This window comes from Meriones unguiculatus, chromosome 4 (assembly GCF_030254825.1).
Source record: "Meriones unguiculatus strain TT.TT164.6M chromosome 4, Bangor_MerUng_6.1, whole genome shotgun sequence".
NCBI classification, from domain to species: Eukaryota; Metazoa; Chordata; class Mammalia; order Rodentia; family Muridae; genus Meriones; species Meriones unguiculatus.
The window spans coordinates 127,699,529-127,770,793 of NC_083352.1; the positions used below are offsets into that span (position 1 = coordinate 127,699,529).

At 44.4% G+C, this 71,265-nt stretch overlaps 3 protein-coding genes and 1 pseudogene across 4 annotated transcripts; 2 read left to right on the plus strand and 2 right to left on the minus strand.

Annotated features, from left to right (window-relative positions):
* Window positions 1–247: 247 nt before the first annotated feature.
* Fkbp1a (FKBP prolyl isomerase 1A) lies at window positions 248–20,380 on the minus strand. 2 transcript variants are annotated; one of them, XM_060383102.1, is made up of 5 exons: window positions 20,129–20,380; window positions 20,010–20,057; window positions 4,452–4,564; window positions 2,373–2,537; window positions 248–1,313 (listed from the first exon to the last, which is right to left on the minus strand). In XM_060383102.1, the coding sequence occupies exons 1-4, from the start codon at window positions 20,163–20,165 to the stop codon at window positions 2,409–2,411; spliced, it is 327 nt and encodes a 108-aa protein (XP_060239085.1). In that variant the 5' UTR covers window positions 20,166–20,380; the 3' UTR covers window positions 248–1,313; window positions 2,373–2,408. The 2 variants fall into 2 exon arrangements, with proteins under 2 accessions (XP_060239085.1, XP_060239086.1); XM_060383103.1 differs by lacking the exon at window positions 4,452–4,564 and having other exon boundaries at window positions 20,129–20,350.
* LOC110564096 (large ribosomal subunit protein eL37-like) lies at window positions 9,515–9,823 on the plus strand. Its single transcript, XM_060381334.1, is given in 1 exon segment — window positions 9,515–9,823. A coding segment is annotated over 1 exon segment (309 nt).
* Window positions 20,381–46,756: 26,376 nt separating the features above from the next.
* Nsfl1c (NSFL1 cofactor) lies at window positions 46,757–65,812 on the minus strand. The gene is made up of 9 exons (XM_060383104.1): window positions 65,584–65,812; window positions 63,290–63,387; window positions 59,135–59,209; window positions 56,628–56,793; window positions 55,822–55,914; window positions 54,267–54,376; window positions 53,062–53,199; window positions 48,444–48,608; window positions 46,757–47,159 (listed from the first exon to the last, which is right to left on the minus strand). The coding sequence occupies exons 1-9, from the start codon at window positions 65,779–65,781 to the stop codon at window positions 46,997–46,999; spliced, it is 1,206 nt and encodes a 401-aa protein (XP_060239087.1). The 5' UTR covers window positions 65,782–65,812; the 3' UTR covers window positions 46,757–46,996.
* A 2,044-nt stretch (window positions 65,813–67,856) lies between these two features.
* LOC132653544 (cytochrome c oxidase subunit 6C-like) lies at window positions 67,857–68,080 on the plus strand (annotated as a pseudogene).
* The last annotated feature ends 3,185 nt before the right edge of the window (window positions 68,081–71,265 follow it).

Here is a 71,265-nt window from a genome sequence, read left to right on the forward strand (position 1 = left end):
ACTCCCTGTTAAAGGCAGGTTGAATCCTTATCTGTGACTGCAGAGTAGTTAAGGTATGTGAGTAGGACCCATGACTGCTCTAGCCTGCCCCAGGCAGTTCCTCCCACCCCCAACAAGGCCAAGGAGGAAAGTCTGTCACTGCTGTATTGTCAAGATACTACCTTGGACACTACTTACCTACCAACCTCTGTGCTAAAAGGGGGAAGAAGGGTTGAGGCATATGCAAGTAACCACCATGACACAGAGCTGAGAAAAGCCAGCATAAAGCACTTTTATTGCAATAATAAAACTTGAAACACATATGTGGTGCAGAGGGCAGGGGACAAAAGCATACTTTCTCTCACCAAATCACTACACAGGACAGCAGAGGGTGAGAAGGAACTGAAGGAGGAAAAGCCAGGAAGCCAAGATCAGCAGAGAGAGCCAAGCATCAAAACCCAGGAGATGCTGAAGCTGTGATGACCAGCATCATTTTCTTAGAGAACACTCAAGGATTTGTCATGATGGCTGGCGTCCACTGGGTGGTGAGTCTACAAACAGCACCTTCAATTTAAACTTTCCATTAAAGTTCTTAAAATTTAGGAAGTGGAGCTTGGATAGTTACAAGATTACAAAAGTCCTGAAAATCCATTAGAAAAACTATAGGATGAAAAACAAATTAAGCCAGGTCACAAAGAAGGCTTCAGAGGTCCCTGGCGACCCAGGGACAGATACGGTAGTGTCCAACACAGCAGTAAAGGGACCTGCTTTAAAAGGCAGACGGTTTCAGAAGGTGGGAGGGCTCTCAGAAGCAAAGACTCTTTCCCTCCCTTCCCACTTCTGTTTGGGTAGGGCTTTCAGTTCAACAGGAGAAAAATCCAGCCCTCAACAGCATCTTGAATCTGCTATGGCTTTGCAGTGCAGCATCAAGAATGCCTTAATATATAATAGATAAAATTTTTATCCAAAAAAATAAAAATAAAATAAAATAAAAATTCTTGCAAATCCCACCCCCAATACCAATTCCTATTCTTAAGTTAACCCATTGCTTGTGCTGTTAATACTTGACAATATACTTCATTGGAAACCTAGATCTGAAAAGACTGAAACTGAGTCTTCACCCCAAAACCAAGTAACTTGAGGTTTATGGCATATAGTTTAGGCCAACACACACACACAAGGGAAGAGGACATGGAGGTGTCCGAAGCAAAGCTGAGTGACGGAACACATTCAGTCGGGTAGGTGTCTATACAAAGAGTGGTGGGACATCAGGAAAAGCTCCGCATGGATTCATGTGCACCGATCTGGAGGTACCAGATCCCTCCATGGCAGATCTGTTGGGGACAGAAAATCTGTAAGTTCCAGCAACTCTCATTCTCTGTGTGGACAGCCACAATATTATCTGTCATGCCAAGTCCTGTCCTGAGCAACTGAGCAGTCTTTTGGAACCAGGCCACTCCTGAGCTGGAAAAAGCAGTTGGATTGACTGGGTTTCCATGCAAGTAAACTTCTTGTGCGCAACTTGCCACATGTGGGTCATATGGCTTTTCTCTTGTTAGCCTAGCATTAAGTTTAGCTTGCTAAGGACAGGAGGAGGCTGCCTCTCCCACCACCAATGCTGCTGACAACACAGTGATCAACAGGATCCAACTTGGCTTCAGGTTTCCAAAGATATCCTTACCCAACCTCTGGCTGTGGTCTCCGGATTCTAGGGGTATAATAAACAGTAAAGTCTGGGCCAGCTGCAAGGGTAACATTCATGTGTAAAGAGATTCTACTAGCCACAAGAAAAAGGCCACACCACTAAGATGCTGAGCTTAATGTTCTAAGAATGAAAGGAAAGGAGAAACAGAAAACAGGCTTCAGTTCTACTTTGCCACCATATGGATGTGACCAGGAAGTGTTTCCTTCACTAGGAAGGACAACTCAGGCTCCTATAGTTTTCTCCTAGAACTGCCTGATCTAAGGGTTTCTTCCGTGAGATGGCTCAAGCTGACATGCTGCTCTTGTAAAGGTGCTTTTCTTACTAGCTTCTAGAAGCACAGAACAAAACAAAGCCAAAAAGACTTCTACTTCAAAAAATCTAAAATGCTAGCACTAGGAACTTGGCTGTGGTTCCAAAGACCTCAACTCAGTAAGCTACATATAAAAAGCTTAAACAGCTGCCATCCCCATCAGCTCCTTCAAGACATATCCCAAACTGTTCTTAGAGTTGTCAAATTTTACACTGACATTTAACACTGGAAGGAGAGAGAAAGAGAGGGAGAGGGGAGAGAGGGAGGAAGACAGAGATTAGCCATATAGTGTTTTCTGTCCTTGCCTCTACCAAATACTGTCCTAACAAGGGAGCAAAACAAAGGCAGTTAGAGCCCTTCATCATTAAGTACTCTTACCCATGTGCAAGGAGCTAAGGGAGGAAGCCACTTCTGTCATTCCAGTTTTAGAAGCTCCACATCGAAGACAAGAGTGGCATGTGGTGGGATGATGCCTGGGTGCCCAGTGGCTCCATAGGCATAGTCTGGGGAGATTGTCAGTTTGGCTCTCTGGCCCACACTCATCTGTGAAAAAAAAAAAAAAAACAAAGATTAAACTCAGCGGGACATGCTCCTAATCGCTGCACAAGCTGAGCTGGTTACTAGGTGTCCCTGGCCAGGACAGTGTTGACCAAGATACTATAGTGATTGCAACTGCCCATCCAAAAGGCAGCACCCAATGGAAAACTTGGGAAGTTGGCAGTCACATTAGATGGAACCCAATGGCAATTAAAAACCCCTCCTGACTTTCTGAAGGGTCAGAGCTTACTGATATCATACAAACAGTTCTCATACTGTATTATTTGTACAATTAAGACAAGGGGAAAGGCAGCATGTGTTTATACAGATGCAGCCTTTACATGTGTGGTTAGTGTAATCCATGGATGTAGCAACTCTCAACCAGAGGGATCACTATACTTTAAGGAGCTTAAAAAACAAACAAACAAAAAAACCCACAGATTAGTATCTGAGGACAATCCACTATTCTGTGCTTCCTATATTTAGATTTGGGAGTGCAGGGGGCAGGATCTCATTCTGTAGCTTAGGGTAGCACAGGCTGGTCTCAAACTCTTAACAACACTCTTGCTTCAAGTTTGGTTAGATTATAGGTGTTTACCACACCCAGTTTATACTTACAATCTTATGGTAAAACACTTAAAAAAAGACACTGATTTTCTTCTGGGTAATAAGACAACATATATGTCATATATAGTATTTATACATTTATACTAGTTAATGGAAGATATCTTTAGAAGGATAGCGGTGTAGCCCTTGCTAACATGGATTTACTATGCAGTCAAAGCAGGCCAACTCATGCATGGGTGATTTTCCTGCTTCAGCCTCCCAACAGCTGAGATTACAAGTATGAACTGCACAGGTGACTCAAGTCCATGGCTTTAGCTAATAAAAATCAAGACAATAGTTTCCATTAGCTCAACAATTCTACTTTCTAGAATATTCTGCTAACAACTTATGTATATGTCCATCACATAGCATTAATGACTTCTTACACATGTCCATACTATAGATTATTTATAGATCCCAGTGGGCTTTTAAGACACAACATGGAAACATGGCCAAAACATTGTTAGATGAAAAGGGAATCTTTCAAAATTCCCCCCGTGGCAGGATCCTGTACCTGCAAACATGGAGCTAAATCAGCATCAAGAAATGGAGAAGGGCATGTGCCTCACCCACCCCCCTCTGTCTTTCTGCTTCTTTCCTCCCAATCCCCCCCTCTCTCTCTCATACATAAATGACCAAACAATCAGTGGCACCTTGATGACACTACCTGATGACACTTCAGAGTATAACCCTACAAAGGCTGTAACTGAGACTACTTTCTAGAACTTTCCCTGAGTAATACTTACACACATGTAAAATGAAGACTGTAAGACAAGCATGTAGTATGGTTCACGATACCAAAACATTGGGAAATGACTCAAATGGCCTTCATTAGGGTGCTGGTTAGCTGAATTATAGCACCCATTCTCCCAGAGAGCATTCAGCTATATGGATCTCTGTCATATTCAGGTATGGAGTGTCAAAGTTGGTGAAACATGTAAACTCCAGGCAATTGTGTACAGCTAAAGGCAAGGGAAGTACGATCTCTGTGTGCTAAACTATGCAAGAAAACCCATGGAGCTGGAGAGATGGCTCAGTAGTAAGGGCACTGGCTGCTCTTGGGAGAAGACAAGGATTAGTTCCCAACACCATACGGCAGCTTACAACCCTCTCTAATTCTAGTTCCAGGAAATCCAATGTCCTCTTCTGACCTCTAAGGGCATGAGACACAGATGCAATGTGCACACCCATATGCAGGTGAACACTCCTCATGCAGATCAAAGTAATAATCTTTAAAAAGAAAGAAAGAACCCTCACAGCATGTTATTTGTGGGGTATTAGTTCAGATGCTAGGAAACAAGGCAAAGAACATACCTGGGCTACTCCTTCTTCCCAGCCTCGGATCACCTCCTGCTTGCCTAGCATAAACTTAAAAGGTTTGTTTCTGTCCCGAGAAGAATCAAATTTCTTTCCATCTTCAAGCATCCCTATTAAAAAAAAAAAAAAAAAAAAAAAAAGTACAGTTGTAACATGAGCAACGAAGAGAAACAACATGAAGCATTTCAAAAAGCACTAGCACAGGTCCCATCGCCACAGCAATGCCAGTGTGCCTGGGACAGGTACTCTAGCTTAGGGAATTGAGCCACTTCTGAAGGATTTCCTGTGGTCTCACTGGGCAGCTATGTAGTTGTCCTGACACCACGCAGTCTGTTACCTAACTCTTAAGTATGACTACTACCTTAATCTGGAGTTAAAGCATAAGCTTCCTGCCATGACACTCCCAGCACCATGGACTTCTCAATTAGTATTGCAGTTTTCTTTGCTTGTGTAAGGGTCACCAGTGCAAGAGGCAGTAATCCCCAACTCTGCCACAATACATATGCAACAAGCACATAGCATGTTCTCCCAACCCTGTTCCACTCTCCACTCTGCTCCATAGCTGGCTGTGCCTATATACATTGCTGTTCTCCATGGCAGATGAACAAGTCCCCAGCACGAGAGGAAAATCCTCTCAGCATCATGGGGAAAGAGATAAAAGGAAAACAGCTTTCCCTGGCACTCTGGTGCTGTCTTATTTCAAAAACAGGAACCTGAGCATAGGCTAGCATTTGTGTTGGCAGTCTTCCTGAGAAAGTAGCAAATAACCTGCATGACCAGAGGAACTGGAACATGCTAACATTCACCCCACTGCTGAAGCTCCTATCTTGACAGCACATTCCATTTCCCAGGTGAAAATCTGGCAAGATGTGAAGTAATTTGCTCAAGTGGCAAAATAGACAAAACCCCTCATACCATGTTCCTTTAACTGGACCTTTTTATTCTCCCAAGGGTCAGGCAGACCACAATGAAAAAGGAACCCCAGCAATGGAGATCACAGAGGGTGAGCTCCGTGAGAAAAGAGTAGTAGACATCTGTGGCAGACATCTGCAGCTCCCTTTTCAAAACATCCCTGCAAAGGGTTTCTCCAGGAAGCCAGTGTCAGCCAACACGGTTAGCTGACCCTGAGCTCCTGAAAGCTTCCAAATGCAACTCCAGGCTGGAGGGAGTTAGTGGTGGGCCCAGAACTGATACGCAACACAACAGGGTTTAAAGATCCATGAAAAAGGAATTCCCCTGTGCTCGTGTATGTGTTCATAGGGGTAGAAAATCCTGAAGGAAAAAAAGTCCTAACCTAGAAAACAATGTCAACCCTGGTCAGTAGACTGAGGAAAAGACATGAACTGAAAGCACTATCATAGTCGCCAGACTTTAACCAAATAGGAAACAGGGTGGAGGCTGCTGTCCTGAGTAAGAGTCAAGACGGATGTCCTGGGCAAAATGGGTGTCATACAGCCTGAAGACTTGAGGGGAAGGAAAACAAGACCTATCCCTGTTCCAAATCTGTGAAGAAACAGGAGGTGGCACCCTAGAACTTCTGAGCAGGGTTATACATTTAACTTGCTTTTATCGGAATACAATCATCACCTGATAGAACTGACAAGCAACAGGCAAGAATGATCTCTCCAGGTCCATCGACAGAGCAACCTCAGCCATAGGAACCACCCCAATGAGCCCAGTTAGAGAAAGATAGCAAGATTCTCAGAATCCATTCCCTGGACATGTGCAAGCCTTTTCATTCTGCTTATGAAACTGCTTTAACAGAAATAAGGAAACCAACTCTAAGGCTCTGTAGCTCACCCAAAGTCAGAGCCAACGAACAGGGGAACGTGGCTTTAGCAAAAAGCTTTATTTAGCTCAGGGAGGACTGTGAACCATGAAGGATAACTGATAACCAGAAACAGCCTCTTCCTGGTCTAGATTCTTCTGAGCAGACCATGAGTTAGGACTTGGAACAAAAGAGTAGTCCCTGGCCTTTAAGCCTAACTGTCTGTAAGAACCTGCTGGAAAAAAAATCCAGATAAAAGGGGCTAGAGATGGTTCAGTGATTAAAAGCACTGCTGTTCTCCCTGAAGATCTGGGTTGTGTCCTCAGCAATCACAGAGTGGCTTACAACAGTTTGTAATTCCACTTCCAGGGATCTGAAGCACTCTTCTGGTCTCCATGAACACCACACATACACATGGTATATACACATCTGTTCAGGCAAAGCACCATATACATAACTTCTTTTAAATTAAAATTCCTGAGCCAGGTGTGATGGTGCATGCTGTTAATCCTAACACCGAAGAGGCATAAACAGGCCAACCTGATCTACATGTAGAGTTCAAGGACAACCAGAGCTACATAGAAACACTGTCTCATTCATTCACTCATACATACATACATATATAGAATAAAATATCCTGGAAAAAAACATGACCTGAGGGGCACTTGAACCAAGGCTATGAAATAGTTCAGACCCAGAGCCTCACTTTTTACTCCTGATACAGCATCAACTTTCTAGGAGTAGCTACAGCCCAGCCAAAAAGACAGACTGAACTCAATCTAAGCCTTTTTCTTCACCAGTTACAGATGATGTAGAGCAAAAGAACAGACTAGGATGAGCCCTAGGCTTATGTACTGTTTCCCTTACTTTTTCTACTGGAGTCTAGAAAAGTCAGACATTATTAAAAAGAAGACCCAAGAAAACAGCTCCCGGGTTGGAGATAGCTCAGCTGGTAGCGCTTGTTACACAAGCATAGGCTCAAGTTCTATCCCTAGAGACCTTGCTTAAAAGGACTGGGCATGGGCAGGGCAGCACATGTGGGTGGGGAGTAAAGACAGGAAGATTCCTGGGGATTCCTAGCTAGGCAGAGTAGCCAATCAGCTCCAGGTTCAATAAGAGACAAAAAATAAGGTAAAGAGCAACCAAGGAAGACAACACAACTGCTCTTAACAAATAGTGTTTAAGGATGTCATGATGAGCTACTTACTGAAGCTTCCTGGTGACCTCAAAAAGGTCAGAAACACCAGGCAGTCACCAATGCTCCGACCTAGTCCCAAAAAATTTGCTTTGGGGTAATTAAGTCTGCTCTGCAGGCATAATAATAGAGACAGTAAAAAAGAGTGGCTGTCAAGAACTGAGGGAGAAGTAGAGCACAGAGGGTTTCTAGTGTAATAAAAATAATCTTTGTGATACTACAGTAGTAGACATGTCATTACACACCTGTCTAATCCCCCACACTCAGAATCCACACCAGGAGCAATCCTAATATATACTACGGATCTTATGTAATTATGGCATAGGTAGGTTCACCACTACAGGACAAAAACACTTTTTTATATGCACAGCCATTGTTCAGGCACATTCTTTTTGTGCGAGTCTTTCACTGAAACTATACCAAACAGAGCAGGCTAGCTGGCCAGGGAGGGACCTGCCTACCTCTACTTTTCATCTGGCCATTGGTAGGATTACAGGTACACTGCCTGAGTTGCCCTAACTCACTAATAGCAGACAAGACGCTCAGAGGGACATAGCTTCTATCTGCTGCTGAGGCAGTTAGTTCTTCAGTGAGGGATGTCTAACTCCTTTATATTAAATTCGTGTGGAACAGAGAGGCAAAGGCTCTTTTAGCTCAGGAAAAAGGCTCACTGCCTTATTCTCTTAAACTATTTCACATGAGCTGTTATCTAAGGAAAGTGGACATGAGTCTTGCTCCAGAGCTTCAGACCACAGTCCTTTCCTGTCAATCTTACCTATTTTGTCTTCCCAGGAAGAACTGAGTGTAGGAGATATTCTTTGAGCTGAAGGATTTTTCCTCCATAATCAAAATTTTTAAAAGTTGTATTCATTTAAAAGCTGTATTCATTGTATTTTATATATAAGGGCGCTTTGACTACATGTATGTATGTATGTATGTATGTACACCGGAAGAGGGCATCAGATCCCATTAGGGATGGTGTAAGCTGCTATGAGGTTGCTGGAAATTGAACTCAGGACCTCTGAAAGAAGAGCCAATGTTGTTAACCACTGAACATCTCTGCTGGGAGATCCCCCCCCAATAATTGAATTCTAAAAGCTAAATAATATCCCTAGAGAGAAGGGTAGTTGAATGGATGTCACAATGGGCCCAAGCTAAAGGAGGCTCTTGAAGGAAGAGATGCAGAGGAAAGCAGTAATATTGAAAGGCCTGAGTGTGCATGGAGCTTTCTGAGAATTATGTTATTCAACTTTGTTGACAGAACACAAGAAAAGCAGATGGGAAATAGCTAGATAGGATTTCCGTTTTCCACCAAGATGAAGGAAAAGGGACAAGATGACTGCCTCTGAATAACCAACCAACCAACTACCCATCTCTCCAAAATACCTAAGAAACAACCTCTGTGAAACAATGGAGTTAAGATATTAGATTTATCTCTGAACGTTGGAAAATAAGCAGGGACAGCCTCCAATAGCTCCAGCTCACATCCTTGGGAGTTTCCAAGGGATATGGCCCTCAAGGCAGCAGGAGTCAACAGAACAGACTATCATTTACCCACCCCCTGCTCCACTCCATTCACAGAAGTTAGAAATTGGAATTCATATCCACACTATATCAAATATTATATCATCTAATGTGGGGGGTGTGTTCATTCATGGGTGTGTATTGCTATAGCACACAAAGGGAGGTCAAAGGACAACGTGAGATGTTAGTCCTCACCTCTCACCTTGCTTATTCACTGTTTCATACTCTGGGCCAGCATGCTTCCAAGGACTCTTGTCTTAACCTTTCAGCTCACTGGTTGGTGAGGCACTGGGGTTATATGCCATAATGCCCAGCTTTACCTTGGAATCTGGAATCTGCAAGTCCTGAGCCATCTCTCCAGCCCTCAGGTATTTCTTCAGAATGGATCATGGGCCTAAATGTAAATGCTAAGCCTGCAAAATTCTTTAGAAGAATCTTTGCAATTTTAGGCAAAGATTTCTTATGTAGGGTATCAAAAGCACAAACCATAGAAAGAAAAAAACTAGACACTGAAATTCACTTAAAACTATTTTAGTCTCTTCCAGTGTCTTTGGACTCAGTGGCAGCAGCAAGATGACAAAAGGAACTTTATCCTTTGGAAAGCACTGCAATAAGATGCACATGTTGTGCTGCCGCCGCTGTAGCTCTAAGGCCTACTACCTTCAGAAGTCGAAGTGTGGCAAATGTGGCTACCCTGCCAAATGGAAGAGGAAATATAATTGGAGTTGCCAAAGCTAAGAGACAAAACCCTACTGGACTGGGTAGATGAGGAACCTAAAATTTGTCTATCGAAGATTCAGACATGGATTCCGTAAAGGAGCAACACCTAAACACAAAAGTGCAGCTGTTGCAGCATCCAGTTCATCATCAGTCATAAAATAAATGCTTTGGTTTCAAAAAATTTTATTTTAGCCAGGCAGTGGTGGAACACGCCTTTAATCCCAGCACCCGGGAGGCAGATACAGGTGGTTCTCTGAGTTCAAGGTCAGCCTGGTTTACAGGACGAGTTCCCCGATAGCCAAGGCAACACAGAGAAATCCTGTCTCAAGCAAACAAAACAAAAACTTTTTTTTAAATAAAAGACAAGCCAACCAAGAAGATCCTGTACACCCAGAGCATATAAACAACTACAATAAAGGAAAGAATAAGGAAGGATGATTGCCAAGTTCAAAGGCCAACCTGAGCTATACAACAGATTATCAAATCCAATTCAGAAAACAACCAAATTAAATGAGACAAAGCCTTGAGCCTATACTTCACTGAAACAGATGACACAGATGGCAAGTGAAAAGATGCTCAACATTCTTAAGTCATTATAAAACATAAATTAAAACAATCAGAAGGTATATTATTAATTAAAGTGAATGCCTAAAAGACTGGCCACATCAAGTATAGAGAGGACATGACACTGTCGGTGGAACGTAACAGAGCCAACTACTCTGGAAGGACCTGAGTGTGAACATTCATGCCCCATATGGCCCAGCCATCCTACATTTCAGTGTCATCTTAGAAAAATGACAGTCTGTATCTATACAAAGACTCGTACACAAATGTTTAGAGAAAATTTTAACAGTCAATCCTAAGAACCAACTCCAACACCCACCAAATGTGTCCATTCAAATGAACATATAATTCGAAGCAACAAAAAGGAACACATTACCTATACATGAAGACAGAAGAATCTTGAAATAATTATACTGAGTAAAAGAATCCAGCAGAGGGGTGGATGACACCTAAATGAACATCGGTACAAAGTCCCAATTTATTTCTAATATCAGAGATCAGACCTCTACTCTTGCCTGATGCGTCTAAAACAAAAAGGGGGAACTGTAGAGAGCTGCGTAATGCCGCGCCTTAAAGATGGAGCTGGTTTCCGCCTTCCACCTTCCCGATGGTGAGTGCTCTCTGTCACGAACAATTCCACATTTGGCTAAGGCCGAGGATCTGGCTTGCTTCCATGTATGTGGACCTATCTGCATTGCCCACGTGGCACACCTGGGTTGGCTACCCAGAGGCTATTCAAGCTGTGGGCTGGCTTTCCCCAGGGTCAGATGATTGTTCAAGGTTCCTGAATAAACTGCATTGAAAAAAAAAAAAAAAAAGAATCCAGCAGAGGACTAAATACCTAAACACAGACTAGCCAGGTGTGCTGGTATGTTATCTTTTATCCTAGCACTCCAGAAGACAGAGGCAGGAGAATCTGTGTGCGTTCCAGGTGAGCCTGGTCTACACAGTGAGTTCCAAGACTAAAGAGATCCTGGCTCAAAAACACAGAACAAAACAAACTGAAAACTAAGCTCTGCAACAAAAGCACATTAGCAGCTAGGGAAGGATACAGATGGAAGCCTCACAGGAAATTTAGCACGGCTTAAGAAAATGTACACTGCTGTGGTACAGACAGTGCTTTACTATACAGCATAGGCTGGCACGAACCCTTAATCCTCTTGCCTCTGACTCCAGGTTGCTAAGATTGTAAGTATGAGCCATTGTACCTAAAATTGCACACTTTAAATATGTGACATTTACTGTATGACAACTGTGCCTTAACAAAACTTTAAAAGGGAAAGCAGATTGCTGACCATGGAGGTGCACATCTGTATTGAAGGCTGGGGGAGATCATTCTGAGGTCAGCTAGATCAGCAAAATGAGACCCTGCCTGCAAAGACAGAAGGAAAAAAGAAGTAGGTAGTGACATTTACTAACCCCATGCATATGCTCAGCTCCTACTCCACACAGGGAACAGAAGTAGGGCAGAGAAGGGAACAGGTCGAATCTCAGCAGTGTTCCATCCCTTTCAACTCCTGAGCACCTGGAGCTCTTGAGCAGTGAAACCACCTGCCAAGTTACCAGCAGAATTTCCTAGAGGGAAAATAGGCTCAGCTGGGAGGAGGCAACTGAGGCTATAGTTCACACACAGAAAGCTTTCTGCTCTCAAGGACACACTTGGCTGCTGGCAGCAGCAGTCACTTTCACTTCTGACTAGATATAAACTCCACGACTAACAGTTGTTTGAAGTAGTGAAGACCCTCGGTACCTAGTCATAAATCAGGGACTCATTTGGCTCAGCCCACGGCTCCACTTGCCTGACTTAAGAACAAGCAGGACAGGACATGCGGTAGGTTTCCATATTTAGACCTTCTTCCCTATATGGCAAGCTGCAGCTCAGGGATGCTCCTAGAAGGGCTGGCTTTACTGATTAAAACCTTTAAGTTTCTAATCAGTGAGGAAAATGAGAAGAATTGGGAGTGTTTAATGTAAAGCACAAGACCATGGGAGGAATAAAGAAGGCTCCCACTGCACACAGCCATGCCACTTCTATCACATGTAGCTTCTCAGTGGGAGGAATTAGACTCAAATCCTTGCAGAGGAGGATTTCAGTGCTAGGTAAGCACTCCACCAGTCACACCCAGTTCTGGAGTATGTTCTTGTTCACAAGTAATAGGCAAAGGGTAAAAAAGAGACAGCACCTGCCAAGCAGAGGACCAGAGTGCCCAAGGCTGAGCTCGTTCCCAGTGTTTGGCTCAGGCCACAGAAACAGCAAGGACCAAGATAAAGACTCAAATCCATGAGGACCACTGACTATTCAGATTATTTCTGGCACATTTTGCTTTGCAAAGGCAGAGTCCCAATATGCCCTCTCTTGGGTGGAGAACATGATGGAAGACTCAAGAAACTCAAGCTTCAGTACTAGTAGCAAAAGCTCATTCACAGTGCTCACCAACATTTGCATGAGGTTTTCACAAGTTGTGTTTTACTGACCAAGTAAAGTTATAAAGAAAAAACTTTAAACCGTTGTATTTAAATCAAATAAAATGAACATCCCCAAACCAAAGCTAAGTTCCTGTTGTTTGCCAGTGGGAGAAGAAAGGCTTGCTAAGGCCAAAGTCCAGGAGTTCCTAAGTACAACCAGCACAGCTGCTGAATGGAAGGGGGGGCCATGCAACTGAAACCACTCAGGACTTTCCCAGGTGGGAGCACTGCCAGAGGCCTGAGAACAGACTTGTTCCCTATTAGACACAAAAGCTTCCCAAACTCTTCTCTGCATCACTTCTGTGTTAGAAAGACAACATTCCCATGCTAAGTTCACCAAAAGGGACAGGGGAGCAGTCAAGGTGGTTACACAGATGATGTAGTTGAACAGTATGCAGATCAGTGATGTATGGGTACGACTAGAAGATCAGTCTAGCTGAGTACCTGCAATGAGTCAGTGCAGGAAAGACAGAGAATGCTGCTGCCAATGAGGAAAGCTTGGCATTCAAGCTTTCAATATACCTTATTTTACTATAAGAAAACAGACAAAAAAAAAAAATTGTATTTGGAAAGCTCCACTCTACTCAAAAGAAAAAGAACAGCTCTTCAGCAAGTGTTGGAGCTATTTCAGCTGACCTCTAGGCCCCTGTGACTGCATCCCAGTGCAACCTTTTTGCGCTGGGCTGCTACTTAGCAGGATAACCTTGGTGAACGGTACAGCCAGAGGTCAAGTGCATACCCAAAGAAGGTGCTACATCCCATCACCTGCCTAGTCCACTAAATGCAAGCAAGCCCAACCATGAGGAAACACTTATCTTTGGCCAAATCCCTTTAGATTCTATGACAAAAATTTTCAACGTCCAGCCTCACAATGGGAGGAGCTGTGCAACAATGTGAAGAACACAATAAACTCCTCTCTTCAGGCACGCCTTTCAGTTCTCATGTCAATCACAATGTAAACAGTAGCTGGCTAACGGTAATATGCACTGTTCTAGGATGTACTCCTCCAGACTGGCTCACCCCCTTCCCTGATTCTCTGCTTCTGCTCTTGCTCTACCTCCAGCATAAACCTGTTGAGCAGCCAGACAACCTTTGAAAATACAGAGACTTGATTTCCCCTGGCTTTTAAAAGCCCTCCCGCGGCTCTCCATCACTTTCAGAAAAGAATCTAAAAAGTGGCTAACAAGAGCTGCTATCTCTCAGATTTCATGGATTCCCTCAAACTTCTCTGTTCCTAGAATGCTACTTCCTTACAGCCTGCATTATCAACTACACTGCTACCTCTTTACACTTGCTGCTGAGCTGCCCAAATTCTTACTCAAATAGCTCCTAACTCCTTCAGCTATAGACTCACTTTCTGAGGCCTTTGCCATTTAAAATCTTCACCTTTTCCTGTCCCTTTCCTTAGCACTAATGAACAATACATTTGGGCATAATCATATTAATTATACCTTTTCCACTACAGCTAAAAATCTACAAGGGCAGTAATTGTGTTTTCCTTCATTTTTAAATTCTTGATGCCCAGTACAATACCTTGCACACAATGAGTTCATACAAAGAAATTAAAGATACCTTCTCCCTCTAAGTACATGTACCTTAGATAATTCTTTCCTTTTGCCTGCCCACTGACACCTAGGACAAGGTGCCACTTCTTCCAGGAATGTTCTTAAAAGTGCCAGTTGCTCCACAGGGATCTCAATGTATGGCCACTTAGCCAACGCTCTTTCCCACTTGCACATACCATCACTGAATAATACAGAAGGGTGAACTATGGGAGTAGTAACAACAACAATGTCCAAAACAGATGTAAATACCTTCTCCTTCTGGATTAAAGGAAATAAAACACCTACTACAGCAACAGGAATGCCTCCAGAGACCTCTCCCCTCCCCAAGGGAGAAACTCTGAGTACAAGAGAACACATAGGCCTGCCTGAGTGGCTGGAGCACTTGGAACAGAAACTGCAAATTCCAAGGCACACAACACAAAACATCCCACTGCAGCGAGCCAACCTCAAAAGAAGCAAAACTATAAAACTCACTGTGGAAACTGGGGTGATTTCACTGAGTTTGGTTTGGGATTGAACTGGATCACTTTACACTGTCTTGGATATAACAAACAGGAAAATAAGGAGCATACCTTTGTTCATGGCAGGGGCTTCAGGATATTTCAACTTAAGATGGCCCTGCTAAGCTGGGCATAGAGACACAGGCCTTTAATCCCAGTACCTGGGAGGCAGAGACAGGCTCTCTGTGAGTTCGAGGCCAGTTTGGTCTATATGGTGAGTCCTAGGCCAGCAAGAGCTACAAAAAATGAGACCTTTTTTTTGGGGGGTGGGAACAACAAACAACAAAAAAAGATGTCCCAGCTAATCACAGGTTACTGAACTACAGATATGTTCATAATGGATAATAACATTCAACAAAATAGCAACCACTGTGCCATGCAGGCAGTAGCACTTGGATATAAACATCACTTTGTTTTCACTTTTATTTCTCTGAAAAGCTCTCCACGAATAGTGCACCCAACACAGGAGAAGCATGCTTCGGGGTAAGGCAAAGAAGGCTCCCTAACACAACACCACTTGTGTAACTGATTGGAAGACAACTACAGAGGAAGGAAACCTCTGCACAGCAGGATCCATTTCACACTGCCAACATCTTACTGAGCTGAGGAAATTTGGAACAGAACCAAACCCTAACCTGTCCATACAGCCAAAGTAGCACAGGCTAGCTGCAGCACTCTCACATAGGGCTGGCCCAACTACCCCACCAAATCAGCAGCTTCCTCATACACAGATCCTGAGGTATGGCTATAGATGGACAATCATTCCACTCTATCTCTTCTGTATACCTATTTTCCTACCTGTGAAACAGGCAGGGGCAACACTTCAGTCTTTTTGTTTGAAACAGGGTTTCACCATGTAGCCTTGGTCAGCCTTGCTAGATATACTAGGCTGGCCTCAAGCTCATAATGGCCCACCCACTCTGCCTCCTGAGTGCTGGAATTAAAGGCATGAGCCATCATGGCTGGCTTCCAACTGCTTCAATCTTAAGCATCCAAGTCTGACAACTCTGAGGAGTTTTGGTGCCAAGACCACAGCTCAACCTTGTTCCTACTGTAGCCACCACAATGGACAAGAACTCCACTGCCTGGTTTATGGAGCATAAGGAATCAGTATGAAAAATGTCAGAGCTGCCACATGCCTCTGTTCACAAGGTGCTACTGTCTCAGGTTTTACAGAAGCCAAAAGAAAATGACATACTTAAATTCCCAGAGCCCATTGTCTGCAAAGGTAAACATAAACCCCGTAAAGGACCTCCATCCTTTGAGGAGTGTGCCTAAGGGCATTACTTCTACCCATGGGCTGGAATACTCTCACACTTGGGAGACCAGGTACTGTACATATCATATCCCCCAGAGGGAGGAGGTTAAAATCCATGAGAATTCAAGACATGTTCCTTCAATACTCAGAAAGTATTCTTATAGCAACATACCAAGTTTTCCGAACCCCACTGCCTACCACTCCTTCACACTCTCACTCCAATCCCTGGGCTTTGCACAAGAACTCTTCCTCCAGATGGCTACAAAGCCTACTACCAAACTTGCTGTGTGTGTGATGCTGGGGTGGGAAGTATCACTCATCAGGATTTTCCCAACTCTCTCCATAAAAAGCAAGCTCCCCCTTCTCTATCCCTCTCTGCTTTACTCTCCCTGGTGTGCCTCTCACCAACTTGACAGTCACCCTGTCATACTGGTCCCCCTCTTGAGCTAACCCCATCAGATAAGGGCTTTCTCTACTTAGTTCACTGGCTTTACTCATGCCTGGTTTGTTGCTGCAGAAGGGGGAAGAAAGCATCCTGTCACAATTCTGTCCACACAGCTCCAGCCTGTTTTGTGACAGACAATATACAATAGAAAAGTATCACTGGAGGCAATTCTTAAATAGAAGCTTCCGTCCAGACATCAGGTCACCAACTAAGAAACAGCTGATGGAGGAGTGAATAAAATAAAGCAGAGAATAGGGAAGAAGGCTTAAGAATAGTTAAAGGTAATGGGGTCAGACCTGCCCTGGGAGCTTTGGCAGTTCCAGGCAGATTGGACGTGATGCCAAAGACTCATGGCTTCTCCATCAGACACCAGGAGGCTATAGATGACTTAAGCCTGTTCCCAAGGACAAGATGGCTAGCTACATTTTAGAAGGATTTTAAAAAATTAAAAAAAAAAAAATTCCTTCAATCCACTTGAAACTGCTCTCACAATGGCAAGCACATGGCCTGCTGTGGCTGAGTGAACAGGGATATGTTTCACAGCAAGCGTGAAGCAGTGAGGGAGGGGCTGTGGAAATCCACTCAGCCTTAAATGGCTTAATGTGTGGCTTACTGTCCCACCTCCTCCCTGACAGCTCAGTCAAGGCTTGCCATACCCCTTAACAACCATTAGATTCTCAGTGGCACCTCAGAGGCCTTCAAGGCCACACTTTGGTAGTGCTCTGGCTGAGGTCACAGAAAGCACTAGAGGAAGGCTCAACAGTGGCACAAAGTCAGTCCTTATTGGCATTCAAAATATCCTTGAGGTTAAGGGTTGGGGGTGCAGCTCAATAGTCAAATTGTTTGGCTAGTACCCCCAAAGTCCTAGGGTTCATCCCTAGCATGGAGGGTTGGGGGAGGAGGGCTGGTGATCTTACTTCCTTTGCTGTTTCTTTGGACCCATTCTAAATCAGCAGAAATGGACACGGCTAAATATTCATGATCAAGAGTACTGACCCAATTCAAGCCTCAGTCACTCAGGCAAACAATCCTAGCCAGACACTCCACCAGTTAGAAGCACAAATCTTGAACAGAGAATGTCTGAGACAGGCAGAGGGGGGAAAACCAGAGATGAGAAATAGGGGCTTCCTGTCTTTGAGGACCTTCTTCCTCCAATCTTTTTGTTTTGTTTTGTTGTTTTTGAAGACAGGGTTTCTATGCGCAGCCTTGACTATACTAGACTCAGGCTGACCTCAACTCACAATGATCCACCTGCCTCTGGCTAGAGTGTTGGAATTAAAGGCATGTACCATGCCTGGGTTCTTCCTCAGATTTTAAAGACAACCTTCTCTCTGATCACAGGCTCTTCAAGATAGAAGTCTATTCCAGCAACTAAAAAAGCCTTAATGCTAAGGATGTGATCTCACAGCACTTCTACCCCCTTCTCTCACGCCCCCACAGGTCTCAAACAGGTTCTTCCTGGGAGGCTGGTGGCAAACACTCTTAGGAACAAAGCAGCCCGCCCTCAGGAGAACAGCCTATTCTGTGAGCATGAGGCATAGCTGGCTTCTCACTAAGGCGTCTTTGTGGAGTTTATCAAAATGAAATAAAAAAAGAAAGCTTTTGTTCTAAGACGTGCCAGGGTCCTGTTGTTGTTCTGGGAACGTGTGGGTGGGTGCCACCCGCGTGGAGAACAGACTTGAAGAGGCATTAGGAGCCCTAATGGTGTTCTGGGTTCCATAGCCATCCGTTCTTTTAGGAAAAGGCTCCAAACACTATGGGACAGTTTACCAACAAGCACAGCAAACCATTTCTACCTACATGCTGATAGTTGGTTTTCAGCAGCAGTGAAACACAGGCTAGGCAAGGATGAGGGGCCATCTTGGACACAGATGTAGCCAGGCACTGTAGTGTGGCTGCCTCAAACCAAAGTAAAGAGGGCTCTGGGAATCCAGGGAACCGTCCACTCATCCACATCCTCAAACCCTTAAGCCTCAGCCAGTGGGTCATAACTCCTCTGTTGGGGGTGGGGGGTGTCCAAATGACCCTTTCATAAGGGTTGCCTAAGACCATCAAAACCACAGATGTTTACATTATGATTCACAACAGTAGCAAATGAAAATAATTTTATGGTTGGGGGTCAACACAACAGGAGGAACTATATCAAAACTGCCTTAAACACATGGCTATTTAAAAAAAAAAAAAGGAACAATATTCTTTTTCAGCTTGCTATCAAAAATGGCAAAACTGATGATCTTTCCTCTACTGGCCCTCCCAGGCAAAGGCACTGACTGTGCTCCTATCACAAGAGCTACTTTAATGTCCAAACCACCCTACAGTTTTGCCCGTAACAAGAGTCTGTTCTCTCCAAAGATGTATTTCAATGTCCCTTCCATCCACAGCATTTTTAACGTTCTAGTCCTTAACTCATCCCATCTCCTGTCCGAATCTCTACTCAAAAAGTCACAGAAATACGGGGGCATAAAAAAGGAGGACGTGAGTTGCCTTTCTTCCCTTCCCACTAAGTCATTTCCCTCAAGATAGGGATCCTCCCCTGATCAGGGAGAGAAGGCAACTTAAGCCTGAACAGCTTGGCCAGATCAAGCAGAAAAAAAGGTGGGGGTGGTGACAGTGGAGGGGAGGAGGGAGAAGCAGAAGAAACAGAGGAAGGATGAGGAGGGGGACAAAGGAAAGGGTGGGAAAGGAAAGGAGGGGGAAGGAAGCAGATTCATATCAGCTGTGGCTACACCACTCAGCCTAGCTAAGTCACAGCCAACTACCCTCCCCCTCCCCAATCCAGAAAGACCTTGTAAGGGCATGGAGTAAAAAAGATGGTCCCCAGGGCCGGCAGTCCTCATGGTCTTGATGCTTAAATTCTGGCTGGGTGTGCACGTCTTTAAAATTTCCTTTGATTTAGGTACTGTGTATTGCACTTTAAAATGGAGGTGAGAAAAGTCTATACTCCCAGAAAGGGAAGATAAGGAATGACATGGTGCATACTTTGGTCTAGTAATCACTACCATGGAGGCTAAGATTTGCAAGTGGGCCAAAGAGTAAGAGGCATTGCATTATCTATTTCCTAAATGGCACGTGAAGCCACAATAATGACTTAGCAAGTGGGCCATTTCCCACCGGTCTCAGAAAGGTGAATTCAAGGATTCTCCGGAGCAAGGGTGGCTGGGCAGACTAGAAATTACCTCCCCTTTTTTAACTATTGAAGGGAGAACCCCAAAGCACGGGGAAGGCATCCATAGCGGCTCGGAAACAGTTCAAATCTTCCTGAAGGGTCTCTGGCCGGGAGCGCGTGACCTCCGCCAGGCAACGGGCTCGCCCAGTCTCAGTTTCCTCCGCTGGCCAGTAGACACCCTGCAGCATCCGAAGCCGCGCACCGTTCAGGATGTACGAGACTGCGCCTGCCAGAAGTCCGGCTCCGCACGGCGGGCCCGGCCTGTCTCTCCGGGCACGGCCACCGCCCAGGCCTCGGCCGCCAGCCACGCGGCCACCACGCCCCGACTTCCAGCCACCGCTCCCCCAACCCGCCGCCCGGGCCCACCCGGCCCGCCCGACTTACCCGTGTAGTGCACCACGCAGGTCTGGCCGCGCTTTGGGAAGGTGCGCCCTGAGGAGAGACAGACTGCAGGTGAGTAGCTGCGCGGACGGCGGGGGAGCGGGCGGAGGTCGTCTACTCACCGTCTCCGGGAGAGATGGTCTCCACCTGCACTCCCATGGCGGCGGCGACGTTGGCAGAGGAGGAGAAGGACGCGGGCGGCGGCGCGACGGGCGGCGTGGAGCCGGAGAGGACCTGGCGGCGGTTCAGCGGCTCGGCTTCGTCCCTCGGCGTGTCTCCTGCGCACGCGCACCGCACGGCACCGCACGCCCCGCCCTACTTGCGTGAGGCGTTCACGTCGTTAGAGCCCGGGCAGCTGGGCGAGGGACCGGAAGTCCGGAGGCCACAGACCCCCGGATGCAGCTGCGGCGGAAGGCGCGTCCCGCTGGTTGCTCCCGGCCGTCCACTGTGTTTTTCCGCCTCTGAGACGCGGCAGTAATATCGGGGTCCACCAGTTACTGACAAGGTCACTTGGAGATGTTTCACACTTGCGCACAATTAATTGTTCTGTAAAGTTGTGAGGAGTTGTGAGTAGGCCTTGCACAAGTGGAACCAAGGAGACGTCTCTAAGTGCCCCTAGATTCCGAGTTCCTCATTGGAAAAGTCAGTGTTAACACTGGCCTGTATGAAAGCCCACTTTTGTCCGAATACATATTTATTCACATACGTATAGAGATATAGACAGGCGTGGTGGTGCACGCCTTTAATCCCAGCACTTAGGAGGCAGAGGCAGGCAGATCTCAGAGTTAGAGGCCAGCCTGGTCTACAAAGTGAGTTCCAGGACAACCAGTGCTACACAGAGAAAACCTGTCTCAAAAAGCCAAAAAGAAAAATATCTCATATATGAAATGAAGGGTCTCTAACTTCAGATATTGCTAAATAGACTATAGTTGGAACTCTTTTTTTAATATTTCAATGAGAGCATGTGCAACTTTGTGTGCATGTATGTGTATACATACATGAGTATATGCATATGTATATATGTATGCCTATATGTGTGTGTATATACATACGTAGACACTCAAATTCTTGAATCCCCTCCACACAAGTTTCCAATGGAGCTCTGTGGGTTTTACTTGAATACCTCCATGAACAGATAATCCAATACTTTAAAGAATAAAAACTTAGTGGCTCAGGGGTTAAGGGCACTGGCTGTACTTTCAGAGGACCTGGGTTCAATTCCCAGCACCCACACGGCAGCTCACAACTGTCTGGGCCTTAACAATGACATCCTATTTTCAGCAGGAAGTAGTTACAGAGGAGAATATTTTGCCTCTTCAACTAAGGTCTGAAATATTATGTCCAAGGAAACTCCATGGCAAAGGGGACAAAACGGCTATTTATAAAACTTATGGCACACCAAGATTATATTGCCTTACATTATTATAACCAAACAAGTATAACTTATGAATGAGCAATTTATCTTTTGATGCACTGAAAACTTTGTTTTCCCCCAGATAAAGAATGCCAAGACCCTATCAAGGATTTGACAGGGTCACATAAGACAAGGGAATGATGGACTAGGCTACCTCCATCTTAGGCTTAAAAGCCTTCTTATAATAAAGACAAAATAGGTTCACTCCTGGTTTTGGTTAAACTTCTGTTTCTCAAGGATTGGGCTATGCCCACCCGTAACTTTAACTACAAATGGTTCTGTACTACATGTTCTAGGTATGGCAATCATGTCTGTGTTCCATAAGTTCTTCATAAAACCATCTTGCAACCCTACCTTTGTTTCAAAGGGTTCTATGGCCACCTTTGACTATCTTCTTATGCCCACCTTGCAACTGTGTCTTTGTTTCAAGAAGTTGTAACAACTGATTTTTTTTTAGCCCTGCTCCTATCACCCTTCCTATTTTTCCCACAAATCCTGCATTTGGAAAATCCCTGTCCCTGAGGTATAAAAGTTTTTTCTTCCTCAAACCAAGATAGACCTCTCGAAACCTATCTTAGGAGAAGGCAGCCCATGTACACAATTAAAAAAAAAAAAAAAAGCTTGCAAGCCAGGTGCAGTGGCACATGGCTGTCAGAGGCAGGTGGATCTCTGTGAGTTTGAGGCTAGCCTGGTCTAAAAAAAGAGTCCAGGACAGCCAAGGCTACACAGAGAAACCCTGCCTCAAAAACAAACAAACAAAAAAGCTTGCTTTAATTAATTGCTTGTTAAAATTATTTTGGACATGACGATTTGGGTCAATTGTCTTTCTCTTCCCATCTTTTGGGATTAACACAGCCTCCACACACATACATGCACACAAAGTTGCACATGCTCTCATTGAAATATTAAAAGAGAGTTCCAACAATAGTCTATTTAGCAATATTTGAAGTTAGAGACCCTTCATTTCATTGTGGAAGCCAAGAAGCTCTCCTATGCTTGAATTGAACTTATGCTACTTGCAGGTAAATGAATCTTGGCTTATGTTATGTCCCAACTCACAGATCCTGACTTTGAAAGGCTGCCCTTGGTGGCTTCTCAGCTGCTTGAAGGTGTGTGTAATAATTACAGGGAACTCTCCTGCTGAGCATGCATCAGAATTACCTGATAGAACCCTGACTGTTGGGCTTCACCCCCAGAACCTCACTCTAGTGTGAGGTGTGACCAGAGAATCTGTAATTTTAGATATCCCAAAGCAATACTCAAATTAGTTGCTTTTGGATATCTGTAAATATTGTGGTCACAGCTGGGGGGTGCACACCTTTAATCCCAGCACTCAAGAGACAAGGACAGGTGGATTTATGAGTTCCAGGCCAGCCTGGACTTCTTATCAAGATGCAGGACAGCCAAGGACACACAGAGAAACTCTGTCTCAAAAACAAACAAACAAATTTAATCAGAAAGGGAGGAAAGATTTACTTTGGCTTCTAGCAGCAGAGAATTCCAATCACCATGGCAGAGAAGGAACATGTAGCAGAGGTTGTTCTCATAACATTAAACCAGGAAGCAGGGAATGAAGCATAAGCCGGGGTTGGATGTACCCCTTAAAGGCCTACTTCTGGTGACCTTCTATAAGCTAGCTATAAGCTATGGAATCTTTAGGTCCCATAGCTTCCCACAATATTGCCATCACCTGGGAAATAAGCATATAAAATATGAATATTTCACACTGAAATTCACCAAACCTTGGCAATTTTGTTGGCCCTGTGTTGTCTAGCTCTATTTGGAAAAACAGAAAAGACCTAACTCCCTGTCCTAGTTTTCTTTCTATTTCTGTGAGAAACATCTGGCCAAAAGCAACTTGGGGAGCTAAGAGTTTATTTCATCTTATAGTCTATGATGAGGGAAAATCAGGGACTCAAGGCAAACACCTGGAAACAGAGACCATGGAGAAACACTGCTTACTGGCTTTCACTCCATGGCTTGTTCAGTTTTCTTTCTTCTAGAACCCAGTATACTATCTGCCTGAGGTTGGCACTTCTTATATAGGGCTGGGCCCTCCCACATTTTCTCAGTTGTAGTTTCCTCTTCCCAAGTAATGTTAACTGTGTTAAATAAACAAAAACAACCATCACACTCCCTCATGCTCTTGATTCTGACATGCTACATCCACAGCTATGGGAGTCATGTGTGATGGAATTTCTTGGGCTATGCTAACAGGAAATATTCTGTTCTGTTGCCCTTCTCAGTCCTTTAAATATCAGAAATTTCTGGGTCTGGGTAGCTCTAAATTATATTTCTCAAATGGCTTTTAGGGCTGAAGAACAAGCCTTAATACCCATTAATTTAGAGCTTAGATTGGAAATTGTGATCATTGTAGCCACAAACAGGGAGGGACTTTTGGTTCCAAGGAAGTTACAAAGCACTGTGACCAAGAAACAAGATGAGAAACTCAACTGCCCTTGAAGGTCAGGGAGGTCTTTAAGCTCCAGCAAGAAGAGAGGCAGCTGAGTAGACATCAGGAAGTGTATCAAGAGTTGGGGGAGTATGAGTGGTAGAATGCTTGGCTAAGTGTGTGAGCCCCACCCCAAAATTAAAATAAACACGTTGTATGAAAAAGACATAGACCCAGAGACTCTTCATGAAAGTTGTATGTTCTCTCCTTGTGAGTCCAGTGGTTGTGTATGGGTTGTCCTTGATCATCTCCATATCCTGGAGGAGGCTTGTACAGTAAACCCAAGGCTATGATTTCTCTGGGTTTCATACTCTGGTGTTAGCCATGTAAGTGATAGGGACAAGACATTGATCACTGTGAGTTCCTAGACCCAAGCATCCCGTGGACATGGGATGGAATGTCAGTATCTGAGGGACTTCCTGTAAGTCCCTGTACCTCTAAGCCTGGGGCAGGCTTTCTCCATTGTCAGTGTACCCTCCAATGGTCCAGGGTCATCTTCACTCCAGCTTCTTAGTGGAGAATGGATCCAAAAGCTCAGACTTCCCATTCTTAGGGCTCCTTCCTTATTTTCCAGGGCTATTCCCCCCAGTGGTTGAGAATGAAAATGTGTCATGCTAGAACGCTTGCAGTGAGGCTCCACAACTAAATGGCCAGAAAAACAGTTCAATGGGCTGAGCACACTTAATAAGTATACCCACTATAGGAATACCTGAACACAAGGGTTATTTCTGTCCTAGAACACTGGGGGCCAATACTCCTTTACGGCAGGTGGGTGCTACACTCTGTGTGACTATTCAGGTTTTCAGGCTGCCTTTGAACTTGTGTCTTTAGCAGGTGGCTGCTGCAGACATTCTGTTGTGATAGGGGTTAAAGGAGAGAAAGAAAGGGAACTTGGGAGGTTTTCCTGGCCAGGCATGGAATGACACTAGCTCTTCCATTAGCCACGCAGACATACTCAATTGCAAGAGGAGCTGGGAGGTGTACCCAGAAAGGACAGGGAACCAGAGTTGGGTGGTCACATCATTGCCTTGTTGTAGCAGCTATGTTTGGGAGCCTTCTCAGCTAGACTTTTGTAGGGAACTTCAAGATGGTGTGAGCATTCTTCAACTTCATGCCTTGTTGCCTGAGTCAGAGGTGGTAACACAGTGACAGTTGGCTGCTATTGCTGACTGCTTGGTTCTGACTCAGTATTTGCAAAGGAGCCTCACAGTTGGCATTTCATCCAGAGTCTTGTGGGAGACAGTTTGAGGCAGTGAGCAGGAGGGTTTGATTTGCTAGTTAGGGCTTTGAGACACAGCTCTCTGCCCCAGCGTTTCTCACTTCTTGCTCATTTCAGAAACAAACTTCTTTTTTCAAAGATTAGTTTTTAAATTGTGTATATGTGGGTGTATGTGGAAGAGAGTTCAGGTGACCAGAGGCATCAGACACTTCAGAGCTGAAATTACAGGCAATTGTGAGCCACTCAGTGTGGGTGCTGAAAATCAAATTTGGGTCCTCTGCAAAAGAAGTACTCACTCTTACCAGCTGAGCCATCTCTTCAGCCCCCAGAACCAGATTTTGTGCAAAGCACTGCAGGGCTTGCAGACTCCCCACCCACTGCTCCTCCTTCTCCTGTGTGTGGGCTCCTTTGCTGCTAGAGGTTGCCATGTGAACAGCTCCAGCTGAGGAAAGCAGAAGTCTTCTGACTGGGGCTCTGAAGAAAGCCATTGTATCCCTGCTTAACAGAAATGAAAAAAGCCAGGTGCAGGGGCTCACACGTGTGATCTCAGAGCTTGGTAATCAGAGGCAGGAGAATTGCCTCAAATGAAAGGCTAGTATGGCTACTGAGTAAGGCCATGTCTCAAGAGAAATGGTGGAAGAGGAGAAGAAGGAAAGGGGAGGGTGGAAGGACACTTGGGGCTAATTCTCCTTCATGGCAGATGGGTCCTTTCAATATTTCACCTGTTGCCCTTTTTCCTACTAAGGACACACACACACACACACACACACACACACACACTTTTTTTTTCTTCTTCACTCATCTATCCACCTACCAATAGACATTGAGATTCACTCTATGTTTTGGTTGTTGTGATTACACCTGGGGTGCACACATTTCTTTGACTCGCTGATTCCTTTGAATATATGCCTGGGGGTGGAATTGCTGGCACACATGGTGTTCTAGCTTTGGTGTTCTTAGATGAATTCCATGCTCTTTTCCACAGTGGCTGTATTAATTTACCTCCCCCCAGCAGTACTTGAGAGTCCTTTTCTCTTGCAACTTCACCAACATTATTTTTCATTCTTTCTTTGTATAATAGCTGTGCTAATTAACTTTCCATTGCTATAACTCAACTTCCTGTAAAAAGAAGTATTTTGGTTCATTGTCTCAGAGGTGCCAGTTCCTGATCACTTCGCCTTGTTGCTTTGGGCCTGTGGTAGAACAGGACAGCATGCTGTGAGCCCCAAGAGGCAGCATCTGTTTACTTCAGGGTGCCCAGCAAGCAAAGGAAGAGACTGGGATCTCAAAACCCATTCCAGGACAGGTCTCCAGTAACCTTTCTTTTTGTCCTCTAAGCCCACCTTCTAGGCCATACAAGCTCCCAGCAGGCTACAGGCTGCCAGCACCTGGGTGCCTGAGGGATAGGGTATTGGAAAGGGGTCTTATTTTGCACTGCCCATTTTCTTGTTTATGCTTTAAAAGTTTGAACAACCCTTTTTAAAGATGAGGTTCTTTTTGTTTGTTTTGCTTTTGTTTTTCAAGACAGAGTTTCTTTGTTTACCTCTGGCTCTCTGTAGACCAGGCTGGCCCCAAACTCAGAGATCCACCTGCCTCTGCTTCCCAAGTGGTAGGATTAAAGGTGTGTGTCACCACCACCCAGCTAGAAGGGATCCTTGCTTAGTTGCTGAGGCTGATCTTGAACTCCTGAACTCCTGCCTCAGCTTCCCAAGTAGCTCAGACCAAAGGTACATGCCATGTCATGAACTTTTAAAGCATGTGAAAGATCACTTAGGCTGTAGGAAGAGCCCAGACAGGGATCACCCTGAAGAATGCCAGATTTGCCAGACTGCCAGCCAGGCAACTAGCACATTTGCCTTGGTAGGACTTAGATCTAAACCAGAGAAATACTTTTTTTGTTTTCTTTTGTTTTTCAAAACACAGTTTCTCTGTATAGCCTTAACTGTAGACCATCTGTAGACCAGGCTGGCCTGGGACACACAGAGATTGATCTTCCTGCCTGGAACTAAAGGTGTGTATCACTATTGCCTGGCTTGTAATACCCATTTTAACCTAGTTGGTCACTGTAGTTTTGATGTGTAGTTTTCTCTTAAGACTGAGACACTGAGCAGTTTTTCTATAAGCTCGTTGGCCATTTGTATATCTTTTTTTTTGAGAAATGCCAACTCAGATAATTTGCCAATTTTTAAATCATATGATTTGTTTTTATGCTTTTTCTGCTGGATGGTTTGAGTTCCTTACATATTCTGGATGTTAGTTCCCTAGCAGAGGATTAATTTACAAATATTTTCCTCATTTTGTAGGTTGTCCCCTAAATAAAATTCCCTTTATTGTGCAGAAGACACATTGGACACAGTACAATGAGGCCCATTGCTTTGTATACCAACATAAAAATTTCAAGCATTTGTATGGACCAAGCAAAGCAATTGTCTCCCAGAGATAGGAGCATTCTAAAAACAGAATATGCTCCCCAGAGCTCTGGGTAGAAAGGAGAAATCTGACACACTGGAAAGATTCCAGGGTGTTCAAAGTATTTCCAAAGTACACAAAACTGCACATCCTGTAAGGATAATAGCCATTAGGGGTAGTAACACATCTTGTATGAGTGTGTGTACGTCTGTGTGCGCATGTGTGTGTATGTGTGTAAGTCAGTGAACTAGAGATGATCCTCTAAGCAACAATGAAAACAAGCTGCATAGGCCTTGGTCATTTGGAGGCTTCTAGAGACCTAATTCATTGTTTGAAAAAGTAGGAAATTAGGGAATAGAGATTAAAGATTGTCCTGTGTTCAATATTTGATCAGCTAATCCCTTTATCAGATTAGTCCAGGTTATTGATGATGAGGAAATGGTGCTATTAAAGCCATGATATTTTGATTCAGAGCTCATATAACCAAGAAATGTCTCTAATTCTTCAGGGCTGTCAGTGTCACAGAAGCAGATACCACATGATTGTATACAGAAGAGCACAGTGCCCTTGCCAAAAACCAAACACACACACACCCCAAAAACTTAAACTTGAACTGGTCATCTTCAGTGTGCTGCCTGTCTGGGCTCTTCCTACAGCCTAAGTGATCTTTCACATGCTTTATAAATTCATGTCATGGCATGTACCTTTAGTCTGAGCTACTTGGGAAGCTGAGGCAGGAGTTCAGGAGTTCAAGATCAGCCTCAGCAACATAGCAAGGATTCCTTCTAGCTGGGTGGTGGTGGTGGTGGTGGTGGCACACACCTTTAATCCTACCACTTGGGAAGCAGAGGCAGGTGGATCTCTGAGTTTGAGGCCAGCCTGGTCTACAGAGAGCCAGGGGTAAACAAAGAAACTCTGTCTTGAAAAACAAAAACAAAACAAACAAAAAGAACCTCATCTTTAAAAAGGGTTGTTCAAACTTTTAAAGCATAAACAAGAAAATGGGCAGTGCAAAATAAGACCCTTTTCCAATACCCTATCCCTCAGGCACTCAAGTGTTCCCTCCTAAAACCACAATTATACTTTAGTGTAGTGGTTTTCAACCTGTGGGTTGTGACCCCTTTAGGGATCAAATGGCCCTCTCACGGGGTCGCATATCAGATATCCTGTATATCAGATATCTGTATTATGATGCATAACAGTAGCAAAATTACAGTTATGAAGATAGCAATGAAATAATCTTATGATTGGGGGTCACTACACAGGAGGAACTGTATTAAAGGGTCACAGCGTGAGAAAAGTTGAGAACCACTGATTTAGTGTGTCTTTTCAGAATGCACCTGCATAGAGGGAAGTAGATATAGCTTCACACATGTTTTTCTTTGTAGTCACACTTTTTTACTCTACACCCCATGAGAGGGAAGAATACCCATCACTTGAGAGCACAGGTCCCCAATTTCATGTCACTCCCCTCCAGACTGTGGGACTTTGGGGAGTATTCACAGCCCATGTCTCATTTCTTTAGTGAGTTAGTGTGAATGAGACCAAGGAATATCTGAACAAACTTCAAGACACCTCCCTCCCCTCCTCCTGCTGCCATGCCCTCTTGGGGAGGCAAGGGGAGCATGGGTCTGCCATGCTCTCACACCTCAAGGATAGATCTTTGCCTCTGCAAAACTTATTGTGATCGGCTTACTGCAAGGCAGGCAAAATAAGCCTGCTTTCAAATCATGAAGATTCTGAGTCACTATCCCTAAGGCACTTGAACAGCCCAGGCCACAGGTCAGCTGGACTTCTAGAATCCCCTTTCCTCTGTGGGACAGCCTCCATTTTTCAAATGCCAAGCTGTTTTTTTGTTTGTTTAAGAATGGCTGAACTGTACTCCACTGCAGATATGTATTGTGTGTTGCTTAAGCACCTTGGATGATAGACATTTCCACTTGGCTGGGATCTTCTATTACAACTGATGCAGGACTCTCTATGCACACTCCACTCAGCCCCCAGGTGTTCCACTCTTTCCAGTTTCCTGGTCTTTGCACTGCTTTTCCAGAACATTCTTCCTCTGCTCTCCAACTACCTGGCTCTCCTCCCATGCCTCCACTTGAGATTTTCTAGGAGAGTTCATGTCTGCATAGTAGGAGATTCTTTCTGTTGCTCTCATTACCTTGCTGGTCCCACTATGTTTCCCTTGGGATCACACACAGGTGACTCATTTATGCACTCTTGGGCCTGGTACAGGACAGGAAGTCACCAAGCCTTGCTGACTGACTGGTGGACACTATAGAGTCCATTTCTCTCATTTGTTTTAGTATCTTAAGTCTTACAAGAGAACCTGATTTGTGTGTATGTGTGAGTGTGAGAGAGAAAGAAAGAGAGAGAGAGAGAGAGAGAGAGAGAGAGAGAGAGAGAGAGAGGCCAGAAGTCAATTGCCTCTTTAAAACTGTCTTCCCATTGTGCTCAGTCTCCCAGCTGCCTTGGGTAAGCTCTTTGTCTGAGTATCAGAGCCCACTCACCTCCTGATCCCTTGGGGAATGCTCTAGTACCAGCTCCTTTCTGTTTGGTTAAATTCTCACAGAAAAGCTCTGAGGTAGATGGAGTCATTGCCTTCTATTAGAAACAAGAGCATGAAGGCTCAGAGAGGTGGGCTGCTTGTCTAAGGACAGCAGTCAGCAAGGTGCAGGTCAGGGGAAACTCAAACCCAAATCTGGCTGAGAAGCCTGGGTTATCTGCTGATCACTGCTACCTGTACTCTTGGGGTCCTGGGTCTTGGCTTAGATTATTGTGATAATATTCTTAGGGGCTTCTTCCTAACTCCAGTTCTACCTCTTGCCATCTGTTGGGGAAGCTGAAGGTATCCACATGGCCAGTCTCTTTCGAATTCTGGTGACTACTGGGGACATGGAGATCTATCAGCCTGCATAGAAGAAAAGCTGTCCCATATCTTTGGGGTTGAGAGGTTGCTAATCAACCAACTGGTAAGAGCCATGTGTGCCTCAGCTAGATGGGCCATACCCTTATGTTCCCAATCAAAAATCATCTGGTAAAGGACAAAGAGCTGGTCCAGGGGTACAGGGTGCTTCCATGGACTCCCTGAGCTGACTCACATGTTAGCATGTCCCTGAAGTGCTCCCTCCACCTCTATCACTTTTTACCTCCCTGGAGCTGGAATGTAACTGCCAAAGCCACCAGCCTAACTGACTGACATACAGGGACTGACAGATACTGAAAGCTGTTACTGGGTGTTAAGGGAGGGTGATGGAGTTTAATGTGTTGCTTCTTTTAATTCCTATGCTCAGAGCCCATTTTATAAATGGGCCAACTTCAGAGCATAGAAATGAAAGGTAGAGGAGGGGTTTGAGCCCAGGTCTTTGAGGTCCATTCTCAGCTTTGTAGTCTTCTCCTTTCCCAAAGTCCAAAAAGGGACTTGTCCCTCATGAGGGTGAGATGCTATCCCTGGAACTGGTTCTCTCAGATTACCCAGATTTTGGCTGGACAAGAGGCCAGCACCCACCAGGGAATCCATCTATCACATTAGTACATGGGTCATACAGCATCCCAGGCGTGGCCCAGAAAGAGGCAGATGAGGAAAAGGTTCTAGCTGGAAGGGAGAGGCCATGACTGGGGTGAGCAGGAGGCCTGTAAGCATAAGACAGCCCTACACCCTTGATCTGCCTGCCTAGATCCTAGGGACAGCAACCATGGCTAGCATTTGACAGGTCTGTGCTACTAGGATACTCATTTCTGCTCTGGACACCATTTCTTCAGTGTGAATGGGAAAGAATGATTCAGCTGTGTTTGCACCTGCTGTTCCCTCTCCTTAGAATGCCTCTGCCTCCTTCCTTCCCCTCCCTCATTCGTTCTCATATATTCTCTCTCCCTCGGCATTAATACTCAGGTCCTCATGTAGCAAGAACTTTTAATTTTTGTGTTACTGGGGAATAAATCCAGGTCCTTGTGCTATACATGAGTCAATAAGTAGAGCAATTTAAAAGTTGGGGTCACTCAGCCCCTCCCAGCTTACCTCTATCTTCTCTCTTTCCTGTCTGTCTGTCTCTCTCTCTCTCTGTGTACATGTGTGTGTGTGTGTGTGCGTACCAGAAGTCAACCTTGAATGTCATTTCTCAAGAGCCATATACCTTGTCTTTTGAGACAGACTTCCTCATTGAGACCTGGGGATCGGCAATCAGGCTAGACTGGGTGGCCAGTGAAGCCTGGGAATCCACCAGTCTACACTTCCACTGTACTGCAGTCTGAAGCCACTGTGCCACACCTAGCTTTTCTATTTGTTTTGTTTTTGTTTTTAAACATGGATGTGGAGAATTGAACTCAGGTCCCCATGCATGCTCTACAGGCACTTTACCAGCTGAGCTGTCTCCCCTACTCACAGGATGCTTTGTCCACAGGAATTCCCAGAGCTCCTTTCTTCCCTCCTTCCTTCCAGGTCTCTGTCTTACAAAAATCTGGAGATCAGATCCACTGGTCCCCACATGTCCTCAAAAGCTTTTCAGGGGACGTACAAGGACACATTATATTTCATAACAACATCAGGACATGAATGTCTTGCTTCATTTTTTCATATGGCTTATGATGTTGAAGCCAGTTGAAAGTTTTGAGGAAAGCCACCCCATGCTTTGATGAGCTAGACCACCCAGAGGATTTGTAGCAACATGGAGCAGCACTATTTTTCATGTTAATTTTTGGAAATCATAGCCATCATTATCAAAGATGTTATCTTGTTACTTTTACTAACTTTTAGGTTTTAGTTTTTGTGTTACTGGGTAGTAAATGCAGTACATGAGTCAATAAGTAGAGCAATTTAAAAGCTGGGGACACTCAGCCCCTCCCAGCTTACCTCTATCCTCTTGGACTCAACATCCTAGTACAGGGCCAGGGTTCTCCTAGTTTTCCCTCAGCCACTTCTAGTTGACATCATTCATTTGGGGCTCTGACCCACAGGCACTTCATGGCTACCACACTGGGACCCAGATCACTGTATCACTAAATCCTCATCAGAGAAGCTTCTTCTTGCACTATATAGGAATTAACACAGATCCACAACGGGACAATGTGTAGACAGAGATCTGGGAACACACAGCACCCCTAAGTGGGATGCATTCATCAAACCCCTCTTCTCAAGGCTCAGGGATCTATGCAAAGGAGGACAGCAAAAATCTGTAAGAGCCAGAGGGGGTGGATGACACTAGACACAGGAGTGGTGCACATATGAGCTCACAGAGATGGCGACAGCAAGAACAAGACCTGCACAGGTTCAAACCAAATACAATGCTGCACTGAGAAGAAAAGTGGACACAAAATCCACAAAAGAAGCTATTTGCAACTGATACCTGTTGGAAAGGGAAAATCAGTTTTCTCCAGTGCAGTGACACTAGGTATATCAACCACACTTCACAGAAGACCTCATACTCAGGAGTAACTGACCAACATAAAACAGACTCTAAAGGGTTTTGTGCATATTTTTGTTACAATTTGGTGGTTTCTGTTTTTTTTTTTTTTTTTTCTTTTTTTGTTTGGGGTTTTTGTTTGAGTCTGGGAAGAACATAAAGTTGAGTGACAGAGGAAGGTGGGGGAGGAACTTGAAGGATTTGGAGGAGGGGAAAGGATGCCGAAAACTATTATATGAAAAAGCTAAAAGTTATTTTTAATTAATAATAAAAATGGTTGATGCTGGGAGATGGCTCAGTGTGTAAAGTATTTACTGCACAAGCAAGAGGACCCGAGACTGAATCCCAGCACCCATGCAAAGCCAGGCTCAGTGGCATGGGCCTGCGACCGAGGCATGGGAGCAGACTCATGCAAAGCCAGTTGTGGTGGCATAGGCCTGTGACCTCAGCACAGGACCAGATCCATGCAAAGCCAGTTGGGAAGGAGGGATTATGCCTTAAAATTCCTAATTCAGCACTGGTACACTATACACAATGAATGCCAGTTGTTTTCTTATGATGATTTTGATTTTTTTATTTTTGTGAGAGGGTCTCATTGTATAGACTGGGTGATCTAGAACTCACTATGTAGACCAGGATGGCCTCCAGCTCACATTTCTGCCCTGTGGTATTGGGCTCTGTTCCCAGGTGTTCCTCTTATGATCTAGACTGATGTCTCTGAGCCACAGCTGGGGGCCAGGTGCTCTGTCCAACCCTTAAAATAACCCCTCAGGACTTTATAGCATCTCCAGAAGGTTAGATGCTGCTACCCCACCCTCATTCTGTTTTGAACTTGGGAACCAGACAGTTTGTTCAGACCACGAAAAGCAGTGGGGCTAGGAGTCAGGCTGGCTGACTCCAGTCCATGGTAACTGCTGCTCCGAAAGTGCCTCTTAGGAAGGGACTAGGTGTCACCAGGGAAGGGGTGGACTAGCATTACTGTGCAAGAGTGCTACATAAACTTTTAGATCCAAATTCCTTCTCAGATTGTAGCCAGATTGTTATAATCTGGCTGTTTGGCCTTGGGTGTAACCTGCTTCTTCTGTAAGGTAGGATTTGTAGCCATTATCAGGCAAACATTAAATATAGCCTATACTCACTGATGGCAACCAAAATGGCTATTGTAAGCTATTGACCACCCATTCATATATTTATACATATAAATGAATGGCTAATAGTTTTTAGTTGTGATAACCAATCAATGTACAACTACCATGAGTCAGCACCATGCTGGGCCCTTGTGAGCACTTGGAAAGTTGAGCATCTGTGCATCAGTTTCTGCTGGGCTGTCCTGGCCTTTCTTCCTACAACTCTTTGCTCAGAGGTGCTCCCAGAAGAATGAGGGCCCTGGACTGGGATATTCTCTTTTGTATCTTTGTCACCAGGTAAGTCTCTATGAAGTGATGCCTCCATGGGGCTACAGTTTTTTCTCACAGCTTGAGATAAAAGCTGAATTTAGTGAGTATACAGATACGTCAACTTATACTGGAGAAATCCAAAGTAGCTCTCTGAATGTTTAAATGCCTTCTCTAGTATAGAGTCCAACCTGCTATGGCTGTTCTGCTTGGCAAAGTTGTGGCCAGAGCACTCTTGTCCCCAGGGTGTAGCTCTTTCTGGTGTACATGGAGCTTCACTATGTCTGCAGTCCAGTTAGAAAAAAGAGGAGGAAAAAACAGGGTATCCTTATGGTTATATCCTACTGGCTAGAACTTTGTCATATGGATATTTCTAAGCAAGGGAGGCTGGACAATATAGTGTTTCCTTTATTATAAAACCTGGAGTTTCTATTACAATGAGAGAAAAAGGAGAGGAATCTCAAAACCTGACTCATGGCCCAGCTTTGTGACAGATTGAAGAACTGTTAGAGAGTTAGCACAGAAGCCCGAGTAGTGTGCAGTACCATTATGTGTTCATGTCTGTAGTATCTGTGTGCTTGTCTGCCTGTGTGTACCTGTCTGTCCATCCATGTGCATCTCTCTGTGTATAGGACTGACTCTCTTCTTCCTAGAAGGACCCTTCATGTGGGCGGGGACCTGGCATTTCAGGGCTGTTGCTGCAGTAGGCACTGGGCTGGCATTGATGGCTTCCCTGTTGCTGCCTCTGTTGAATTAGTATGGTTTACCCACGGAAGCTAAACAAGCTTATCAGTTTCAGTTCTGCAGTGGGTAGGACTGAACCTCACAAGTGCAAGGCAAACACACTACCACTGAGCTACATCCCCCAGCTAGCTTTTAAATAAAAACAAACAAACAAACAAGCAAAAACATGGCATGGCTATACCACAAGTCCAATGTCTGCAGGAACTCTTGATGAAGGAGTAAATACATTTTGCAGATCAAGTAGACAGGGCTCTGAAAGGTGCCTCACCCAGGCTCCCACAACTAACAAGCATATAGAGGGAACTCACCTATGTTTTAGTTCTTTGCATCTCAGGAAGGAGAGGTTCGCTTGAGTGACAAAACAGAGGCTACATCCATCGGACACTGGATGCCTGGGATGAAAGGTCACCTACAGATAGGCCCAGCTAAGGAAGCTTACTCTCTGCAGACTTGACCAACTATGCCTTGTCTCCTTAAGAGTCCACAGCTGAAGTGCCTCCAGGAGACCACTGCCAAGATTCCCAGAGTAGGGGGAGTCAATTTGGGACTAAAAAGACTTTCTGGTGAGCAGACCTAGTGACATAATAGTAAGTAATGAGCTCTCCACCATCCAAGGAAGGTAAGCAGAAATAGAGTGGCAGAAGAGGGCTCTGCATGACACCAGGACAAAGAGGACAAAACAGGTCAAAGAAGCAGCAGCAAAAATCACGGAGGAGGCATCACTGTGCACTTCAGTGCTCATGACCTTTGCACTGAGTATGTGGATTCCCAGGAGCTACAGCAGCTTTTGCTTTGCTTTGACCGACAGTGTCTGTGCACCTTGAGGGCTGGGCTGGTCTTTCCTAGTCTGGAGATAGGATCTAGGGCTGGCGCCAGTGACTCCTATCATTCAAAGTAATCTTGTCCCTTTATCCCTGCAAGCAGCCTTAATTCATCCAGTCACAAAAATAAACTTCTGTAAGGATAAAAAAGAAAGTCATAAGACAAGAGAAAAAGAATTAGAAAACATTTGTGACTCATTATGTTCATATTTCAACATGCATCTGTTTTGTTCTGAAATACTCTTTTCCCATAGAAAAACAAAACAAAAAAGGATGAGGAATGGAGGTCACAGTAAAAACCTGCAATACCTTCCAAATGTTTGCAAAGATGCTCATTGTCCTTTGTAATCAGGAGGTTAAGGTAAGTGACATAGGGGAGGGGTCCAGTCCTGAGCAAGATAGAGGAGGCTTCCACTGAAGGAACTGTAAAAGCCTGACAGGTCAGTGTGGGTATATAAGTGGCTGAACTGAGGATTAGAGCCATTGTTAGTTCACTTTTTCTGTCCGACATATTTAACCACCACAAATTGCAGCAAACATCTCCCTGGGATGCAGTACTACAACACAGGTGAGTTCCCCTGTACCTTTGTGCTTGTTAATTGTGGAAACCTAGGCAGAAATACCAGGGAAACCTAGTTCAGGTTCAGGAACTGGAAGAACTCTCTTTTCTTTCCTTCCTTCACCCTTTCTTCTTTAAAATTTATTTTTATTTTATAATTTTTCTCATTTATTTACTTAACTCACATTACATCCTTGTAGCCACTTTCCTCCTCCCTCCCCTTTTCTTTCTCATCTATCCCAGTTCATCAAGTTGTATCAGGACTGAACTGTGTCCCTTTCCCCTGTGGCCTGTCAAGGCAGTTTTGCCAGGAGAAAGTGATCTAAAAGCTAGCAAGTGAGTTCATGTCAGATGCAGTCCCCATTTCCCTTACTAGAGTACCCACTTGAAGCCTAAGCTGCTCATCTGCTGTATCTTTGTAGGGGGACTAGGTCCAGTTCATGCATGGTCTTTGGTTGATGCTTCAGTCTCAGCAAACCCCTCTGGACCCTGGCTAGTTAGCTGTTGTTTTTCTTGTGGAGCTCCTATCACTTCTGGGTCCCTTTTCCTTTCCTCCCACTATTCCACGACTCCCTATGCATCACCCAATGTTTGGCTGTGAGTCTCAGCATCTGTTTTGAGGTGCTGCTGGGTAGAGCCTCTCAGAGGACAACTCTGACAGGCTCCTGTCTGCAAGCTTAGTGGAGTATTGTTCCTAGTGTCAGGGGTTAACACTCTGCTAGGGTGGGTCTTTGGATGGGCCAGGCATTGGTTGGGCATTCCCTCAATCTCTGCTCTATCTTTGTCCTTACTATTTTTGAGACAGACTCTTGCTATATAGCTCAGGCTGGCGTTGAACTGTTCATCTTTCTACCTCTGCCTCCTGAGTAGAGATCATAGGTATGAGAATGCAACCAAATCCCACCTACTTTCCTCTTTTTCTCCTAAGGACAGCCCATGGTTTGAGAGTGGCTGCAGAGGCCAGTGCACACTGAGAGACTAGTCAAAACCCTGATTCTGATTTTCCAGTAAATCAGCTGGGTCGTGACCCATAAAGACAGCAGGAAGCAGAAGACTGCATCTGTCCTCTTGCTCTTGGCCTCTGCCTCGGACATGTGTGTTGAGGTGGGCACTGGGGCTTTCGTCTGCTGGCAGGCTAAGAGGGGAGCCTAGGGGAACTGAAAGATGCCAGGGAGATTAAAACCAGGAAGGAGCTGCTGAAGCAGCTTCCAGAGGGTTTGTGAACTCCTTGGCTCTGCTGAGCTACATACATGGAGATCAGCCACACCTTACTAGACAAACCACGCATGTGCGGGGCAGATCCAGATGGCACAGGAAAGGTTGCCAACCCAACTGCCAATGGAATTACTGACCAAAGAAGGGAGGGGCTTGTGGCCTAAACTAACCAGGTTTCGGTTTCCTACCTGAAAGGAAATACCAACCTTCTTCATGGAATTTAATCAAAACTAAAGTTCTACAATATAATATTCAAATGTTCAGGACACAATCCAAAATCACTCAGCTTTTTATCACTGTGACACATACCACAAACCTTGCAGGGGCTCTCTCCTATCCCAACCATTACACCCAGCACATGAGGAGATAAGATAATCTTACATGCAGAGGTTAAGAAAGTAGACAGGGGCTCACTCCCAGGCGACACGTGGACACCAAGGCTCTATAACAAAATGTGTTCCAAGCAGTAAGGGTGAATATTCTTTTTATAAAGATAAAATCCATATGGCATAAAATGAGCCATTTTATTTTTTGAAACAGGGTTTCTGTGTGTAGCCTTGGCTGTCCTGGAATTCATTTTGTAGACTAGGCTGGCCTCCAACTCACAGAGATCCACCCGACTCTTCCTCACAAGTGCTGGGATTACAGGTGTGTTGTGGAAGAAGTTTTGAGTTCATATTTATAAGGGATATTGGTATGTTTCTGGGCACTTATCTCTTGCCTGGTTTGTATACCATTGTATTATTCTCATAGAGAGTGCTAGGAATTGTTCATTTTCCTTCTGTTCTAGGGAACTTGATAAGGACTATTATTAATTCTTTTGTCTATTTGAGAATCATTTTTGCAGAGTTTTATGAGTTCTTTACATTTTTTGTCTATGATGCCCTTGATTGGCAAATGTTTTCTCCTGATCTAGAACTTCAATTTTCTTTTTAAGCTTTAATTTTTTAAAAAAATATTTTATTATGTATATGGGTGATTTGCCTGCATGTTTGCCTGTGCACTACCTGTATACCTAGTGTCTGGGGAGGCCAGAAGAGATTATCAGATCTCCTGGAACTAGAGTTATAGTTGTGAGCTGCGATGTGGGTGCTGGGAACTGAACCCAGATCTTCTGGAAGAGCAGCCAGTGTCCTTAAACACTGAGCCACCTCTCTAGTCCTTAATATTCTGAATGTCCTTCATACAAACATTTTAAAACTTTATGATGTTTCATTTGTATATTTCTTCTGTTGCTCAAGCATTTGGCTCATAGCCAGTCTATTTTTTCCCTTCCAAACCCAAGATCATGAATTTTCTGTGTTCTCCAACTTCTAAGTGTAATACAGTTATGGGTCACATGGCTGTATATATAATAGCTCCCACTTGGCCCCATTGTTAACCGGTAAAGTTGTTTTCTTCACTTTGCAGATGAGAGGAAAGGTCACAGGGCTCTATGACTTGCACGGGATTGTGAGGCTCAGGGGCTGTGCTGAGATACTAGCAGTCTGACCGAGTCCACTCCCTAGACCTTAGGATCTGACTGGGAGCAGACCAAAGGGTCAATGTCTCGCCATCAGGAATATTGACTTTCTCTATCAATCTCTTAGCTGTTTCACAGGTTATATTTTATACAAGCTATGAAGAGAAAACAGATTTTAATGTGGATCTGTAGCAACTGGATTTCTTAAAAATCACATGATGGCTGAGTCTGAATCTCTTTAAAGATAAATGTGGCTCAGTGGGTAAAGATGTCTACCACCAAGCCTGACATCTTAAGTTCAATCTCTGGAACCACAGAGTGGAGAGAGAATGGACTGTCCTTTGACCTCCACATGCATGTCATGGCATGTACACATGCACACACACAAATGTTGAGAAGTGGTATTAAAAGTAAAACATGAAAATCTACATTCTCATGGGGGCTATTCTATACGTACGGGCAGAGAGTGACACAAACATGAGGGCTGCAGTTTGCATCTTCAGCATCCATGTGGATGTTGGTGAGCTTGGCAGCCTGGCTGTAATCCTAGCACCTGGCAGGCAGATATAGGAGACTCCCAGAGGAAGCTTTCTACCTAAGAGACTGTGCTGAAGTGAGAGATCCCACCCACATCAATATAGGTGGAAAGTGACTGAGGAAGATACCTGTTATCAACCTCTACACACAAAATACATTCATACACAAAAGAAAAAAAGAAAAAGGAAGAAACATGAAAGGAAAATCCAGGAAGCAACGTTTAAACATGACTAAGAGATAAATTTGGTGCTATGATCCTACAGCCTTTTGGGTCCTTCTGTTTACCCCTTGGTTCAAGATCTACCTTGGGGAAATACTAGACAAGTCTCATTTCCCTGTATATGTAGCATCCCTCTGGCTATCTGGAGTTGTTTACTGTATCTTCAGCTTGAAAGTCTCTTACTTCATTTATTTTTTATTTGTTCCAGAAATAGTTAGATTTTTTTTAGTTCCATTCTTTTTATAAATTATTTTTTTATATTAATCACAGGTTACTTTGTATTCCAGCCGTAGCCCCCTTCCTCATTCCCTCCCAATCCCACTCTCCCTCTCTCATCTTCTCTCTGCCCCTTTCCAAGTCCACTAACAGGGGAGGACCTCCTCCCCCTCCATCTGACCCTAGCTTATCAAGTCGCTTTAGGACTGGCTGCAATGTCCTCTACTGTGGCCTAGCAAGGCTGCTCCTCCCTCATGAGGGGTGGGTGGTGGAAGAGCTTGCCATTGAGTTCATGTCAGAAATAATCCCTGTTCCCCTTATTAGAGAACCCATTTGGACACTGAGCTACCATGGGCTATATCCGAGCAGGGGTTCTAGATTATATCCATACATGGTCCTTGGTTGGAGAAACAGTCTCATGAAAGACCCCTGTGCCCTGATATATTTGGTCCTTGTGGCCCTCCTGTACTCTCCAGGTCTTACTAACTCCCCCTTCTTTTATATGATTTGGATTCTTAAAAAAAAAAAAAAAGTCCTATATCATAGGATGGAATGAGATCATGCAGAAGAAGGAATGAGTTTATCATGAAATGTAGGAAAGAACATGATGATAAATGGTTTATTTACTCTATGTATCAGCACAAGCAAAACTAGTGGTGGAGCATGCTTTCACAATGAACTGCCCCTACCACAGCACACCATGCTAGTACATCCGTGGTAAACACTCTCCATTCATTGCCTCTAGCCTTATTTCTACATGCAGGACTTTAACATCTACACTGGCTGTCTTAATGCGGCACTGTTTACAATAGCAAAAACATGGGGGACACCAACAAGTCCTTCACAAGGAATGTTCCCCCAAATCTAATTTCAATGGAAAAAGATATAAATGGGCAGGTGGGCTGTCATTTGTCAACTAGAACCATTGCAGATTCACTGACCCTACGACTTGACTCCAGGCAGGGATGACAAAGATATCAACTTATGTACCATCACAAAAGACAGACCAGTGCTCATTAACTGGCATAATAATTAAAATTTACACCTGAAAGCTTGCTTATTGTGGCATGAATATGTCTATTAATTTTGGGAATAGACAAAAAAAAAAAAATAAAAGCATGGGTAGAATAAATAGGTTAGGGCTTTTGGTGACACCATGACTTTCTGATTACATAATACATTCTAATTTCATAGAATTAGTAAGATGTAGAAACTTTTGTATCTTAGGGTGGACAGTGGGTATTGGTTTGTATTTAGGAAGTCTGAAAGGATAAATAATAGCCTTGTGGTAACGAGGAAAGGATTATCTCAAGTAGGAGATCAAACAGAAAGGAGATATCCATTTTTTAAAACTTTATGAATATATTACCTGTTTAAAAAAAAAAAGCTGGGTGATGATGGCATACACCTTTAATCCCAGCACTTGGGAAGCAAAGGCAGGTGGATCTCTGAGTTCGAGGCCAGCCTGGTCTACAGAGTGAATTCCAGGACAGCCAGCACTAAGAGAAACCTTGTCTTAAAAAAAAAAAAAAAAGTCTAGGACAGCTACACAGAGAAACCCTGTCTGGAAATGAAGAGAAACGAAACAGAGGGGGAGGGGGAGGGGAAAAGAGGGTCTGGAAAGATGGCCCAGTCGTCAAGAGTACTGGCTGTTCTTCCATATAACCTGGGTTCAGTTCCCAGCACCCACAACTGTAGCTCACAACTGTCTGTAACTCCAGTTCCAGAGAATTCAATACCCTCTCCTGGCCTCTGTGGGCATTGGACACATGTGGTGCACAGACATGCACACAGGCAAATACTTATCCACAGTAAATAAAAATAAGTAAAACCTGAAAAAAAAAAAAAAAAGAAAAATTCCCATCAATGAAAAAAAAATCATTCCCGATCATAGTCAAGCGTATATTCACTTACAGGTACAGGTTTGCTGTGTTAGGGCCCTGATCACAGGAGAGGCAAAAGGTAGGATGGGCCTGTTGGCTCCCAGAAATAGGCCAGGTGCTCTAAATCCCTTTCCAGAGACACAGAACTCTCTGGGTCTTGGTCTAGTACTGGGAACATGTGCCTATATGTCCTTGGAGAAGGCCAAACAAATCACTGGCTGGCCACTTGCTTCTTTCTCATTTCTCAGTCCAAGGTCAGTCTTCCACACAGGCCTTTAAGCCCCTACAGAGGAATTCCCTAGAATCCAGCCTAGCCTAGCTGTCTATGGGCCACCCTCCAGCTCTTGCGAGGCTCTGAAGATGTCTAGGGTCCAGACCTTCCCAGGCATCTTGCTTTCATTGTGCCTGCAGCCTCCCTCACACTAGCTCTGTGTAAGGCAGAGATCTACACTGATACCACTTCCACGTTCTCCAGTTATCTCTTGGGAGACTCTACTTCCTGGCCAAGGTGGAGGAAAGCTTGTTCTCCTTCCTTGGAGATTTAATGCCTTTCAGTAACTTTAAAGAAAATTCTTCAACAGCTTGACCTTTTGTGGTCTTGTTGTGAGCTGGGAAAATGGCATAACTCTTTTGATATCTTTGAAAGCCCCGTGTGTTATGTTGGGGTGCAGGGGTGCTGGGTCTCAGGGACCCAGTTTCATCATAGTCTGCCACAAGGGAGTCGCACTAAGTCTGCTCAGCTGGAACCTTCCTTGAGGCATGAAGGGTCTGCACAGGGTAGAGAGGGCATAAGGATGAATGCATATAATTCTTGGTTTGAGTCTTACTTCTTTTATTATAGATGTGCCCTTGAAAAGCTTTCACCTCTCTGGCTTGGTTCATCTACAGATACTTATTTTATAAGTTACCCGGTATTCATAAGACAGTTTCCCCCTGGGTAAATGTAATCAAAGCACGTGCCTCCTCAGTATTCAGTTAAGGTCATGCCTGCCTATGTACTTGTTCTCAGTGCCTGGCTCCAGTAAGGGCTTAATAGATGGCAACTGTACTCATCAGAAAGTTCTTCCTAGAATCAAACACTTCACAGATAGTGTGAGATGAGGGAACTGGTACAGAGAAGCTTGGGTGACTGCTTTAAGGTCACACCTAGCAGGATATGGAACCTAAGCTCAAAGCCAGATCTGCCTGGATATACCACCTGTCTGCTAGACCACTCTCCCTCTGTCATCTCCACTCCCCAAACCCACAATCCTGGAACTCACAAGAGATTCATCTGCCTCTGCCTCTGGGTATTGGAATTAAAGTCATGTACCATCAAGCCCAGAGGTTTCCATCTTTCAAAAATCCAATCTCCAGTCCTCCTTCACCACCCAACTCATAGGAGTTCCCTTCTGGCAACTCCTTCACTTTCTATACATCCTGGTCATGCCTGCCACGTCTGCCCTTGTGCCTTTTTCACAGCAGAAGAGCCTTGAGGTCAAGGGCCATGGCTTTGTAGTCCAGCAGTGAATGGTTCAAATGTAGTTTTGTCCATTTTCCGTTGGCATCATCTCCCTTTTAGGGTTACCAAGGCTGGTACCTCTGAGGTAAAGTATAAAATTAGTGCTCAAATAATGGCAGTAGCTGACATTATTGGTGGTAGAGTCATGGAAACAAACCACCTCAGGTTTTCAGTAGGTGTAACTGGCAGGCCAGTGCTGGAGCATTCTCTTCACAGCACGCCCCACCCCCTAAGTATATCTAGTTTTTTGTCTGCATTTGTTACTATCTGCACAGAAAGAAGCTATAAAGTGACCAACATCCTGCAAAAACCTACCTCTCTGGCTGAGAGCCTGCTGAGGAGATTGAGGTGGAGATGGGAACTATAGTTCCAGGTACTTGCTACTCAGAGCACTTGCATCATAGATAAGCATCTCAACTCCATTTCATCTGTCCCACGACTGCTACACACTGTCAAGGTGTGGGTGAAAAACACAGAACAGCCTGCCCTGGCAGAGCTTGACACACAACCTGTCCTGGCAGAGCTTAGGCTCTAGTGAGGGCCAAAGAAAACAAACACGAATGGGGAGTGAAGGTTGATTCAGGTAAAAGCAAATAAACAAGGCAAAGAACAACAGAGGATGGTGGGCAGGGGTTGATCTTGCAAGGTCCCTTAGGAGTTTCCAGGCAGTATCAAATGTACCCAAGGGGGTTAGAGAATATGGTTAATGTGGTGAAAGGAGCCCTCCACTGGGTGTGAGAAGGCTGCTGGTCAAGGGCAGAGTCAGGGGAACCATAAGATTACTGCTTACTGCCTAAGAGTGATGGAGGAGACTGGTAAGAGAGCTAATGACAAGTGGTTCCTATGCAGCACAGAGGGATAAAGCTACTGATAGTGGGTCTCCCAGGTTCCTCTTCCTCCGAGGCCCCACAGGTGCCAGAGGGTGCTGCCATGTGGGAGAAGGACAGTTACCTTTAAGGAGCTAGCCACTGGAAGTCTGAGCATGCTCCAGTGAGTGTATGGGCAACACAAATTGACTTAGTGTATAGGGGTGGGGGATGATGCAAGGGTGGAAGGGTGGACCTGGAAAAAAAATGGGAAGCAAGTGTAATCAGGGTGCATTGTATGAAATTACCAAATTATAAAAATACTACCTTGGGGGGGGGGGGTAGCTACTGAGACTGATCATATGCAGAAGTGGCTCAGACTGGGAACAAGTCTGATATTTTAGTCATGTGCTTTTTACCTTGCTTCTCAGGCTTGACCTCAGGAGTAAGGCCTGGAAGGATAGGGGAAGACAGTCAGATCATAAGATAAGCGCCACCCATTTGCAAGAAGGAAAACTTTTATTTGGGCCTGAGAAGGGGTCTCAAGACAGCAGTTACCTTGAATCTGGTGTTTCGGATGGAGGGGGCAGCAAGGAGCCTCTATGTTTGCACCAGCTGCTTCTCATAAATTCCAACTCACCCTGAAGAATCTGGCAAGGAAGAGCATACTCTATAGTGTTGGAGGCAGGAAACAGCTAATGATACTCTGGAAGGAACTGTGGCAGTATCATCTAAAGCCAAGAATGTGCCCAGGTCCCTGCCCACATGCTTCCTTCCTTCCATAATCATCTTCTAAGGAAGCAACAGATGTATACAATTCTACCTGTGAGTTGTTTGGTGTAGTCAGTAAGGCCAAACATGTTCCAGTGGACAAGCTTGAACTGCACTTGTTAGAAAAGGCATCATGGAGCCAGGTGTAGAGACTCAGTAACTTTCAGACCAGCCAGAGCTAACAGTGGGACCTTGTCTCAAAAAAAGAAAATAATATAAGCATCATAATTAACTTACCTTTATTCTGGTGAATAAGAGGTATCCTTCCAACAGATAGACATGTCCAGGCATTGTAGTAATACACGCTTGGCAAGGCCCACTTAATTTCAAGTGATTCCCCTACTTTTCATGCAATGCTGGGATGATCCAAAATGCTTCAGTTGAGAACAACTGCCCTGAGTTCAAAAGCCCGGGGTTAGTAGCTGGAGTATCCTATAAAAGCCCATCTGAGTGGACAGATGTTTCCAACTGAGCCTCCAGAACAGAAGCCTGAAAACAGCCGTCCTGGGCGTGGAGCCCATTCCATGCAGTTCCCCTGGCCATGGGCCAGGCACAGGACTGGGGCAAATTCAAGCAGCTGCCATCTATATTTACTTCACAGGCAGGAGGAAAACCCAGGACCCTTTGCAAACCACTTGAGGATGCAGGCTGTAACCAGGCGGTGGAAGAGGCCTGAATTATGGAGGAAGGCTTGGGCATTAGAGCATGGTGTCAGGAACCTTGCCCATGTACTCACCATTTGCAAAGATCTGGGCCCCACGAAAGGAAGAAATAGAGGTGCTGCTAATTTCCTTCCAAGCAACTCATATAAAGGACAAACTTTACTGTCCTCATTCTGTTTTTTAAATGGCCAATTTTGTTTTGTTTCTGGTTACCTGCACATGCTGGAGACCATACTGTAGTAGATGTCAGTAGGGCATTGTTTGCCAAGGCCTTCTTTCAGGATGCTTTTTGGTAGCTCAAGCATGGCAGAAAACAGCACATTAAAGTCAGAGAAGCAAAGAGGCTCTATCCAAGGTCCCTACTATACTCCTGTATCTTCAAGGTTGGAGGTCTTCACCAGGCTGGGTCAAGCTGATGCAAATCAGAGGTCAGCAGGGCAGGGAACAAGTGTGAAACAGATCTTGTGACCCAAAGCCACATGCTGACATTAATTACGTGTGCCCAAACAAAATTTGCCTCTCATAAAGACTCTCGCAACCACCACCAATTAAGGCACTTGAGATAAGAGACACTCACCACCGTATCTGAATCTGTCACTAGCATTAGTGACACACTCTGCTTTTCTCTTAGACAGACATGCTAACTGAACTCAACTTAGGTTGTCATGTGGCACATCCCAATGGGGGAGACTCCACTTCCAGGGCCACACAAGACTGCTTTCAAATAAAAAAGGCAAAGACAGAAAGCAGGCCACACCAAGCGGACCGGTGCGGGTGATGAGGGAGCTGAAAGGGTGCTCATCTTCACTGAAAGGAACTATGGACATTTAGCAAGTGAGATGTTCTCACGGAAGGGGGTGGCTGTAGTCCCTTCCTGCGTGCTCCCCTTCCTCCTCTATAAAGGGAGAATCTTCCACACAGCCACCTGCAGCAGAACACAGCAGGAGATGAGTAACTTTCATGCAGAGGATGAAAAAAGTCCCCCTACCATGCCCCACAGTAAGATTTTCTAGCAATCAAATACCCCTCCATTGGGAATTTCTACACAACAGAATTGGTGGTATTTCTTCAACTTTTTTGGTTGTTTTTATTTTTTTTTCTTTAAAGTCCATTGATCATCACAAAAACCCAGGAAATACAACTTAAAGAGAAAACAAATGTCCAACTGAAGTCTAAGAACCCAGAGCTACGGATGAGACGTGGCACCGGAAGGGCTGGGCGTGTATAGGGGTGGGAGGGTGATCCCATGGGCATGGCTGCAGTCATGGGAGACACACAGGGAGGTGAGGCAGCAGCTAGGCGGTTATGTTAACCGCTGCACGATGACAGCATTGAGAAGGTTGGCTTCCTTCAGGGTCTGGTTCTCATCAGCCAGCTCTTTGTTTGGGAAGGTAGTCATAAGGACAAAGCTGGTGGCAGCCATGGCTGGCCGGGCATCCACGATGAAAAGCCGGATGTCGCTGATCCTGGAGGAGCAGGGTAATTGGGAGGTAATGAGCAGGGTTCTCTGCTGCTGTCCCCAACCCTGGCCCTTGGGAAGAGGAAAACATCTGGAGGCTCCTTCTCACCATGCCTGCTTTGTTGCATCCCTTCTCTACAGAGCAGCCAAAGCTGTCATGTGGAAGCACATCAGGCTCATTCCTTCCCCTGCCTAAAGCTCCCTCCTCCTGGCAGGGACAAGCTTCCTGAAGTCCTAAGGCCTGCCTTATTTCACTCACCTTTCTTGTCTTCATTTCATTACCCTATTCTACTTCAGGACTCTTTACCAAAGAAGGCTGCCTTTCATTGCTCCCATCCTGCCATAGCACCGGCTGTCAGCACACACTTCTGGATCATCTGACTATTGCCTATGCCTACAGACTATGAATCACAGCTGGACAAATGTCTCTTCTTTAGGTGTTATGGGGGCACTTCTCAATTGTATGTCACCAACTCCTTAGTCTTAGGAAACCCCCCTTCAGACACTGTCCTGCACTTGGGAGTCACAAGGATGAAGTCACTGGGAACAGTAATCTTCCCTATACTCTGTCAACAGAAGTGTCTTTCTGCTATTATGTAGTAGTAGCTCATGGACATATAAAATGCAGCTTAGGCCCCTCACCCACACTGTGCACAGGCTGTCACTGGGTGGGGTTAACCAGTGAGATGAAACTAAAGCAGTAACTAGTTGATGAGATGGGTCACAACCCTCTCAGAGGGAAGCACCAACATTAGGAACATTTTTAGAAAAATCTGGGAAGATCTTTGGGTGCTTTATACTTTTATCCCAAAGGCCTATTTGCTTGGCACTCAAGGACTGCCAAACTTCTCAATGGCCCACACCTGAGTCCTGGCTTAGCTGGCCCACCTTGGATGAAACTTAGATGCCCTGTTATAGAGAAAGGAGCTGCCAAGCGTCTTCACTGGTAATAGCCCCTAGCACCTCCCCTGCTAGTCTCTTCATTCCATGATGCATCAATTTCCCTATCTTTAAAAAAAATCATAAAGGTACTTCTTTTGAATAAGGAACCCGGTGGCTTAATCCTGATGAAGGGGAATGAGACCTATAGTTGAGATGTGAACAGACCCAGGTACTTATACATTCATCATCCCAACCCACTGCCTCCTTCAGGGAAGGCATGGATTGGTAGATGGTGTCCAAGAGGGAGAACAGCTGCATGCTTCCCACAGATCCATGCTGGACTCCGGGACACTCTGGGATTAGACAGTTAGATACTATGGGCAAAAGGTAGTTCAGATAGAGGAGGTACCTGTGGCTGTGGTTGAATTTCTGCACCAGCCTCCCACCATCTGCAAGCCGGATTTGTATATTTGTGGTAGGTTCTGCCTCATTGATTAAGATGGACGAGCTGGCTTTGGCTTCATTTTCTGCTTGCTGGGCTGGAGAGCTGGTGTTTAGTACCTGGGGGGCCGTGCTGAGGGGAAAGGAGTGCATCAGGGCAGTGTAGAAACAAGGTCCTCACAAGCAGAACTCTCTGGGTTCTCACTGAGCAACTGCTATGTGCCTGAACCTGAATTTAATGCTGTTGTCAATGACTAAGATTGGTAGAATCCTGCTATCATAAACCTAATCTATTTGTCCAGAGGAATTTACCTCAGACAGCAAGCAACAATCACTCAGGTCAAGTGCTCAACCTGGTTGTTCTATCTGACAAAGGCTAGAGAAAGGACAGCCTGTGGTGGCAGAGATGAGACTGCTGTGAGGCTAAGGAAGTCCAGCCTCAGTGAAGTTGTTGGAGGATGCATTCCAAATCTGTGACTAAGGCAGCCTTGGTAAAACCTGGCAAGCAACTGGTTGTTATGCTCTTTAGGCAGGCACTCTCTAGTATAGTGGCTCTTGACCTTTAATGCTGCGACCCTTTAACACAATTCCTCATGTTGTGGTGATGACCAACCATAAAAAATTCCCTGCTATTTTACAACTGTAATTTTTCAGTTATGCATCATAATGTAAATATTTGTGTTTTTTTATATTCTTAGGTGAACCCTGTTGAAGGGTTGTTTGACCACCCCCCAAAGAGGTCACAACTCTCAGGTTGAGAACTACTGCTATAGTATGAACTTACTCATAAGTGCGTTTCATATGTGCCCATGTATGGCAGTGGTGAAGTAAGGATTCCTGAAGGTCAGCTATGGCATTAATTATACAATGAATAGGATAGAGCATCTGTCCGTTATTAGTACTAACATCTTAAGAATGAGATGGACCAGGGTCCAGATTCACCCATTAGCTGTGTGGCCTTGGGCTACTCAAGTTCCATTATTTTTGTTTTTATTGAGACAAGATCTTACTATGCAGCCCATGCTGGCCTAGAACTCACTGCATAGTTCTGGGCTGGCTTACAACATATGGTAGTCTTCCAGCTACAATTTCCACAGTGGTGGGATTACGAGCATGTTCTACCATGCCCAGCTCTCAGTACAAGACTTTCGGTAGCAAGGACTTTTAACAAGGGTTACACATGCTCGCCTTGTACGTTTTAGTGAGGGTCAAAGGAAGAGTTACATATGTACTCGGTGTGGCTGACAAATACAATACACGTAAGGCTCTCATTTTTCTACAGCCATTTGCAGCTCTCCTGCTCTCTGAATCACCTACCAGCCCAGCCTTTCTTTTAGCAGATGATTTGGCCTTGGTCTCTGAAGAGAAGATAGATCAGTAGGTGAAAGCTCACTCATCTTAGCACAAAGCTTCTAATTAGGTCAGTTCTCAGACCTCATCCTCCCTTTCCTCTTTACGGCATAAAAAGAGAGGAGTCTGGAGAGATGAGAGGTTAAGAGCACATACTGCTCTTGCAGAGGATCTGAGCTAAGTTTCTGATTCACAACCACCTTTAATTCCAGCTCCAGGAGATCCAACACCTCTGGCTTCCACAGATATCTGCACTTACATGCACATACCCACATTCAAATATACACAAGTACACATGACTAAAAATAATAGAAAATAAATATTTACAAAGGAATAATGCCCAGCTGAAAGTACTCTCCAATGTATGTTTCACATGACCCTAGTCCCTTGACAAATTTGCAAAGTTCAGGGAATATAACAGTATAACAGCTCCATTACTAGCCACTAACCAATTGAAGGTCTCAAGAGACTCAATACCAGGTCCTTTTACATGGTATATCTGTTAACCCCTGCAGAAAAGCACTTCATGGAACTATTTAGGAAACACTACCCAGGAACAAAAATAGCAAAGAATGGCCAAGAAGTGGACATCCTCTTCTGTGAAGACATAAGGGCCGAAAGAATTAAAAGTGGAGCCAAAGCATACCAACCATGCTCACATATATGAGAGGAGCTCACATTATGTCAGATTCCTGGCCTGTAACATCCAAGCCTTGGACAGTGGCAAGTACCACATTGACTGTCCATCTAGGCTCTCAGGAGCCCATCTCTGACCTCTAAGAGCCTCACTACCTGACATTCCATAGAGGCTGCGGCTCACCAGGAGCAGCAGTCACTCCTAAGCCTGGAGTCAAGAGTGCTATTCCAGCACCTGGTGTCTACTAGGTGGCTGGAGTCCGCTGACAGTGACCTCTACTCACTCTGTGCTGTGGTCACCAATGACTGGGCTTTTCAGCCACAATTTTCTTGAACCATTATGAGTATCATTTGAGATGGAAATTATCTCCATCTTAGAGACAGGAAAAGAGAAGTATCTCTCAACAGCCTGTATATCACACCAGCCAAGCTTTCATTAAATCTAACTTCTGAAAATACCCTGATATTAAAAATCCTTTCTCAGGCTGGCTAGATGGTTTAGTACCAGTTCAAGGCTAGCCTGGGCTACAAAGTCAGACCTTGTTTCAAAATCTAAAACAAAATCTTGAAAAGGACTTGGGGTTGGGCATGGGAATCATTCTTTCATCTTCTTCCCAATATGGTCACACTGAATAATTTTTTTTCTTTAACTAAAACTTATTAGTGCTCTATCTGTATGTATGCCTGCATGCCAGAAAAGGGCATCAGATATCATTAGATGGTTGTGAGCCACCATGTAGGTGCTGGGAATCAAACTCAGGACCTCTGAGTGCTTTTAACTGTTGACCCATTTCTCCTGCCTGCTTCAAGTTTTTTCTGCATTCCAGTATTTAAAAAAAAAAAAAAAAATTGAAACCCGAGGCACAGTGAGGTAAAGACCTCAAGCACTGACTTGAGGTGGAGGACCCAGGGTATAATCTGGGTCTAGCCTGTGCTCTCAAATCATGGCCAGGCCTTGGAACTACACAAATTAGGCAGATCTGAAGAACCTGACCCTAAGACTCAGTTTCCTCAATTAAACAACAACAAACTAGACTTGATGGGTTTGAGAGAGGTTAATACAGTACACAACAAACAGCAGAAAACTTCAAACACTTGCACACTATCATTTTTCAAGGTCATCAGAATCCTGGACCAAAATCACTTATGAGGTGTTAGCTCTAACCATAAGCTCTAAATGCTCTTTCAGAAAAGACAAGAGAGAAGGCAGACACTCCATTTCTGAGCCTTATGATTGTTTAAATAAGAGCAACCTGCTCACAGAACATTAGTCTAAACCACTCTACGTACTTTGTAGGGCAGTTATGCCCATCTGTTCACAGGACAGGCCCTCTGCCTAGTCTCTAGAGAACTGCTTTCACTTAAGCCACTGCAATCCAGAACAGCTAGTCACCTACAAGGCAGTAAGGAAATTTCACCCATGGGCAGGGAAGGTGAGGGTTAAGGTCTATAATGAGGCTTTTCTTTGGTGTCTCTCTGAAAACACAAGGAAAAGGAAGCCTCTCTCATGGGAAAAGCTTTCGTTAACGCCTTCACAATGGAATGAACTAGTGCTAAGCTTCTTTATTCAACAACCACAAATCCTGAGACTCAGTCCCATCCCTCACAAACCACTGCTGCAGATGGCCTGGGAGCAGCAAAACTCCCCATTCATTTCCAGGAGCACCTTAGGCATTCCTGGTGCTTACAATTGTGAATTACATGCAGCCTTTATCACATTGTTGGGTAAGCTCCTGATCAAAGGAATGGATGTGAAGCCTAAAATCATCACAAATATTCAACACAACTCAAGAATTTTCTCAATGCCTTTAAACTGAGATAAAGGACCCATTCACTATACAATATAACCTTTTATATATAATTTGAAAAACAAAACCCCCAAATCTCAGGTCTATTTTATTTCTGAAGTAAACCTGAAACAAAAATGGACCTTTAGATCCTAATTATTCTGGATAATGAAAAAGATAATGGACCTAGCTGTGATAGGTGGTACATGCTTCTAACTGCAGCACTTTGAGGCAGAAGGATCCTGAGTATAAGGTCAGCTGGGGGCAACAGTTCCAATTTTTTCTTGGCTACACACTAAGTGTCTTATCTCCAAAGGAGTAGCAGTCTTTCCAAGGGCTATAATGTCCTTGTGCTTCCATATATCCTGAGCAATACTCCTGGGAGGCAGTGTTGGGTAGGAACTTGGAAGTTCCTTAACCCCACGGCATGCTTATTCTAGGCTTACAGCATCCTGGAGATTGCAGCTTCCCCAATACTCAGGATTCTGAGTCAAAGCAGCAGTTATATCACACCTACTGCTCATGCCAAGCAGTGCTACATGCCATCAGCTCCTTTACTTCTCCCAACAACTGTGGGATAAGGCCTCTCATCAGTCTTAATTTATGGTCGAGGAAACCGAGGCTCTGCAGTCTAAGGCCACACAGCTATCAAGTGAAGATGAGTAGAGAGTTAAATCAGAACCCATATTCTCCTTACTCTTCCTCCCCTGAAACAAACTCAACTACTCTATCCAGTAAGGATTTCTTCACAGTGAGAACACAGGATTGGCTGGTGGGACTGACTGACTAGCTTCCCTCGACACAGCTTCTCACCTGCCCAGTTTCTGGCCCTCGCCAGTGAAGGCTTTGAAAGCTCCCTTGGGCTTCACGAAGTCCTCATCCCGATGGTCCTCCATATCCAAGTTCACCTGCCCACCGTGAGCTAACCTCCGAAGCTCTGCAGGCACTTCCCTGAAGGAAAAGGTAATGTCAGAGTTCACTGTGAGAAGGATGGACACACTAGCAAAAAGGGTGTCATGGTTAAGTTTCTATTGTTAATTTGATACCACCTAGAGTAATCTGAGAAGAGGGAACCTCAACTGAAAAACTGATTTGTTGGGCTGGAGAGATGGCTCAGAGGTTAAGAGCACTGGCTATACTTCCAAACATCCCGAGTTCAATTCCCAGGAATCACATGGTAGCTCATAACCATCTATAATGATATCTGGTGCCCTCTTCTGGCATGCAGGCACACATGCAGGCAGAATACTGTATAAATAATAAATAAAAAAATTAAGTATTAAAAAAAGAAAAACTGATTTGTCCAGAATGGCCTGTGGGCATGTCTCAGAGACTGTCTTCACTGATAAATGATGTGGGAACACCTAGCAAATTGAGGAACACACCGTCTCTAAGCAGGTGAGTAAAGCTATATAAGAAATAAGCACCTTGCCAACTGAAGGGTGTAAGCTAAAAAACAAAACAAACAAACAAACAAAAAAACAATCCTTTCTCCCTTAAGTTGCTTTTGGTTATGTGTTTAATCACAGAAACAGAAAGCAAACTAGAACAGTGCAAAGGGTGAGAACCTCTTAATCCCTTTACTTTTTCAAGCCCTTCTCCCTTCACTGTCTATCTCTCCCTGTCTCCTTTTAACACCCCTGAAGCCGTTCATGAGGAAAGCAACTGGGCAGAAGAGAAGGACCCCGCCACCACAGCTGCACAGCAACTCACACTCCAATGGCCCAAGGACTGGGAGACCAGTCATGCTGAAGTCAATAGGTTCTGGCTAAGGATGTGGCTACCTGGCTGTCTCCACCTTCTCAGTCACAGCACAGCCTATTTATTTGGCTACTTATCTCTGCCTCAAGGCAAAGGGCAAAAAACAGACAAAGTTTCTTGGAGTGATCTATGACTCTTTTTGTCAGTTGTGCTAAATCTGTTTTAGTAACTTTACTTTTCTAATAAATGTTGTTTCTTCCTTTCAGACCTGACATCTCATTCACTAAAGTGAGATGAACGTGTGCTTTTCTGCTTACCCTCTACGGATAGACTCCAGAAACTGGGCATTGGCGGGGTCTTGGTAGCTTCTAAGTTCACCACTGTCTAGGCTGAATCCAGTTTTCCATAGCTTCAGCACAACATGAACCTGTGACAACAGGAGGTAATAAGCAGTTAGCTACAATGATAGGAACCTAGAAAATACAAATTGAACCCTCAAATGAGTGGGTTTTTACTATGTCACCACATCAGTATACAAACATCAACAGTCAGACAGCTAGGTACATGAAAAGGGGTATCAATAAACAAGTCTGTAAGCACCAACCTAAACTAGGAACATGCTGTGACTCAGGTTAGAAAGAACAGACTGTTCTAAGGAGACTTCACTAGTGAGGTGATTGAGATGGCTCAATCACAGCTGTGGCTCCCTAACTGTATCCCTGCCACTGTGTTTCATGTGTACCTTGTGCCATAGTCAACGCCAGTGTCAAATCTACTACTCGGCTATTTTGCAGTTATTAAAAATGATTCTGGGGTTGGAGTCAGTGATTAAGAACATGTAGTATTCGTCCAGAGGACCCAAGTTTGGTTCCCAGCACCCATGTCAGGTGGCTTACAGCTGCCTGCAACTCTAGCTCCTACAGATCTAACACCTTCTTCTGGCCTTTGTAATCATGTGTATATGCCTTCGCCACATAATTAAAAATTACAAATAAATATCAAGAAAAAAAGGTATGTACAAGTTGTCAACAACTCCCTCTACACACTTACAGACAAGGGTCTGAAAGGCTAACAAGTAATGTACTGCTGCAAGTCTATAAAAGTTTTACTTTCTTCTTGCTTGACTTCATTTGGAAGTAAGACTAAAGTGATTTAAAATATACATCACAGAAATGAAATGTACACAATGCTATGATAAAGTACTTTGTAGCATAATGTTAACATTAAAAAAATAATTTAATTTTATCTTATGTGCACTAGTGTGAAGGTGTCAGATCCCTTGGAATTGGTGGTATAGACAGTTGTGAGCTGCCATGTGGGTGCTGGGAATTGAACCCAGGTCCTTTAGAAGAGCTGACAGTGCTCTTAACCACTGAGCCACCTCTCCAGCCCCATGTTAAAATTTTTAAACACTCAAAATTATATAGTATTATTACATGGAAGGAGTGTGTGTATTTATGTATGTGGAAAATAAGACTCAAACAAACAAACTGAAACAAACCAAACAAAACCAACCAACCAAATCCATTCACATTTCAGGTCTTCTTTGGCATTCTGAAGGAAGTTCTTCAACTATCACCAAATTACCAGAGAATCCCCCCCCACACACACACTGCCCCTTTTCCTGAGATCCAAAGAACACTCAAAAACCCTCCTGTGTCTATCCTCTTCTTCACCCTTTGCCCTGGCCCTCTGCCCACAAAGTGAAAACTGTTTCATTTTTATGTAAGTCCCTGTCTGGATCAAAGCAAGGACACTATTTCTGCAGGCTCCTCTTTCAGAGGCTGCTTGTTCACACATGTGACCAGTCCAGTCCCTTCGGGAATGGGCACAATGAACAATCCACAAGCGCCTCCAAGGAGGCACACTCACATCTTGGCCCGAATGCCGCTTCCTTTCTCCTGCCACATAGGCAGACTCCTCCTCTGGTGCTGCGCCAAGGCGGTAGCCCCCTCCTGCAAAGGGCTGTGAAGAACAAATTTATAAACCCTTAGTGGTGGAGTTACTCAGTTACAAAGACACAGTTATGATAAGGCAGAAAGGCAAGATTCTGATCAGTCTTGTTAACGACAGAATATCAAACTCACTGGTCACAGGGTCAGGGTAAGAAGTGAAAGCTGGAGCCCAGCTAAAGGGAACAGTTATCACTAAACTCTGCAATAATGGCTATGTAGGAATTTCGGTATAGGATAACACCAATGACTTTCTGATTTTCCCAAGATCAGAAATTTTTACATAATGACTGGTAATGAAGCTGGGCATCATGGTGCACACCTTTAATTCCAGCACTCAAGAGGAAGAGACAGGGGGATCTCTGTGAGCTGGAGGCAAGCCTGGTCTACAGAGGGAGTTCTAGGACAGCTAGGATTACACAGAGAAACTGTCTTGAAAAACAAAACAAAAAAACAAAAAAATAACAACAACGAACAACCCACCCTGCACCCCCTCCAAAAGCCCAGCATTTACTTTAATTACAGCAAAAGAAAGGACAATACTAAGTTTGTCAAATTGGATAGGTGTGTTCTCAAGCTCTGATCCAGAACACAGGCCGTACTAGTCTTCTATATAGGAGAAGAAATGAAAAAAAAAAAAACAAACCAATCACTGTTAGGGGGAAGTAAAACTCATTCTCTATTGCGGAACTCAATTCCTTTGGGCATGATAACCCTTATGCTCACTCTCGGTTTACTGGTCTCTCCAGGGCTCTTGGTCACTCGTTCCACAGCTACAGCCCCATGCTCTTTGGCACCCTTAAACAGATCATCCACCAGCTCGTTGGGACTTTTCTTCCGGGGAGGGCCAACAATCTGCTGTCCACTTCGCTCGGAGCCCCCAGCATAAAACCTGTGTAGAAATGCCAAATCGCAAAAAATGAATAAAAGTCACAACCAGGCTCCGGGCACACTGAAGCAAAGAGTACAATGCCTCTTGTCTATAAGGAACTTATTGGCCAACAAGAACACATGTAAGGATCAGGCAGGCATGATACAGTGGAGCAGACATGAAGCCAGGGAAGGTCTCTGGCTCAACGGTGGTGGTGGCAGAAAGATGAGACAGGGAAGACAGCCAAGGCTGCCTAGGTATCTCCTGGGCTCTCTTGAGGATGAGGTTATCAGGTAAAGAGATGAGTGAAGAACATTCCAGGCATGCACAACAGCACATCAATGCAGGAGAGTTTCAGCGGGGATCATCCATGTGGAGACCCCTTTCAAGGAGGGGGTAGCTGTGGACCTAGTCAGAAGCAGCTAACTCCAAGAGCTCTGGATTAATGGTGCTGGTGCAGTTAGTACAAGCAGCTAGGATCCAGGCCTGGCTCTGCCACTGTGTGACCTGAGTAATAGGCCAGTGTACTGCTTTGAACACTTCACTGCTTTCAAATGAGAGAAGGATTACATGCCCTACCTACCTGCTCCTTAAGTCAGGGTCCAGGTTCAAACCAGCAGATGTATGCAAATAAGAAGAGCAATGTACACAGGTCAGGCAGACTGACACCACACACGAACTCCCCCAAAATTCACTTCACCTGCCATTCTTACGATGCACACTGGGAGCCTTAGGAGACATACCAGAAGCCAGAGAAGCTCCAGCCTCAAAACAAGCTCCAAGATACCCACACTAGGTACTTTAGTGGTCCAAGAACAGCTACAGATTAGGTTAGCACTATTTTTTTTTTAAATCTGAAATAAGTAATCATGTAGCTGCTTCCTCATCATTCGTAAAGTAATTCAGCAATTTGTCTCGAAAAGGCATCAGTGGGAGTTTGTAAAAATTAATCTTGATTTGTAATTCCTCACAACTACCCTAGAATAGGAGGTAAAAGTTAGGCCCTGGCAATGAATGGTGTTTCAGGTCTCAAGTACCTAGGGGCCAAGGAAGTTATACAGGTGTGAAACAGTAGAACGTCACAATGGAGGCTGGGACCAGGCTGGGAAAGGAAGACGTGGTATTTGTGAGCTAGGCAGTCACACAGGTGATCATGCCTTCTACTTCAGGAGTATAAAACCTTGAAATTACCAACATCCTCGAGTCTCCAGCATATTTAATAGCAAAATCCTGAGGTAATGTGAAGCAGTACATGCATGAAAAGAACACGACTTCTCAGACCTCCACCGTGAGGTCACTGCATTTCCACAATGGTTATCTTCATCTCCCTGAGGAATGCTTGGTAGCCAAAGCAGACCCATGGAAAGAAAAGCCTGAGAAGCGAGGCTACAGCCAGCTTATTCTTGTTCAATCCAGGGAAGCACACTTCTGCCTGGACTGAAAGCACTAAGTAAAGGGATCTCTAAGTCTTGGCTTAAGAACTGGGAGCCTGTGATCAACAGCTTTAAAAGTATTTATGTTCTTGACATGGTGTTTTTGTTAGAGATACCGTTAAATACTGGGAGAAAATAATTCAAAAGGGGCCAAAGATTAATACACAAAGATGCTCACAGCACTGATATTTACAGTAGTATGGACACACTATAACCACTGGACATATGGGCTACCAAAGTCATGGAAAACACAGGAATTCAGTGTTGGCAGAAAGTGTCTAAGACCTTGCTTAATCCAATAGGAGAAAACAAAATCATCTTCACCACATAAAACACGTTACACTCAGAATAGGAACTACATAGAAACATACCAAAATATTAACGGTAATTATCAGATAAATGTTATACTTCCATTCTATGAGTCTCATATTTTCCACAATGAAACAAGTTATATTACAACAGTCCTAAAAGTGAAAACAGTTATGATTGTGTTGAGAGAATACACATTAACAACCCCATTTTTCTACTTACTATGGAATTTATGTACATGGATAACACATACCACAAGTAGATACTTGGCTGTTTCTGCGTTGTGATATTATAAGGTAACTTTTCCATTCGTAGAGATTTTGTTTCTCTCCCCATAATATTCATCAACAAACACCTTACTGAAATAATTACGAAGAAAACAAAAACAAACAAAACATGACAGTGTGTGTGTGTGTGTGTGTGTGTGGTGGGGGATGATGGACGGATGCACAGGAATTTCTTTTAAACTCCAGGAAGAAAACTGTTCTTAGGCTATTATACCCCCTACACACGGCAGCTGATGGTGGGCAAATAGTAAACACGTGCCCCACGCCTTATTCTAGGTGATTTAAACACCACTATATAGTTCCTATAAGCTGTGCTCCCTTGCAAAGTCTTACCTCTGTCCCTCTTCCTCCTCCTCCTCTTCATCTTGGTCATGAATGAGGTCTCTGAAGGATGTCACTCTATTATCACTGGAGACAAAAAGGAACAAACATTATTTCAGGGATAGTTAAAGAAAGCAACACCTATGATCAGTTGGGGAGTTGGAAACTAGGGTGAGATGTGGTGTGAAGACAACACAAGATGGTCGATTGACCTCGGTTCACATAACAAAGGATGTGGCATTTGTTTGCTAAGGTCATACAGGACTGACAATTAGTGAATGCTACCTTGAGGTAAAGTGGAATGCAATTGAAGCTCTTCTGGGAATGGGAGAATGAAGTATTCACTACTTTTAAAACTCACCATTGAGGGCTACTAGAGATGGCTTAGTGGTTAAAAGCACTGGATGTTCTTGCAGAGGACCCAGGTTTGGTCCCTGGCATACATATGGTGACTAACAACCATTTGTGACTCCAGTTCCAGGGATCCAACACCCCTTTCTGATCTCCTCAGGCCCCAGGCATGCACAGTTCACACACATACACATTAGGCCCAAGCATTGTGGCACACACTTTTCATTTGAGCACTTAGGGGCTGAGGCAGAAGGGTAACAAACTTAAGAAAATGAAAGGGAGGTCTGGAGAGATGGCTCAGGGGTTAAGAGGAAGGCACAAGACATTTGTTTGGGGCATTCAGCATCTGAAGTATGGTTAGGCCCAAGCATGGTGGCACACACCTTTCATCTCAGCACCCAGGAGGCTGAGGCAGAAGGGTAACAAACTTCTTTATATGTAGGCAGCCTAGGCTACATGTAAAGTCCCTCCTTGATGCAGTGAGTGAAAATAAATAACTGAAAATTTGCTTTACTTAATTTAAATATCTACAAGAGGCTCAGTGGTAGCCTATTAAACAGTGTAATGTTAGGGGAGAAAATAATGCAGGTCTTGAAACCTTAGCAAGTACAGATTCTGTGACATGAAAGATTAGAAAGCAAACGCCATGTCGGACATAGTGGCTTATGCCTTTAATCCCAGCAGAGGCGAGCGGATCTCTGTGAGTTTGAGACAGCCTGGTCTACAAAGAATATTCCACACCAGCCAGAAATATATAAAAGAAATAAACTGCCTGTTGCCTCTTGTTAGATTCAGTCAAATGCTAGAGAGGGAAACTGCTGAAGGGTATAAAAGAACACAGGTGGGGCTTTCTGGCTCCAATAGACAGATGGTGAGTGAAATATAAACTCTTCTACTTCTCAGTTTATTAAGATGAAAAGTTTCAGTTAAGGGGCTGAAGAGATGGCTCAGTGATTAAGAGCACTGTCTGCTCTTCCAAAGGACCCGGGTTCAATTTCCTGCACCCACAAGGCAGCTCACAACTGTCTGTACCACCAATTCCAAAGGATCTAACACCTCACACTAAAGCACATAAAATAAAATTAAATAAATTATTTAAAAAGAGAAAAGTTTCAATTAAATTGTCAAGAAAAAGCATTCAAGACAACTCAGGAGAGATATTCCTTTTTTGTACATGGATATGGCTAGAGTGAACAGATTAGAATTGCAACCAGAGTTGCAAAGAAAGCTGTGGTGTGCTGCTCGGCACAAGAACAAGGATGAAGATAAACATGATGTGCACTGAGATTGACATGCAGAGAGCAAGAGAGCCAGTAAAGCAATTTAGAGAGGATACCAACATAAAAGTACCATACATATGATAGGGATGGGTCATCAAAGAACTTAACTTGCCTGGAACAAAAGACTTAAGAAAATGAGAGGGAGGGCTGGAGTGATGGCTCAGTGGTTAAGAGCACTCACTCCAAACGTCCTGAGTTCAATTCCCAGACCCACGTGGCAGCTCACAACTTTCCGATGCCTTCTTTTGGTGTGCAGGTGTACGTGCAGACAAGTATCTATATACATAAAATGCATAAGTAAACAAATCTTAAGAAAGGAAAGGAAAAGAAAAGAAAAGGAAAGGAAAGGGGTTAAGATGAGGAAGGCAGATTCAAGGAAAACTTTGAAGGACTTCTGAGCATCCATGAGAAACACCATGCTGTAGCTGAGAGCTGAGATTCAGGAAGCAAAATAGCTCTGATTTTAATCTCCATTTGACTGGCATGTGTCATCTGGGGAAGAATCCTAGCTCTTCTGTATTCTCATCTATACAAGGAGGATAGTACAGGACTCACCTCACAGGGTGGTTGACAACTAAAAACTGTGTATAAAGTTTAGTGCCATGGGCTGGCACTAAGTACTCAGTAAAAACAATGGTTTACACTGAGGTTAGACTTCCTCCCACGGCAAGTTATGCAAAACACATCAGGTGCTGAGAGAATCTAATCTCTTGCCAGAAGATACCTGCCATAGGATAGTTAAACCTTTACCTACACTTATTTCAATGTAAAGACTTCCATCTGCTCTTTCTACAGACTCCTCCTAGAGGCTCAAGGGCTCCACAGTAAATGCCCCATTCTAGAGTCAAACGAAGAGTTCAGTGACTGAGTGTTCTTGCTTAGCATCAGAGACAACATGGAAGGCAGAAGACAGGTGACCAGGAATCAGCCAACAGCAGGCGCAGCATCCTGTAACAGGTTAAAGGCTGGAGAGCTGCTGCTCCCCAACCCTACCAAAAAATTCCTTTGGGGTACCAGCAGTTTAGTTTAGTTTAGTTTAGTTTAGGAGAAACAGTTTAGTTTCTCCTGAGAAAATTCAGTTAGCGTTTTCTTCCTAAACAAAGACAATGACATAAGAAACCACACCCTTTTTCCTTTCTTTGCTTCACCAAAGCCCACTATCAAATCTAGGGCTTAATCAAAACAGTAAGTTAAGACCAACAGGGCTTTGTCTAGTCTTATATTCCTTTCAGGCGTAATGCTAATGTGAAGCTGTAGTTCCTTGGTTGTTTTACTTTTATCCTCTCCCTCTCTCTCACATGCACACATACACTTTCACAGACACATGTCTGCCCGTCTGCCTGTTGTGGAATGTGTCAATAATAGCATGCAACATATATGTTCTAAGTGCTACATAAAGGTTTTTGTTTTGTTTTGTTTTGTTTTTTTCCTTAAAGACAGGGTGGCAGAGATCCACTTGCTTCTGACATGTCAATAACCCAACAGAAAAAAGGTAGAATCAAAGAGCTGGATCACAAATTAGCCACCTCTGCCAGCAGCCCATACCTTTGCAACCCACCCCTCAGGCAATAACATTACAACGTTTCATCAGTATTTCATAGCCTTGTACCTCCAAATAACTGAAAGATCACTTTCCTATGATCTCTCTTCTGTGGAAACAAAAGCCATGAAAAGACATGAAGAACCAATGAGATTTGCTGTTAGTGTTTCTCAAAGTGAAGAAATGTACTTTAAAGCTCAGGCTCTCCGAGAGAATTCACCATTTCACAGCACAGAAACTGTCTTTCTGCATTCTAGAGTAAAATTCAAACCAAGCAAAATTTTCTGGCTAAAACATACACTAGAGAGTAAGTGCTTAGACTAAAAGCACACGAGTTCTGGGAGTTCAGACACTTCTGTGTCTGAATCCCTGACTGCATCTGCAGAGACCAACATTCTCCTCCTATGCAGATCCTAACAGTGACTGGCCACTGGAGCCAGAGGTCTAGGAAAGGTGCTGTAAAACAAATGTTATCTTCCCTAGTCAAGTTCGGAAGCAGTGTTTATTTCCACCATCATCTTAAAGGGTGACGGGCACTCCTAAAGTCATTCACGCCATCTATGTTCACAGCACTCCTAAAGGAATGAAAACTTCCAGAAATGAGACAGTCGTTCCTCACACTTCATAAATAGAAAGCCCTTAGAAATCTTAAGTGGGGGCTAGAGAGATAGCTCCGTGGTTAGGAGCACCAAACGTTCTCCCAGAGGACTCCAGTTCAAGTCCCAGCAGATCTCCATGTGTTCCATGTGGCTCCATGGTGGGTCACACCATCCATTAACTCCAGTTCCAGGGAATCCATGCCTTCTTCTGGCCCCCACAATACACACACAGAGCACCAAGTACATTTAAAACAACAACACAGAATAGACCTGTGATCCCGAGTTCTCTTTAACTAGATCCTCAAAGCCCTTGGTTCATACTCCAGGCCTGACCTCTCTTTCAAGTCAGAAAGTCCCTTTCTGGAAATACTCATGTAGTAACCGAAGTTGGTCTTACCTGGGAGCTGTGCCTCTGGACACTGAACTTGGGGTTGCCTGTGAAATGGTCACAATGTCTTCATCCCCTCCATCCTCATAAAAGCTTGCTAGTGCAATCTGAAATGAAGAGAGAGAACCTTAGGACCCTCCAATCTTTCACCTGACAATGGAACAAAAACATAAAGACATAATCCACACTAAAAATAAGATGTCCTAAACCTGGAAGTAAAGATTAGACAGAAAAGTAATTGACAGTCTGTTAACTTCTACACTGCCTGAAAAAAATAAAAAAAAAATCCAGCCACTAAGGGAAACAAAGATAATAAATAAGATTAGTCTGGAAAACATAAAATAAGACCACCGTCTACTTATTATTTGTATTCCAGGTTTGTCTGTATACTATTTATGTGTTAATTAATTTAATCCAACTCAGAACTTCCTAATTAGTATTATCGTCTCTTTATAGCTGGTAGAATAGGAACAATTTCTGGGGATACGAAGTGGGGTCTGCTCCAGCCCCAGGCAGTAGGCTCAGGCCCTTACTCTTACGCTCTAATAAGTAGAAGTGATGCAGTATAGGAACAGATGCTACATTTCCTTTCTTTGTGAGGCCCTCCTTCCTACTCTGTGAAATGGGAATGCTGTCCCACCAACCCTCTAACACTAAATGAGACCATCACTAAGATTAATGCACAGTCATCTTAGCTTTACCACCTGGAAGTCCTTTACACAGGAGTCCTCTGGCCATCTGTGACTGTCACCAACTCAATGAGTAGGCATTTATTCATCACTTATTTTGTACACAATGAGATAAGTCTAAGAAACAGAACAATGAAGTTCACAGAGATGAAGGAGGCAGCTCCTGTCCACAGATGATGAACAAGATAGGAGGACATAAGCTGTATGGGACAATCAGTCTGAAGCATACGATAACCAACCTGCTGGGAAGTAGTGTGCCATCTTAGGACTTGCACTGAACTAACAGAGGACCTAAAAATTCAAGTCCTGGCACTGGTCGCCAAGTTAGCTCACAGGTTAAGAGCCTCAGTTCAGATGACCTACTGGGACAGAAGGTTTTCTTTTTATTTTCTATTTCTGTTCAGTACAAAGGCTTCACCGTGCCTGTAAGAGCATGTGATCTCTTTTGGTTTTTCTTTCTAAACAGGGGCACTCTATTTAGTCCTGTCCATTCTGGAACTATGTAGACCAGGCTGGCCTTGAACTGGAGATCTTCTGCCTCCAGAGTGCCAAAAGGATTAAAGGAGTAAAAATCCCTAACGTTTGGGAAGCTATTTAAATGCTGCAGTCAGCAGACATGCTTAAGGTCCAAAGCTCACACACTGAGCACATTCTGCGTCCCTTTGAGGGTCCTATTCCTCATTCATAACATAGGGTTAGTCTTTACCTGTTTAATTAGTAGTTAGTGAGGTCTTCAGCAAGTTACTTATCCTCCAAAGTCTCAGCTGCAAAATGTGAGACATGTAAATGAGACATTTTGTAATGCTGAACAGTGCCTGGCTTCCAGTAGGTACTCAAGAAATAGTAGCCATCATCATGTACCTAAGATGTAGGTTGGCCAAGGACATTTATGCAATCAATTCTTTCTAACATTGATTACTGTGTGTTTCTGAGCACGGAGAGATGGGCATGTGCTCTAAACATCTTAAGTGTGCAACATTTCCTGGTGGAGCTTATCTTGTCTTCTTAATCAATAAAGTACTTAGTGACCATTTACCATATGCCAGTAAACAACACAGTAAATCCCAAGAAATCTCCATTTTTTTATATAAGCTGCTAGGAACGGTGAAGAGGCCCCAAGCTTGGGCCACAATCCCACGGGTAGATTCTCCCAATAACCAGGCAAGATGGGGGGCGTGGGCTGATTCCGGGGTACGGTTCCTCCCACCAGCACCGCACCGCCGCGGAAACGGAGCTGGACGATCACCGCGTCCGAAGTGGGCTCCATGTGGAAGCCCGTCTCTCGGGTCCACCCGGCCACCCTCCGACATTCGTCGCGGCAGCCACGCCCCCAGCCGACTCCTCCACGCGGACTGCGGCAGCGCCCAAAGTCTCGCCAACACTGTGAGCCCGCAGGATAACTGAGGCCCTGCAGAGCAGGCCGGGTCCGGCCGGGTCCCTCAACTCCCAAGCCGGGCTGGCGAAGCGTGGCAAGCGAACCCAGAAACCACGAGGCCTGGGCCAGGGCCCGGGCCGCAGGGATGACTATGCGCTTCGGTCGGGTACGGACCAAGGCGCCCACTCCGCGTCGCGCATTCCCCAGCCCGCCCGAAGCGTCCCGCCTCGCGGTGCTACCTGCAGGTCCCAGCCGGCTGACTCCAGAAAGAAACGGGCCCTGTCCTCCTCAGCGCCCGTCACTGCCACGAACTCTCTCAGCGCGTCCTGCCGCTCCGCCGCCATCTTCACCCGGTGCACTTCCCAAACCGCTCCGGCTGACACTGCAACAGCCCCAACCCTAATGCTGCGTTCCGCCTGCCGTTCTACCCGGCTCATCAGGCTGGGCGCCTGCCAGTAGGCTCCTCCCCTCGCGGTGCCTCTCTCAAAGCCTTCCGTACGGGAAACCCAGCCGTTTCGCGCTCTCTGGTGGCTGCTATGCGAACCGCACCCTAATGGCGAAAGTAGAAGGTTGATCCATGTGAGTAGGGAAGCTTTGGTTATCCTACAAGCCTGTATGATAAGAACTCCTGAAGAAGTCAGATCCCGCGTTTACTCTTGCTTTTATCCATTTATTTCGTTAATTCATTTAATCATTCATTTCCTTTCTGAAGTATTACCTGAGAGCTCTCTATGGCTTGATGCCCTTCCATGTGACAGCAAAACAAAGTACCCTGTCTTCTTGTTTATGTTCTTTGAACCGAACAGTTCAGTGCTCACAATCTCTCCATGTTTCCTATCTTACCTTAGTAGAAGTCTCACGGCTACACCCTTAGGTATGAAATAGGCGAGTCTTTCAACTGTAGCAGATGAGAGTGAGTTTACTTGATATTATTCTTAACAGCTGGCTATTGTCATTTGTTCATAGGCCTGTATCCGAAAACATGAAGTTTTTGCCATGGGCGGCTTGTCCTTGTGTTTACCCAGCTGAGTCTTCTCAGCCCTCAGAGTATAAATTGCCCAATGCTCTGACTAAAGGTGGCTGTCACATGAGGCTTTAGTCCTCCTAATTTATGGTCTCCGTTCTCCCAGGGCCTACCAATGTTAGCACAGTAAGCACTTGGGGTTCAGCATGGGTTGAATAGGCTTTTGTTGTTCCCCAGGAAAAGTCACTCAACATCTAATCTGGTCTTGAACTCACTCAACACCAGGCAGGCCTTGGACATTCCATCCTTCTCTGTCAGCTTCTCAGGCAGCAGCCACTGCAGGGTTTATGCTACCAGTCAGCCTAAAGGTGTGGCAATCCTTCTGCCTCCAAGCCCAAAGCTCTGCTTGATTGAAACTATACATCAGACTAAAGCTTTGCTCCAGCCCTGGTGCCTCTCTGTTCTCGCTGCTGTTTTGAGATGGAAGTGCATATATGCTAATGAGCACTTCATAAACCCTGGCCACTTTCCCCAGGGACTGTCTCCAGTGACACACAGCCTGAGCAATGAGAGAGCTAAATCAGATCTTCCCAGGATGCAATTCTGTGTTCCTTTGAAATCAATTCATGTATCCTACTGCGGATCTGTTGATTGTGTGTGCATGTGTGTGTGATATGTGTGTTTATGTATGTGTGGGTGTATGCATTGTATATTGTTTGTATAGGACAGAGAGACTAAGAGAGTGAGAGAGAATGTTTTCTCGTTACTCTAATACATAGGCATAAAAAGGCCAAACGTAAAAGCATTAAAAACATCCTCACACATTACCAGTCAGATCCCGACTACATGGAGCCTGACCCAGATACTTTTGCTATCTTATGCAAACATTTAAGGCTAACCTCCAATGACCCACAGCACCTTGCTTCAGACGTCCAGCTTTAGGAGACAACTAGTGCTGAAAAATGTACTACTTAATTAGATAGCAAGAACTCAACCTGTGCCCTCAGGTACAGACTCCAAACAAATGATCCACAGGATAAAACTAAGCCGTTCCCTCATGTGTTCTAATACTTCCACCCTCTCGAAGCCTCACTATGCAGTCCCTTCTGCAGGTCCTCACCTGCTGTGGCCTTACCAAGGTGTATTTAGTACATTTTTCTTCTGCTGCCTTTTCTCATTCTGTCTGGTTGTGGTGGTGGAGGTGGTGTCAGTTCATAGATCACCCATACATCACCAATATATCACCCATATATCACTATACATCACCAACCCACCACTTTCCACAGTGTCTAACAAATCACCATTTCATCTCTACTGGCAGGCTGGAGTGAGACAAGAAGGCTTAGGGCAAAGGTAAGGTAGACATGTGTCCCCCACAGAGATGGCTCAGGGCTGTCTCTCCAACAATGCTGCCCCAGCAAGCAAGAGCATAAACACATTGATCCGGGGGAGGTTGTGCCCACTTTTAATTCCAGCTCTTGGGAGGCAGAAGCAGGGGGAATCTCTGAGTTCAAGGCCAGCCTGGTCTAGAGATTGAGTTTCACTACCATGAGTTCTGGTGCATTGCCAAAACCTCAGATGCACAGTCTTCTGGCCAGGAGTCTGCAGGTTCATATTGCTGACGAATTCATTGTGGCCAGGGAAGTTGCCAATTCCTGTAAGGTTGGTGTGGCTGAACAAAGAAGGCATACACAGATTTCTACAGAAATTATGGTTCCATGAAAGATTTTGAAGAGATGATGAAGGCTGGTATCTTTCAGAGTGCAAAGTGATTTCAGATTGCAAAGAATCCTTTGGATTGCCCTCCATAGAAGTTCCTCACTGACCCGTGTTCCTGAACTATGAAACATGAATATGTAGGTTAAGGAGTAGTTTCTCTCAATAAACTATTAACAATAAAAACAAAAACAAAAATGGATCCCACTCGCTGTCAGGTGAGGGACTCTCAGCATTCACGTGCTGTGTGTCTGCCTAAAGTACCTTTTATTCGTTAATACTTTCATATCAATCTGGTCCAGCAAATATTTTACCTTGCTTCTTGGCCTCAGCATGACCCTGATAGCTGGTATGTCCTCAGACCTTACGTAAGGACTTCCTACCTTGACTCCTTGCTCTTGAGTCCTGCCTGAGGTCTGTCAGTGGAACTGTAATGACTCCCATCAGGCAGGGCTCATCTAATGGTAAGCAGTTCTAGTTTGTGTTTGTGGAGTATCATGTCGGGATATGTGTCCTTCCAAATCTATGTTGAATCTTCAGTTCTGAAGCAATGATGATATCGAGAGTTGGGGGTCATTGGAAATAACAAGCCAGAAAGTTCACCATCATGACAGAATGCATCGCCTATAGAAAGGGGCCTGAAAGAGAGTTCAATCTTTTCCAGGACCATGAAGAAACACAACAAACTGCCATATATAAGAAAGGTAAGCTCAGATACCCCTAACATCATGGCGCTTAATATATCTCATGAACACTGACCAGCCTGATCTTAACTAACTAACCAACCTACAGAAGAAAAAGAAATCAATTTCTGTTGTTATTATGTTTTCCAGTCTAAGGCAGTTTCTTTTTTTTTCTTTTTTAAAAATTCTTTATTAATTACACTTTATTCACTTTGTATCCCTCCTGTGGTTCCCTCCCTCCTTCCATCCCAATCCCTCCCTTTCTCCACCCTCTGCATGCATGCCCCTCCCCAAGTCCATTGATAGGGGAGGTCTTCTTTTCCTTCCTTCTGATCCTAGTCAATTAGGTCTCATCAGGAGTGGCTGCATTGTTTTCTTCTGTGGCCTGGTAATGTTGCTTCCCCCTCAGGGGGAGGTAATTAAAAAGCAGGCCAATCAGTTCATGTCAGAGACAGTCTCTGTTCCTATTACAATGGAACCCACTTGGATACTGAACTGCCATAGGCTACATCTGTGCAGGGGTCTTAGGTTATCTCCATGCATAGTCCTTGGTTGGAGTGTCAGTCTCAGGAAAGACCCCTGTGCTCAGATTTTTTGGTTCTGTTGCTCTCCTTGTGGAGTTTCTGTCCTCTCCAGATCTTACTGTTTCCCACTTCTTTCATAAGATTCCCTGTAGTCTGCCCAAAGGTTGCCCATAAGTCTCAGCATCTGCATTGATAGTCTGCAGGGCAGAGCCTTTCAGAAGTCCTCTGTGTCAGGCTCCTGGCTTGTTCCCTCTTTTCTCCTTCTTCTGATGTCCATCCTCTTTGCCTTTCTGGATAGGAATTGAGCATTTTAGCAAGAGTCCTCCCTCTTGATTAGTTTCTTTAGGTGTATAGATTTTAGTAGGTTTATCCTATATTATTTGTCTGTATGAGTGAGTATATACCATGTGCATCTTTCTGCTTCTGGGATAGTGCACTCAGGATGATCTTTTCCAGATCCCACCATTTTCCTGCAAATTTAGCGATTTCCTTGTTTTTTATTGCTGAGTAATATTCCATTGTGTAGATGTACCACAATTTCTGTATCCATTTCTCCACTGAGGGGCATCTGGGCTGTTTCCAGCTTCTGGTTATTACAAATATCGCTGCTACAAACATGGTTGAACAAATGTCCTTATTGTGTACTTGAGCCTCTTTTGGGTATATGCTGGATCTTGAGGAAGCGCTATTCCTAGTTGTCTGAGAAAGCTCCAGGTTGCTTTCCAGAGTGATTGTACAAGTTTACATTCCCACCAGCAGTGGAGGAGAGTTCCCCTTTCTCCACAACCTCTCCAGCATGTGTTCTCTCTTGAGTTATTCATCTTGGCCATTCTGATGGGTGTAAGGTGAAATCTTAGGGTCGTTTTGATTTGCAGTTCCCTGATGGCTAATGAGGTTGAGCATTTCTTTAATGGATGTTGGATTTTGTCAAATGGCTTTTCAGCATCTAAGGAGATGATCATGTGGTTTTTCTTCTTCAGTTTGCTTATGTGGTGGATCACATTGATGGATTTCCGTATATTGAAGCACCCGTGCATGCCTGGGATGAAGCCTACTTGGTCGTAGTGGATGATATCTTTGATGTGTTCTTGGATTTGGTTTGCAAGTATTTTGTTGAGTATTTTTGCATCGATGTTCATGAGGGAGATTGGCCTGAAATTCTCTTTCTTTGTTGGGTCTTTGTGAGGTTTAGGTACCAAGGTGACTGTGGCTTCATAGAATGAGTTTGGTAGTGTTCCTTCTGTTTCTATTTTGTGAAATAGTTTGAAGAGTATTGGTGTTAGCTCTTCTTTGAAGGTCTGGTAGAATTCTGTGTTGAAACTATCTGGCCCTGGGCTTTTTTGGCATGGTAGACTTTTGATGACAGCTTCTATTTTCTTAGGGGATATAGGACTATTTACTTGGTTTACCTGGTCTTGATTCAACTTTGGCATGCAGAATCAGTCAAGAAAATTATCCATTTCATTTAGATTTTCAAATTTTGTGGCATATAGACTTTGGAAGTAAGACCTAATTATTGTTTCCATTTGTTCAGTGTCTGTGGTTATGTCCCCCTTTCCGTTTCTGATTTTGTTGATTTGGATAGTTTCTTTCTGCCTTTTAGTTAGTTTGGCTAAGGGTTTGTCTATCTTGTTGATATTCTCAAAGAACCAGCTCTTGGTTTCATTGATTCTTTGAACTGTTTTATTTGTTCCTAATTGATAGATTTCAGCCCTGAATTTGATTATTTCCAGCTGTCTAGTCCTCTTTGGTGTGTCTGCTTCTTTTAGGTGAACCATTAAGTTGCTTGCATGAGATGTTTCGAATTTTTTCTTGAAGGCACTTAGTGCTATGAACTTTTGTCTTAGCACTGCTTTCATTGTGTCCCATAAGTTTGGGTATGTTGTGCCTTCATTTTCATTGAATTTTATTCTTTATTTCTTCTCTGACCCAGCTATCATTTAGTAGCAAGTTGTTCAGTTTCCATGTGTGTGTAGGCCTTTTGCTATTTTTGTCATTGAGGTCCAGCTTTAGTCCATGGTGATCAGATAGGAT

What these genes read in the sequence shown, in the direction of transcription:
- Fkbp1a (XM_060383102.1), bottom strand. Translation starts at nt 20,165, where the DNA reads ATGGGAGTGCAGGTGGAGACCATCTCTCCCGGAGACG. An exon ending in GACCATCTCTCCCGGAGACG is followed by an intron (nt 20,058 to 20,128) that starts GTGAGTAGACGA and finishes GTCTCTCCTCAG; the next exon opens with GGCGCACCTTCCCAAAGCGC. An exon ending in CTGCGTGGTGCACTACACGG is followed by an intron (nt 4,565 to 20,009) that starts GTAAGTCGGGCG and finishes TTTTTTTAATAG; the next exon opens with GGATGCTTGAAGATGGAAAG.
- Nsfl1c (XM_060383104.1), bottom strand. Translation starts at nt 65,781, where the DNA reads ATGAGCCGGGTAGAACGGCAGGCGGAACGCAGCATTAGGGTTGGGGCT. An exon ending in AGCGGCATTCGGGCCAAGAT is followed by an intron (nt 54,377 to 55,821) that starts GTGAGTGTGCCT and finishes CTGTTGTCACAG; the next exon opens with GTTCATGTTGTGCTGAAGCT. An exon ending in GAGGGCCAGAAACTGGGCAG is followed by an intron (nt 48,609 to 53,061) that starts GTGAGAAGCTGT and finishes CTTTCCCCTCAG; the next exon opens with CACGGCCCCCCAGGTACTAA.